The following is a 72,089-nucleotide window of genomic DNA, read 5'->3' as shown; positions in this document are numbered from 1 at the left end:
CAATATTTTTATTTCATCATCTCAAACTCCAATATCATCAATAAAACTCAATATCAATATCTCGGTAATTTGTCAATTTCAGGTCTCAACAACCTTTTCATTTTTCAAAACATCCCTTTCTCAGGGTTCTCATACATAAACAACCATTAAATACTCAAATTAATACCATACATAACCATAAATCTTTATTATTTACATGAACCTCAAAATACATTACATAAATCCTAAATACATATGAGAAAATAAAAAGTTAATTACAAGATGACAAAATGGCATCTAGTGTCCTACCAATGCACTGCAGGTGACGAGGTGACACGGACACTGAGCAGAACTGCGGATGGACTCACCCAGTCTGTGGTCTACTGGGCTCGCGATCGGGATCTCCAGTACCTACGCGTGGCAAAAGCAACGCGCTAAGCAATAATGCTTAGTGGTGCAATAATAAAATAAAAGAAAATAGCATATATAAATATGTATTGCATGTGCATGTTTTGTTTGTCATGTATTTGTATATTCATTCCTTTATTTCTTCTACATTGCTCATTTTTATTCATTTGGTTGCCCAAGTAACCTACACTAGACGACTGGACTGGATAACGGGTAAACTGGCACTGGGTACCTAGTACCTCGGGCCGTCACACCATCGGTCACATATGCATCTCCCGGTGTGCAACAGAACAGCTAACAAGTCAGAATGATATCAGGCACAAGGCCAAGTCTCAATGCAAAGTCAGAATGGCTAAAAGCCATGAAATCACAGAATGGCATTTTTGCCATGTGCAGTACTACTAACTGAACCCTATTGGCATGCCAAACTATCCAAACCAATCTTGTTAGGTATACTAGGGCATTTGAAACTCTTAAATTCGTCAATTTGTGAATTTCAACTTTTTTGGTGTTACTATTCATCATTGGTCAACAAAAATGTTGACTTTTGGAATAAAAATGTGTACATTGCCTTTGGCACTCCCAACATACCACATTTGGTGTTTAAAACTTGTTGGCATTAAGTGTTAATGCAATTTCAAAGTGTAACCCACACTAGCAGAAAATTTCAGTTTTGATGCCCTAACTTCACTGTTCCATTGGACACTGTTACTGTTGGAATTTGAAGAAACGTAAAACATGAAAGTTGTTCCTTATTTTGTCTAGTTGAATTTCCTTTTTTGAATCACTCCATTTGGAGTTTTGTAGCTCCAGATATGGCTCAAAAACCCAAGCTGCCCGGATATGCAGTCTGCAGAATTTTACCATATCTACAGTGCATGAACAGTGACTTGAGTCACTTGGTTGAATGGGTTCTGGCCATAATTTGGGGTAGGTTCCTTCATGAAAGTTGTTTGTCTATGTCTTAACTTGTTGCTGTAAAAATTTCAGACCAATTGACCAAATCTACAGTGACTTATGGCCAAATGAACAGTTACTGTTCATTTGGCAAATTCTGCAGAATTCAGTTTCAGGGTTCCGGATTGTGGCTGGGTTTTGACCCTTTTGCTTTGGTCTTTTGGGCATGCTTTCTTCAGCAAAAATGTGCCATTATAAGCCTAGTTTCATGTCCAAATGGCCAAACACCAATTGGACTACCACTTCCCAAGTTATGGCAGTGCAAAGGGACTGAAATTTCAGTCCCTATGCTGCTGTCCATAGGGCAGTTTTCACCTTGAGTTTGCCATCCAATTTTTCAGTTCTAATTAGGGTCAACCTACCTAAAATGGTCATTAATTGACCATTAAAAAGTCCTCTAACCATTTCCAAAGCTAAGTCACAATTTCACCTTTCCAAACCCTAATGTCCAAACCAATTACTCATACAAACTCAAAAATTCAACTCCATTAAACTCCAATTCATATATATGCATTAATTGACATTAATATACCAACTTAATTGCAATTAAACCATCAAAACCCTAACCCTAACTTGGCTGCCACCATTCATACATACTCCTACATAAGTGTTTTATTCAATTTCTTAACAATTTCTTATTCACTTGAACTTCCTAACATGGAATAAAAAGAAAAATGTAAGAGTTAGCACTAACCTTAATTTGAGCAGAATTTTCCCAAGCAATTCCTTCACTTTCTTGGCTTTTCTTGGTTGCCAAACACTTGTCCTTGATGTGGGTATAACTTTTTGTGAAGGAAGGATAAGGTTTTGAGGTGAGGAAGCTTAGGAAAATCAACCTTTAAAAGAAAAAAAATGGAGAGAAAGCTTCTTGATTTGGTATACGGGAATTGAAGAAGAAGAATTCAGTTTTTTCCTTTCAATTTTCTGCCCATTTGACTCATTTTAATTGGTTTATGGACATGTGTCACAATGTGATTGGGTGAGAGTGCTTAGTGACATAAGCATGAGGTCAAAATTGTAATTTTAATTCATTTTTTTTTTCTTTTCTTTGCTACTCATTTTCAATTCAATTTTTAGCAATATTTATTCACATTTTAGATCATAATAATTATTTACTTAACTGGACAAGTCGGCCAAAAATCACCTCTGAAGGCGAAATGACCAAAATGCCCTCCGTTTGGCTTAACGAGTCAAAATTGTCTGTACCGATTGAAAAAATTTTCTAAGTATTTTCTTGGCATTCTAATGCCATGGGAACCTCAATGACCCTTCTCTGGAGTCCCAAAAATTATTTTATAATTTTTCCCCCGGGTCTAGGGCTCCTCGTTGCGAGAACCGCAACTTCCTCCTGATTACCCATCGCTTGGGCACGCTCGTTTGACTTCGATTGTATTTTATTTTTAAAATTTTTACTAAATTTTTCTAATTAATATTTAAGTTAATTAGGGTTCTGACTTTAGTTTAAATATTTTTCCGGACGTCTAGCTGTCCGACCGACACCTGGCCACCGGAATGAGAATGTACGAGTGTACCGAGGGTGTTACAACTCTTCCTCTAATTTAAATTTCGTACTTGAAATTTACCTGATTCAAACAGTTTATGGATCTGTTGCCTCATCGTCTCTTCACTTTCACAAGTTGCCTCCTCGGTGTTGTGGTGCCTCCAAAGCACTTTCACGAATGGAATTTGCTTGTTCCTCAACTCTTTTACTTCTCGAGCCAGGATCCGTAGAGGTTCTTCTTCATATGTCAAATCCGGCTGTATTTCAATTTCTTCTCTGGAGATGACATGTGAAGGGTCTGAGCGGTATCTTCTGAGCATGGACACGTGGAACACATTGTGAATCTTGTCCACTGGAGGTAAAGCTAGCCTATAGGCCACGGACCCACACGCTCAATGACTTCATATGGGCCAATGAACCTAGGGCTCAACTTACCTTTTCTTCCAAACCTCAACACTTTCTTCCAGGGTGACACCTTGAGTAACACCTTGTCGCAAACCACATATTCTATTTCTTTCTCTTGGTCGGCATAAGATTTACTGCATCCGAGGCAACCTTCAGATTAGCTTTGATCAATTTTACTTTGTCCTCGACTGTTTCACCAGTGTCCGCCCTACCGCTTGTTCGCCAATTCAGTCCAAGACACCTGAGTTCTACATTTTCTCCCATACAGTGCTTCATATGGGGCCATTTGGATGCTAGCTTGATAGCTATTGTTGTATGCAAATTCTGCCAGTGGGAGATATCTATCCCAACTTCCCTCAAACTCTATGACACAACTCCTCAGCATATCCTCAAGGACCTGGATTACTCTTTCTGATTGCCCATCCGTCTGAGGATGGAAAGCTGTGCTGAAATGGAGTTGTGTACCCAAGGATTCATGCAACTTCTTCCAAAATCTCGATGTAAACCTTGGGTCTTGATCAGATATGATGGAAAGTGGGATTCCATGTAGTCTAACTATCTCACTGATATACAATTCTGCTAACCTCTCTAGTGAGTAGTCAGTCCTAACTGGCAGAAAGTGTGCTGACTTTGTCAATCTATCCACTATTACCCATGCTGCATCATGTTTCCTCTGGGTGAGAGGCAGACCACTTACAAAATCCATGGTGACCCGATCCCACTTCCATTCAGGTATGCGTATAGGCTGTAGCAAACCCGATGGAACTTGATGTTCTGCCTTGACTTGCTGACATGTCAAGCATCTAGTCACATAGTCAGCTATGTCTTTCTTCATACCAGGCCACCAATACTGAAGCTTCAGATCATGATACATCTTTGTACTTCCTGGGTGCATAGCATATACACTGGTGTGTGCCTCTTTTAGAACACTGGTCTTCAATTCCCCATCATCTGGTATACACAGTCTTCCTTTGTAATACAAACACCCATCTGCTTTCACCTCATAGTCAGTTGCTTTTCCCTCTGAGATCTTGCTCATAATAACCATTAACTTTTCATCTGCCTTTTGCCCATCTAAAATTTGTCATGTGAGTTTGGCCTCACTTGCAACTCAGCCAAAATAGCTCCATCTCGAACCAAAGTTAGGCGGGCATTCAATGATCTCAAAGCTGTCATGGATTTTCTGCTCAAAGCATCAGCAACTACATTTGCCTTCCCAAGATGGTAGTCAATTACACAGTCATAATCCTTCAGGAACTCAATCCATCGCCTTTGTCTAAGGTTGAGCTCCTTCTGGGTTGGCAAATATTTCAGGCTTTTGTGGTCTGTGTAAATGTAGCACTTTTCACCATACAAGTAGTGCCTCCATATCTTCAGTGCGAAGATAATTGCTGCAAGCTCTAGATCATGGGTAGGGTAGTTCTGCTCATGTGGCCTTAGCTGCCTGGAAGCATAGGCGATCACTTTTCCCTCTTGCATCAACACACACCCTAACCCATTATGAGAGGCATCACTGTAGACCACAAAGTCATTCCCTGACACTGGCTGTGTTAACACTGGTGCCTCTGTCAACATAGCCTTCAATTTCTCAAAACTGGTCTGACACTTGTCATTCCAGTCAAATCTGACATTCTTGTGTAACAACTTGGTCATTGGAGCAGCTATTAGGGAAAATCCCTTCACAAATCTCCTGTAATACCCAGCTAGCCCCAAGAAGCTTCTGACCTCAGTTGTATTCCTGGGAGGCTTCCATTCCATCACTGCTTCTATTTTCTTGGGATCCACCCTAATCCCATCAGCTGACACTATGTGTCCAAGGAATGCAATCTCATTCAGCCAAAAGTCACACTTGGACAACTTAGCATACAGCTCCTTTTCTCTCAGGGTTTGCAGAACAATCCTCAAATGTTCATCATGTTCTTCCCTGGTCTTGGAATACACCAAAATATCATCAATAAAGACCACTACGAACCGATCTAAGTGTGGATGGAAGATACGGTTCATAAGGTCCATGAATGCCGCTGGTGCATTTGTTAAGCCAAAGGGCATCACTAGAAACTCATAATGCCCATACCGGGTCCTGAATGCAGTCTTGGGCACATCTACATCTTTCACCCTCAGCTGATGATACCCTGATCTGAGATCAATCTTAGAAAATACTCCTGCTCCCTTCAGCTGATCAAACAGATCATCAATTCTAGGCAACGGATACTTGTTCTTCACAGTCACTTTATTCAACCGCCAGAATCAATACATAGCCTCAAAGTCCCATCCTTCTTCTTTACAAACAGACCGAGCTCCCCATGGTGACACATGGGCGTATGAACCCTTATCCAAAGAATCTTGCAACCGAAGTTTTCAACTCCTCAATTCTGGGTGCCATCCTATAAGGAGCAATGGAAATGGGTGTCAGTGCAGTTGTCTCAATAGCAAACTCGACTTCACTTTCTTGTGGCAAACTGTGCAACTCTTCAGAAATACTGGGAAGTCTCTCACCGTGGGTATGTCACTCAAGTTTGGCTTAGCCGCCTAGTATCCACCACATGTGCTAGGTAGGCTTCACGACCTTTTCTCATCATTCTTCTTGCAATCGTGGTGAGATGACATTGGACAAGAAATCATCCTTTCACCCACAACGGTGATCTCATTACCCTCCGGAGTTTTTAGAGAAATCCTCTTCAATTTGCAATCAACTATTGCACGATGACGTGACAACCACCCATTCCCAAAATCACGTCAAACTCATGGAAGGGCAACTCAATCAAGTCTGCCAAGAATTCATACCCCTGAATCCTCAATGGGCAACCTTTGTATACTTTGTTCACCACTACACTGTGGCCTAATGGATTAGTGACCAGAATGTCTTGGTCACTTTCCCCTACCAATATCCCCCTTTCTACGGGTAGGTTGATGCAGATGTATGAATGAGTGGATCCTGGATCCACCAATGCATGCACAGGAGTAGTGTAAAGGAAGAACGCACTCGATGACGTCCGGCATCTTGCTCCTCCTCGGCTCTCAAGGCATAATTTCGCGGTGTGGTGCATCCGGCCTCTCTGGCTCGCTCTGAGCCTCGAGATGGTCCCACAACCAGATTTACGGACCTTCTACCCCTTGGTGGTGCAGAGCGTGCATGCGCTTGTGTTGGAGCAAATGTAATGGTTCTGCGTGGGCAGTTCCTCAACTGATGCTCTGTTGACCCACACCTCAAGCAAGCACCAGTCATTCTCCAACACTCCCCCTTATGCCATTTCTGACAGTGTGGACATGCAGAAGATGCCGGGGCTGGTCTCCTGAACCCCATCCTCGGAGAGCGCCCACCGATGGTGTGGATGACCTCTCCTAGGGGTGAAGCGTGGCTGGGCCCCGAGTGACCACGGCCCCGTGGCCGAGCTGAACTCGTGCGGGAGGACCCTTGAACTTCTTCCCCGATGCAGAGCCGAACTAGACCGACCGGTCCCCTCTTCTGCTGTCTCTCTCTTCTAGTCCACTCACTAATTCTCACTTTTTCAACCTTTATGGCAGCTTCCACTAACTTGGTAAATTCTGTGATTCCCAAGGCAGTGAGCTGGATCTTGATATTGTCATTTAGTCCCTCTTCAAATCTCTTGCATCTTTCAGCTTCATTAGGGACTATCTCCCTTCCGTAGCGGCTTAATCGGACGAATTCTTTCTCATACTCAGCCACTGATAATTGTCTCTGCCTCAGGTTAATAAATTCTCTTCTTCTCTCTTCCAAATATACAGTACCCACATACTTCTTCTTGAACTCAGAGAGAAAGAAATCCCAAGTTACAGCTTCTGGCTGCACTTCACTGGACACTGTGTCCCACCACTCATAAGCATCATCTTGCAGTAAAGAGATGGCAGCTTCCAGGTTTTGCTCTGGAGTGCAGTGAAGTTGTTTCAAGACTCTGCCTGCTGCTCAACCAATTCTCTACCGCAACAGAGTCATCTTCTCTCTTGCCATAGAAATCCACTGCCCCAAATTTTCTTAACCTTTCCAGGTGTGATTTCTGCTGTGGAGCTGGTGGTGGTGGTGGTGGTGGTGCTGGCATTACCCCAGCCATCTGCCTAAAGAAGTCGGCCATTTGTTGGAACATGGCCTGTGGAGGCTGGGCAGCTCGCTCGAGCCGGGTGGAGCATTCTCTCATGCCCCAGCCTCACCGCCGCAGTGGAGCATGACTCTCCACTTCCTCCTCAACGGCTCTCTGAGAGGAAGGATCCATATCCTATTCAAAATAAGAAAGATAAACAGATCTGCGTTAGTGTCACCTCGACTCTTACAAATGCAATGCATGGTATGGACTCAATCTAGGCCCAGAAACGCCTAAACCGTGCTCTGATACCACTAAATGTGACACCCCTTACCCGTGTACAGTATACCCGAGTAAGTAATGCCACCTGGTGTACCGGCACACTCTAATATTCCTCAGTTAATTTAGACAATGCTTTTGCACATAATTTATGAAATACAAATTATTTAAACCATTTATCAAAAGTATCATTCATTTAAGGTTCCGAAAATTTTTAAGAAAATCCGGCGGAGTACCGGCTAAAAATGGAGAAAACCGTTCTTCGGAACCTGTTAAAAACACTTCCAATATTTTTATTTCATCATCTCAAACTCCAATATCATCAATAAAACTCAATATCAATATCTCGGTAATTTGTCAATTTCAGGTCTCAACAACCTTTTCATTTTTCAAAACATCCCTTTCTCAGGGTTCTCATACATAAACAACCATTAAATACTCAAATTAATACCATACATAACCATAAATCTTTATTATTTACATGAACCTCAAAATACATTACATAAATCCTAAATACATATGAGAAAATAAAAAGTTAATTACAAGATGACAAAATGGCATCTAGTGTCCTACCAATGCACTGCAGGTGACGAGGTGACACGGACACTGAGCAGAACTGCCGGATGGACTCACCCAGTCTGTGGTCTACTGGGCTCGCGATCGGGATCTCCAGTACCTACGCGTGGCAAAAGCAACGCGCTAAGCAATAATGCTTAGTGGTGCAATAATAAAATAAAAGAAAATAGCATATATAAATATGTATTGCATGTGCATGTTTTGTTTGTCATGTATTTGTATATTCATTCCTTTATTTCTTCTACATTGCTCATTTTTATTCATTTGGTTGCCCAAGTAACCTACACTAGACGACTGGACTGGATAACGGGTAAACTGGCACTGGGTACCTAGTACCTCGGGCCGTCACACCATCGGTCACATATGCATCTCTCGGTGTAATGTAACAACAAGTCAGAATGATATCAGGCACAAGGCCAAGTCTCAATGCAAAGTCAGAATGGCTAAAAGCCATGAAATCACAGAATGGCATTTTTGCCATGTGCAGTACTACTAACTGAACCCTATTGGCATGCCAAACTATCCAAACCAATCTTGTTAGGTATACTAGGGCATTTGAAACTCTTAAATTCGTCAATTTTTGAATTTCAACTTTTTTGGTGTTACTATTCATCATTGGTCAACAAAAATGTTGACTTTTGGAATAAAAATGTGTACATTGCCTTTGGCACTCCCAACATACCACATTTGGTGTTTAAAACTTGTTGGCATTAAGTGTTAATGCAATTTCAAAGTGTAACCCACACTAGCAGAAAATTTCAGTTTTGATGCCCTAACTTCACTGTTCCATTGGACACTGTTACTGTTGGAATTTGAAGAAACGTAAAACATGAAAGTTGTTCCTTATTTTGTCTAGTTGAATTTCCTTTTTTGAATCACTCCATTTGGAGTTTTGTAGCTCCAGATATGGCTCAAAAACCCAAGCTTCCTGGATATGCAGTCTGCAGAATTTTACCATATCTACAGTGCATGAACAGTGACTTGAGTCACTTGGTTGAATGGGTTCTGGCCATAATTTGGGGTAGGTTCCTTCATGAAAGTTGTTTGTCTATGTCTTAACTTGTTGCTGTAAAAATTTCAGACCAATTGACCAAATCTACAGTGACTTATGGCCAAATGAACAGTTACTGTTCATTTGGCAAATTCTGCAGAATTCAGTTTGTGGTTCGGATTGTGGCTGGGTTTTGACCCTTTTGCTTTGGTCTTTTGGGCATGCTTTCTTCAGCAAAAATGTGCCATTATAAGCCTAGTTTCATGTCCAAATGGCCAAACACCAATTGGACTACCACTGCCCAAGTTATGGCAGTGCAAAGGGACTGAAATTTCAGTCCCTATGCTGCTGTCCATAGGGCAATTTTCACCTTGAGTTTGCCATCCAATTTTTCAGTTCTAATTAGGGTCAACCTACCTAAAATGGTCATTAATTGACCATTAAAAAGTCCTCTAACCATTTCCAAAGCTAAGTCACAATTTCACCTTTCCAAACCCTAATGTCCAAACCAATTACTCATACAAACTCAAAAATTCAACTCCATTAAACTCCAATTCATATATATGCATTAATTGACATTAATATACCAACTTAATTGCAATTAAACCATCAAAACCCTAACCCTAACTTGGCTGCCACCATTCATACATACTCCTACATAAGTGTTTTATTCAATTTCTTAACAATTTCTTATTCACTTGAACTTCCTAACATGGAATAAAAAGAAAAATGTAAGAGTTAGCACTAACCTTAATTTGAGCAGAATTTTCCCAAGCAATTCCTTCACTTTCTTGGCTTTTCTTGGTTGCCAAACACTTGTCCTTGATGTGGGTATAACTTTTTGTGAAGGAAGGATAAGGTTTTGAGGTGAGGAAGCTTAGGAAAATAAACCTTTAAAAGAAAAAAAATGGAGAGAAAGCTTCTTGATTTGGTATACGGGAATTGAAGAAGAAGAATTCAGTTTTTTCCTTTCAATTTTCTGCCCATTTGACTCATTTTAATTGGTTTATGGACATGTGTCACAATGTGATTGGGTGAGAGTGCTTAGTGACATAAGCATGAGGTCAAAATTGTAATTTTAATTCTTTTTTTTTCTTTTCTTTGCTACTCATTTTCAATTCAATTTTTAGCAATATTTATTCACATTTTAGATCATAATAATTATTTACTTAACTGGACAAGTCGGCCAAAAATCACCTCTGAAGGCGAAATGACCAAAATGCCCTCCGTTTGGCTTAACGAGTCAAAATTGTCTGTACCGATTGAAAAATTTTTCTAAGTATTTTCTTGGCATTCTAATGCCATGGGAACCTCAATGAACCTTCTCTGGAGTCCCAAAAATTATTTTATAATTTTTCCCCCGGGTCTAGGGCTCCTCGTTGCGAGAACCGCAACTTCCCTCCGGTTACCCATCGCTTGGGCACCGCTGCTTGACTTCGATTGTATTTTATTTCTAAAATTTTTACTAAATTTTTCTAATTAATATTTAAGTTAATTAGGGTTCCTGACTTTAGTTTAAATATTTTTCCGGACGTTCTAGCTGTCCGGACCGACACCGGTCACCGGAACAGTAGAATGTACGGAGTGTACCGGGAGGGTGTTACATGAGGAGTATGGATAAAGGTGACGCCTCAAAAATTTTCGAGCCAAATAAATAAGGAAAACAATTAGGAAAATGGATGTATTCCAGATCGATGTAGAAGGTTTGGATAAGTTATGAGGTCATAGACCGAGATTAGCTCGGATAAGTAAATTATGAGATTAAAAAGAAACAAAGCAAGCCCGGACAATAAGGTATATGGGTGGGAATAAAGGAGTTCAGATAACATAGAGGTTGTGGAATTACGTGGAAGATCGATGAAGAGTTCAGATCGACATTCGCAACTTTTAGATTCACTTTTCAAAATGGGAGTTCGGGAGAGAGTCCTTACCCTAATTCTCTTAGCTAAAATTCTGATAAAATATGTTAAGAGATCAGGAGAGAGTCCTTACCCGAATTCTCTTAGCTAAAATTCTGATAAAATATCTTAAGAGATCGAGAGAGAGTCCTTACCCGAATTCTCTTAGTCAAAATTCTAATAAAATATCTTAAGAGATCGGGAGAGAGTCCTTACCCAAATTCTCTTAGCTAAAGTTCTAATCAAAATATTTTAAGAGATCAGGAGAGAGTCCTTACCCAAATTCTCTTAGCTAAAGTTCTAATAAAAATATTTTAAGAGATTGGGGGAGAGTCCTTACCCGAATTCTCTTAGCTAAAATTCTAATAAAAATATTTTACGATATCGGAGGTGGGGTGCCTAACACCTTTCCCACCCGTGAACGGACCCTAAATCTAGAACATCTATTTTAGAAGTGGTTTTATAAATTTTTAAATCTTTATTTTTTCTAATGGTTTCCTTTAATTTCCCTTAAAATTAAAGTGGTGACTCCTTACTTTTTCCACTTTGGTGAGAATCGTTCGGTGATCGCAAGACCCTTGCAACAGTATTATGAATCTAAAAGCTGTATCCTTTTTTATTTGTAAATGAAAGAAAAAAATTTTTTGAATGATGATTTATTTAATTATGTTATATATTTGCCACAGGTGAATTTAACAGGTTAAAAATCGCGATTTAGCAAAATTTCAGCCGTAACCACGCGAATTTTCCGCAAAATAAAATAAAATAATTTCTTAGAATTATAGAATGTCTAATTAATTTTTCAACTAATGTCTCCACCTTTTTGCAATAATTTAACTTAAAAATAAATTTGTTTTGCTAAAATCCCTTGTAGTATATTTAATTGATTATTAGTAGGCGAAGTGCGATAATTTATTAGGTATACTACGGCATCATATCATATCTTACAGAGGGTAAGGTGTGACACACTTTACATGGGTCGTGTAAACATACCACAAACCCATGTAACTTGCTGCCATGAGAAAACCAAAGAAGTCAAAGAAGAAACAAAGTACACTGGCCGTGTAACACGACCTGTGTAACCTGTGGAGAACCGTGTAATATTCTGCCTAGCAAAGCTTGAAGAATTCCTAGAAGAACAGCAAAACACGGGCCGTGTAATTGGACCCATGTAACTGGCTAAGACCTGTGTAATCTTCTGTCCAAATACGAGATGCAGCTTCAAGTTCCAGTAAGATACACAGCCATGGGCTTTGTAGTGGCACGCGGGCCGTGTATCAGCCAACAGCTAGTTTCCCGATTTGATTTCAGCTCCAGTTTTTACACTCAAAATAGACTTTTGATGCCTTGAGGACTCTAAAAACCTAACCCTAGGACACTGGATACAAATAGAAGTAGTAGAAAACAGAGAAAGGATTTCGAATTCAATCACTGCATACATCTTCATTATTCTTTTTAAGCTGTCTTGAAGAACAGTGCATTAGCATCAAAGAGGAGCCCTCGGCCAAAGTTTCACAAGTTCAAAGCTACAAATTCTCTTCGATTCTTTTATTCTATTTCTTTAGGCTGCTTTTATGTTTTTTTATTTCACTTTTGTTATATTTGCTAAACTTACCATTAGTGAGTAGTTTCTTTATTCTGAAATTAGGAGAGTAATACTTGTAATCATTATTATGGACAAATATTTAATTTTATCTATTGGATTTGAGTTTTGCTCTTTGATTTAATGTTCTGTATTCTTAACGCATGCTATGTGCCATTACCCAATTAGACATGTTATAAGATACCAATTGAAGAACTGAAAGGTGAAGGTTAGTATTAGAAAATTGGAGTATTAAACTTAGGAAATCTGAGCTAGAGATAGGCTGAAATCCTTCGTGGAATTCCATAATTAATCACAGATCTTAAAGGGTTTTTATTAAGACTAATCACCAACCAAAGTAAGGTTTAGCTCTAATTGAAATACAACTTAAGTGCCTTGAGAGAGGACCTAGGATACCCTAGGATTAATTTCCATCAAAGCAATGATCCTCAATCCAATGAATATACAAGATTAAATCCATAATAAGGTTAAAGTGTGAAATCTTAATTCTGGAATTGTTTCATTAGATTGTTTCATTTTAAGTTCATTGTTCTCCTAGTTTTTAGTGCTTAAGATAAATTAGATTCACACTTCCATTATATTCGGTAGCCTAAACAGTCATAATTACTGTGTAACTTGGTACTTGCTAATTAAATTTCTCATGGGACGATACTATACTCACTACTTTATTACTTATTAGCGATCCGTGCACTTGCAGGGTTGTAAAACCAGCAAACAAGTTTTTGAGGACAAGAAATGATATATCCATAACATAGCCTCAAAGATTAGATAGAATATCTCCTCCACCAGAGAGATATGGTTTTCTTCATGAGAATAAATAAGAGTTGTTTGTTCATGAGAAAATGGATCATGGTGATGATACAATGACCTATGAAGAAGCTATATCGGATATAGACTCGTCAACATGGATTGAAGCAATAAAATCTAAAATGGATTCCATGTATAAGAATCGAGTTTGGAATCTTGCTAACCCTCCTAAAGGTATTGTACTAATAGGGAATAAATGGGTTTTCAAGAAGAAAATTGATTTTGATGGAAAGTTAAAGACCTACAAAGCAAGGCTAGTTGCGAAAGAGTTTCGCTAAAGGCAGGGGGTCGATTATGAAGAGACCTTCTCGCCTGTAGCCATGCTTAAATCTATTAGGATTTTATTAGCTATAGCAGCATACTATGACTATGACTATGAGATTTGACAAATGGATATCAAAACTGCTTTCCTCAATGGATACATAAAGGAAAACATATTCACGGAACAACCTAGGGGTTTTGAATCCCAAGATCATTCCAAAGTATGCAAGCTTAAACGATCTATTTATGGTATTAAACAGGCTTCGAGGAGCTGGAACATTCATTTTGATGAAGCCATTAAATCTTTTAGTTTTATCAAAAATAAGGATGAGCCATAGGTTTACAAGAAGGTTAGTGGGAGTGCAATCATTTTCCTTATCTTGTGTGTGGATGATATCTTATTAATAGGTAATGATGTCGGTATGCTCACTACTATAAAACTCTGGTCGTCAAATACTTTCTCCATGAAAGACTTAGCAGAAGTAACCTATATTCTGGGCATTCGCATCTATAGAGATAGATAAAAAAGAATAATAGATTTATCCCAAAGTCTATACTTGGATAAAGTGTTAAAGAGATTTAAAATGCTTGATTCCAAGACAGGATTATTACCAGTAAGGTATGGTATCCACCTTTCCAAAGAATTGTCTCCAAAGACACCTGAGGAAAGAGAGAAAATAGCTAGGATTCCTTATGCTTAAGTATTTTAAAGCCTTATGTATGCAATATTGTGTACGAGGCCGGATATCTTATATGCAATTAGTTTGACTAGCAGATTTCAATCTAATTCAAGTTTGAAATACTGAATTGCTGTAAAAAATATCCTTAAGTACTTGAGAAGGACTAAGGATTTAGTCTTGATATATGGAGGAGGTGATCTCCAATTAGATGGTTTTACAGATTCTGATTTTCAATCAGACGTGGATGATAGAAAGTCTATCTTTGATTTTGTGTTCATATGTAATGGAGGCGCAGTTAGCTGGAAGAGTTCCAAGCAGAGTATATCTGCTGACTCCACTACAAAGGTCAAGTATATTATTGCATCAGATGCTGCAAAGGAAGCTGTTTGAATAAAGAAGTTCGTAATAAAATTTGGAGTGATTCCTTTAATTGAATCACCAATTCCATTATTTTCTGACAACAATGGTGCTGTGATCCAAGCAAAGGAACCTCGATCTCACCAAATATCCAAACACTTAGAAATGTGCTACCACATTATCAGAGAAATAGTTAGGAGAGGTGATGTAGCCATGTAAAAAATAGCATCAGTTTATAATCCAACTGATCCCTTCACCAAGGCCATGACACAAAACCAATTAGACTGACATCTTGAGAAGATGGGTTATAGATTTTGTAATAAATTGCTCTAGTGCAAGTGGGAGATTATTAGTAGTATGTCCTAGAGCATATCATTGTATTGTATCTTATAAACATTTACTTTTCATTTAATGGCAAATATTATTTTCTTTTAAAGTTGAATGGTTTGAATTTAATTAAAAATGTCCTTTAATATCTTATTAGATATTCTATTCTCAAGTTGTTAAGAATATGAGTAACAGAATATTCTAACGCAAGTATTATAAATTTGGTTCGCAATCTAGGATACTTCATTGAACATGACTTATCCGAAAAGATTGTCACTTATGTTTTTTTCCATGGATTAGTATGAGATACTAATATGATGGAATGGTGAGTCTCATGCCATATGGAAAACATTGTGGGCACTTATACGATAAGTGGGCTGAACCAGTGATATAAGATGACTTGTACATGGGGTTTGCTTTTATCAATACAAAGTTATCTAGATCATAATAGTGCATATAATCTCTTGACCTGAAATAACATAGTTTATCTTGTATATAGGTGGTTTGAGTTTGATACTGCTTTCATGCTTGTACTATGTATGAGTATATGGGCATGTGTTGGCTTCAACTAATTATAAATGGATAGGTGTTAGTGAAGATGGTATCCGTTACCCTAAGCAAATAAGGATAAAATCTTATATCCATTTAATTATTCTTGATGAATTCAAGTTCTTGGTCAGGACAGTCAAACCTAGTCAGAAAAGAGTTTCTGACAGGAAAGTCTTATTAATAAAAAATTAGAATTAAAAGAGGACATATGATTCTAAAAAAAAAGAGTTTGACATGAACCATGACTCTAGCTAGAATTGAGATTTTGTAACAGAGAGATTTTAGTGCATGGTACGTATAATCAAGGTTCATGAATTGGGAAATAATTCATAACTGATTGGAGAGTCATGGTACATTATGCTAGATGTCAATCATGATTTATGAGAACTTAAATGAAAAGGGAATTTCATTTTAAATTTGGAATAGTTTCAATAATATTAAGAAGATAATATTATTCTCATTGCTAATTAGTAATAAACCTAATAAGTTACATACATAAGAGCACCATGATCAAAGTAAGATTAGTTTAATTAATTAATTAAATGATTTAATTAATTAATTGAATTAATAAATTTAGCTTGTAATTAGATTACAAAGTCCCTAGCATGACTTGAAACTAAATTTACCAATGGAGGTGTTCAAGCTAATATTTAAAGTATTTAAATACAATCTTAAATAATCAAGCTTATGGAAGATTATGGACTTGGTCAAATTTTGATAATTTTGACCATGTTGACTTGGTCAAAAATGGGAGGAAAATGTCTAATTAATTAATGGTTAATTAATTAATTAATTAATTAATATTTAGAATACTAATTAATCTTACTTTCTTAATTAAGATTAAGGCATGGCTGGACCAATCATATGATGAAAACACATTCAAAGGTTGAATGGTTATTGGACACTTGTCAATTTAATTTTAATTAAGTAAATTAAAGTGAATAAAAGGAAAATGGAAGAAGACAAATTTAATATTCTTCTTCTTCCTTCTTGGCCAACTCATTCCTCTCACCATAAAAAAAAATTCTTCTTCCTTCTTTCTTGTTTGATTCAAGAATATTAAGTGTTAATACTCTTGAATTAATAGTTAAGAAAGTGTTTCTTACTACTTCCAAAGAAGAAAGCCTAGAAAAACCTTTCTCTTATTTTTTTTCCAAGTTTGGACGAACCATAAGGAAGCACAAGGAGAAGATTTTGGTTTATCAAAGTGCTTTGATCAAGGAGCTTGTGTGAACAAGCTAGAGAGTCAATATTTGGTGGCTTCACTATCCGGATTGGAGGTGGAATTTTTTATTTTGCACCTATTTGGGTGAGTTTTCCCTAAAACCCTAACTTGTTAGACTTTTCGAATTTTGTTTCCTAATGACAATTTGGTATGCTAGCAACTGAGAAATCATGTTTTATGACCAAAGCTAAGTGTTTTGTAATAGTATAAAATGTTTATCTCTTATATGAAATTTAGGGTTATATAATTTAAAAATTGCTAACCTTGCACCCTATTGGGCCCTGAGGTTCATTTTTTTTTTTCACCACAGTCTTATAAGTTGAATTAATCACATTTAATTTTTCTCATTCTATCTTAGAATATCCATTCGTTCAAATTTGATTTGCTTCTATTTCCATTTTTAGTAAGTGGCCTGGCTTTTTCCAACTGTTCAGAAGCTCCCTCGCGTAATTTTTCTGAATTTCAAATAATATCCAAAATCCTATGTTTTCAATTATCTAATAAATCACTTAATACTCCATTTCTAAAAAAAAATCAATACACCAAGGATTACACTTAGATTTATTAGATTTGTTGCTAAAATATCAGTATCAAACCCAAAACTTCTAGTGGATGACCAGTGACCCAAGGAAATGAAAGAATCGGTTACATTTTTCATATGATCTCCTCTTTGCTTATAGACAATAGACATGCTAATTATCTTTTTTTTTCCTTATTCTATATATTTTATTTCTATATTTTATTTATTTATATTTATTTTATTTTTATTTTATATAAGTATATGTTATTGTTTATCATTGCTCTTGTTTTTTCTTTTTTTTTATTCTATTTCTAAATAGAGTAAAAAAAATAATCAATTTATATTTGAATTATAAATACATTTTTTTTTCAATTTTCAATTTAAAATCTCTAATAACATACATTAGTTTTTTCCTACATATTATTCTTGTGACGCCCCTTACCCGTCTACAGTGTAACCGAGTAAAGTGTGCCATATTCGGTGCCGTAGCACCCTATCTTGTCTCGTCTTATACCGTATTAATTTAAATTCCATGTATTTGTATTATCCCATATGTTAAATTTTTTTTTATCACATCCTATTTTTGTGGAGACCCAGACAGAGTCTCCTCTGTTATATTAGCGTATGGTGGGTTTTATTATTTACCTGTTAAAGCAGTTCATATTCATCTCATTTTCCATATGCTATATCATATCATCATAATTCTCATAATCATTTCAAGTAAATAAAATATTTCATTTCATTCATATAAAATCAAGTACAATATTTACAAACTATTTACAATCTCAAAATTTAATTACATTATATACTTATGTACAATGAACAAAATACAAAAGCTAAATACACATGGGCCCTACAAAAAAAAATGGACTGCTGAGGTGACACGTCCTGCTACTGCAAATCTACAAAAAAAAAAAATGAACAAAATACAAAAGCTAAATACACCAGTACCTATGCGATGAAAAAACCAACGCGCTAAGCATAACCCTTAGTGGTGCATAAAATAAAGGGAAATAAACTAAATAATTAAAGATAATTATTATATGTATAATTGCATAAGGAAATGTAAATTCTATAAATTTTTAGTCATTTACATGTTTATTGACTTTGAGAGCAAAAAAATTTATCAGGATCTTTTCTATTCACTTATTCCATATTTAGTCTTATTACTCATATCTGTGATCTCTTCATGTACTGATTCAATTTTAAAGCTTATTTGATACGGTTTCTACCCTTAGTAATTGATTCCACTAAGAAGAAAGACCAAAGGACCGTCTTCAAAACAAGACAAGAAACTCCCTTGAACCTTCAACCCTTCACCTTGAAGATGGAGAACTGAAAATATAATTCCCAATAAAGACAGCCAAGAACAAGACCAATTCACCTATGCTGATGAACAGCCTTGAACATATAATAAAACTTAACAAATCAAGGCAAGAATTTGCTAAGAAAAATAGAGAGAGTTCTAAGAAGAACTTTGAAGCAAAGCTCCAGCAATTGTGCTCAAAAAATTACCATATGAATTCTGTTCCCAAAATGAAACAAAAGAAGGCAGAAATATGGGTTGGTGTTATCAAGACATTTCAATAACCATGGGACATGTGAAAGTCTTGGTTAATACACCAATCTCTCCTAAAAAAAGATACAAAGTTCAAACATTAATACGAAGGTCAGATTTGGCAGGCTACAATTGAGAGACAATCTGAAAAGAGATGTTTTGTCTTAAAGCTGAAAGTAGTAACTTTGCTTTTCCTATAAAAAGTTGAAGCATGGCTGGAGCTCTTGGACAAAGTTATGGCTTCCAATCTTTGCAAAATGGACAAAAGCATCTTCAAAAGGTAGGTGGAGATGGGCTACCAATTGTGCTGCCACCTAGGCACTCCACTTGGATGCCACATTGGATGCCAACTAGGATGGACTTGCTGACGTGGCTGCCACATGTATGCCAACTTGGACGGATGCCACTTGGTCTCTTGGCTCCTCAAATATGCAAAGGAATGTACAGCAAGGTTGGCTTCTCTCTTCCATGTGCAAACCGAATACTTGCAAGAGGTTGGACTTGGTGATGTGCTTATGCACCAAGCCTTGAAGCTTCTTAGCCATTGCTCTAGTTATTGGCCCTTGATGTGCAATTAGTGTAACCGGTTCCTCATCATCCTCTCCCTCTTCGAAAGAATTCGTCCTCAAATTGTCATCATCTGCATAGAAAGGAGCAAGATCAGTCACATTAAATGTAGCACTTACACCATACTCACCTGGAAGGTTTATCTTGTATGCATTGGCATTAATTCTCTCTAGCACTTCAAAAGGTCCATCACTCTTAGGCTGAAGTTTTGATTTCCTTTGTGTAGGAAACCTCTCCTTTCTCAAATGAACCCATACAAGATCACCAGGTTGGAACACCATCTTCTTTCTTCCCTTGTTAGCTTGGGCTGCCCTCCTCCCATTCACTTTCTCCATTTGTTGCTTTGCTTTTTGATGCATTTGTTTCACCATTTCAGCTTTCCTTTTGCCATCTAAACTAGCAAGCTCATTAGTAGGCAAAGGCAACAAATCTAAAGGAGTTAGTGGATTAAAACCATATACAAGTTCAAAGGGTGAATAACCAGTAGATGAATGCATAGACCTGTTGTATGCAAATTCTATGAATGGTATGCTCTCCTCCCAAGCTTTCAAGTTTTGTTTAATCATTGCACGTAGAAGAGTGCCCACGGTCCTATTGATAACTTCTGTTTGCCCATCCGTTTATGGATGGCAAGTGGTGGAGAAACAAAGTTTTGTTCCTAATTTTCCCCACAAGACTTTCCAAAAATGGCTTAGAAATTTCACATCCCTATCATTAACAATTGTTCTAGGAATGCCATGCAATCTAACTATCTCCTTAAAGAACAAAGAAGCAATGTAAGATGCATCGTCAGTCTTGTGACATGGTATGAAATGAGCCATCTTGGAAAAACGATCAACAACAACAAAAATATTATCATGGCCTTTCTTTGTCCTAGGTAAACCCAAAATGAAATCCATGGATAAATCTACCCAAGGTTCACTAGGAACACTCAATGGCATGTATAGACCATGTGGCCTTACTTTGGACTTTGCCTACATGCAAGTCACACATCTAGCACACACTCTCTCTACATCCCTCTTCATGTGTGGCCAATAAAAATGTTTCTTTAAAATTTCTAAGGTCTTTGCAACCCCAAAATGTCCCATTAAACTACCAGCATGTGATTCTTTAACAAGCAACTCTCTAATTGAGCATTTAGGCACACATAATTTATTTTCCCTAAACAAGAAACCATTATGCCTATAGAATTTATCATATGCAGCATGTTCACAAAAGGAAAACACTTTCCCAAAGTCATCATCATTAGCATACATTTCTTTCACATGTTCGAAGCCTAAAAGTCTAGCGTCAAGCATGGAAAGTAAAGTGTACCTCCTTGAAAGTGCATCAGCCACCACATTCTCTTTGCCTTGCTTGTATTGAATCACATATGGGAAACCTTCAATGAATTCACTCCACTTGGCATGGTGCTTGTTGAGCTTGTTCTACCCCTTTAAGTACTTGAGTGACTCATGGTCACTATGAATGACAAACTCCTTCGGCCACAAGTAGTGTTGCCAAGTCTCAAGTGCACGCACCAGAGCATACATCTCTTTGTCATAAGTGGAGTAGTTCAATGTAGCCCCACTTAGCTTCTCACTGAAGTAGGCAATCGGTCTCCTTTCCTGCTTCAAAAAAGCTCCAATACCCACTCCAAAGGCATCACATTCAATCTCAAAAGTTTTAGAAAAATCAGGTAAAGTAAGTAAAGGTGCAGAACACAATTTCTCCTTATGTGAATTAAATGCATGCTCTTGTTCTTCCCCCCACTTGAATCCCACATTCTTTTTTACAACTTCATTTAAGGGTGCGGCTATGGTACTAAAGTCCTTTACAAATCTCCTATAAAAACTAGCCAGCCCATGGAAGCTCCTCACATCACTCATGGACTTAGGTGTAGGCCACTCTCTAATGGCTTTTACCTTGTCCTCATCAACTTCAATTCCCTTGCCACTCACCACAAATCCTAAGAAAATAACTTTGTCCATACAGAAAGTGCATTTCTTAAGATTGGCATACAAGTGCTCTTTTCTCAACACCGCAAAATCTTGTCTCAAGTGCAGCAAATGATCATGCATATTTTGGCTATATACTAGGATATCATCAAAATACACTACAATAAATTTTCCTAGGAAAGCACGCAACACATGGTTCATAAGCCTCATAAATGTACTAGGTGCATTAGTTAATCCAAATGGCATGACTAACCATTCATATAGTCCATATTGAGTCTTAAAGGCAGTTTTCCATTCATCTCCTAATTTCATGCGAATTTGGTGATAACCACTCTTTAAGTCAATTGTAGAAAACATGCATGCACCATGCAACTCATCAAGCATATCATCAAGTCTAGGTATGGGATGTCTATACTTTACAGTGATTTTGTTGATTGCTCTGCAATCCACACACATGCGCATACTCCCATCTTTCTTAGGCACCAAAAGAACAAGTATGGCACATGGGCTCATGCTCTCCCCAACATGGCCTTTTGCTAGAAGCTCCTCCACTTGTCTTTGAAGTTCCTTAGCCTCTTTCGGATTGGTTCTATAGGCTGGCCTATTTGGGATTACAGCTCCAGGCACAAAATCTATTTGGTGCTCTATGCCTCTAATTAGTGGTAGCCCATTAGGTATTTCTTGAGGGAAGACATCTTCAAACTCCTGCAATAAGGGCAAAGCACAACTAGGAATGGATTGGTCAAGGTTAGAAACATTGGTCTAAGCTCCCTTACAAATTAGCAAAGCCATTGGCATACTAGAAAAATATGCAGTCCTCACATCCTTGGCTTTTGCTAGCAAACTGACTTTATTCTCTCCACTCTTCTCACAACTCTCCTTTTGCCCCGAGCCCTTTCCTTTTGGTTTCACTCTTTTGGAATTTTCTCTCTTCTCTTTCTCTTCCTCATTTTTCCCTCTTACTTTTTCCTCTCTTTCTTTTCTTTCTTTCTCTTTTTGCACTCTTAGCTCGGCCTCTATTTGTTATTGCTCATTCATGGTCTGTTTTATCCTTAATTGATCTTTAAAAGCTTGTGTGGGTGATAATGCTGCTAAAGTAACCCTTCGTCCATCATGATCAAAGGAGTACCTATTCCTAAATCCATCATACACTACCTTCCTATCATATTGCCATGGTCTCCCTAGCAAAATATGTCCAGCTTGCATTGGCACCACATCACACAACACCTCATCCTTATACCTTCCAATAGAAAAAGCCAACATCACTTGCTTGTTCACCTTAATTTCCCCACAGTCATTCAGCCATTGCAACTTGTATGGTCTAGGATGCTTGATGGTGCGCATGCCAAGCTTCGCAACCATGAGTGTGCTGGCAACATTCACACAACTACCACTATCTACAATCATGCTACAAGTTTTACCATTCAGCAAGCATCTAGTGTGGAAAATATTTTCCCTTTGTAGTGCATCTCCCTCTTCTTCCTTTGCTTGTGCACTTAGTGCACGCCTAACCACCAGAATATTTCCTCCCACGGCATGCTCTACATCACTAGCTTCCTCCAAAGGAGGCATACTCTCACTAGTATCATCATCATCAACATCATCATCTTTTGATTCGATCTCCCCATTCGGCCTCATCACCATCACCCTCTTGTTAGGACATTGAGATGCATAATATCCCTTCCCTAGGCACCTAAAACATTGGATATCCCTAGTTCTCCCACTGGAGGTATTCTGTCCCTTGCCTTTCTTAGTCACACTAGGCTTTTCTCCACCCCTAGTCTCCTCTTTCTTTTCCTTAGAAACAGCCTTGGAATCACTAGTTTCACCCTTCTTCCAATTCGGTTTCCATGGAGCATTGTTGCCCAAATTCATACCTACACCCATTTTGAATGCTTTTTTCTTCTTTAGTTGTTTTTCTATCTTGATTACCATATTTAACATGTCATCAAGCTCTACATAGTGCTGTAGCTCCACTATGTTGGCAATATCAAGATTCAGCCCCTTTAGGAACCTAGCCATAGTGGCTTCCCTATCCTCCTCTACATTGGCTCTTATTATAGCCATCTCCATCTCCTTGAAATATTCTTCCACACTTTTGTTTCCTTGCACCAGCCCTTGCAACCTTTGGTGCAACTCCCTATAGTAATGTTGAGGTACAAATCTGTCCCTCATGATTTGCTTCATCTCATCCCAAGTTTCAACACCCCTCATCCCATTTCTCCTTCTTTTAGTGAACAACTATGGCATAATCTGTAAACTCAACTACTGCAAGCTTCACCTTCTTTTCCTCACTATAATTGTGACAATAAAAAATGAGATCCACCTTCCTCTCCCACTCCATATATGCATCCGGATTGGCTTTGCCTTGGAATGGTGGAATTTTCATTTTGATCCCACTAATGTTACCATCCACTCTCCCTCTCCCTCTTGCTTCCTCCTTATTACCTCTTCTCTAGTTTCTGCCTCTACCTCTTCCACCCCTATTACCTCTCATCCCTCTCGGTCTATGGTGGTCATCATGTGTAGCAGAGTGCTGGTCATCCTCTTCATCAGAATCATCATCATTTTCATCCCCCCAATCATCTATAGGTGGTGCATTGTTCACTCTAGATCCCCTAGCCCTATTCTGCCCCTCATTTGTGTTTTGTCTACCATTCCCACTATTCTGCTCAATTCTTTCAATTCGGTCAGCTAGGTTGCTCAATTGTCTACCAATTCTTTCCAAATGTTGAACAAGTGCTTGTTGGTAAAAAGGATTATCCATATTAAGTCCACTAGTTTGTTCTTGTGACATTTGTAATACCTGCACAAAAAATTTAGTAAAACAGAAAACAACCTCACAAATTCACTCAATTTTTGGTCACTCAAGTGTTTGTACTCAGTTTATAGGCTTTTACCCTCTTGGAGTTCTTGCCACCCAATGCCTTTTTCCACTCAAGCTCGCTTACCAAGTTCTTGTCAGAACTAATGCAATTCCAGCAAGTTTAAATCAAGTTTTAATATATGTTCAAGCACAAACTCAAGCAAAACGTGTGGAATAAGGGTTTGTTATGACACTTGAAGCAAGAAATGAAGACACCAAGCTCTAGAGCAATGAAGTGAAATAGGAGTCGAAATTAGCTTGCTATTTTTGCCTCTCCCCGAAAAAAAAGGCAAAGTTGGAATTTTGTAAAACTGTTTTAAGGACAGCAACAAGACATGATTTTTGTAGGAAAATCAAGTCTAGAGGTTCCAGAAATCACCTTGAAGTTTTGGACTCCAAATTGGCCTAATAGGTGCTAAATTTGGTTCACCAAGTAAACGGTAGAATTTTTACACCAAATTTGATTTCTAGGCTTAATTTCGCCTACAAAGCACCCCTATGAATTTTTAGAATTTTCTGGGTTGGTTTGGCTATACCTCCCCCAAAACAGCCACCAAATAGAAATATTGAACTTATAATATTCCAGCACTCAAACATACACTTTAGCACCTTTTTTTTTTCTTCTTTCTTTTTGTTCTTTTTTTTTTATATCATGTAACCACACAACATATACATCTAACACTAAACACTTCAACAACACACTTCACAAGACACAAAGATGCAAATAACCAGGTTGTGAGGAAAAGGCTTAAGGTAGGAAACAACACAAATGTGACAAAACTAGGGAAACAAGGACAAATGCAAGAAAGCCTCTAATATACCCTAAGATTAGTAGTATTGAGTGTAAACTCACTACTAAGCCCTGAATATGTTCAGATTTTCTTACAAACACCAGAAAACACAAGGACTTGAATAACCTTCAAGGCTGAAACACAAGGAAGATAAAAGAAGGAGAAAGGAAAAACAAGAATACAACAAAATGGATGACCAACCTGTTTTGAAGAGAGCCTAAGCTCTGATACCAAATGATACGATTTCTACCCTTAGTAACTGATTCCACTAAGAAGAAAGACCAAAGAACCGTCTTCAAAACAAGCCAAGAAACTCCCTTGAACCTTCAACCCTTCACCTTGAAGATGAAGAACTGAAAATATAATTCCCAAGAAAGACAGCCAAGAACAAGACCAATTCACCTATGCTGATGAACAACCTTGAACATATAATAAAACTTAACAAATCAAGGCAAGAATTTGCTAAGAAAAATAGAGAGAGTTCTAAGAAGAACTTTGAAGCAAAGCTCCAGCAATTGTGCTCAAAAAATTACCATATGAATTCTGTTCCCAAAATGAAACAAAAGAAGGCAGAAATATGGGTTGGTGTTGTCAAGACATTTCAACAACCATGGGACATGTGCAAGTCTTGGTTAATACACCAATCTCTCCTAAAAATAAATACAAAGTTCAAACATTAATAGGAAGGTCAGATTTGACAGGCTACAATTAAGAGACAATCTGAAAAGAGATGTTTTGTCTTAAAGCTGAAAGTAGTAACTTTGCTTTTCCTATAAAAAGTTGAAGCATGGCTGGAGCTCTTAGACAAAGTTATGGCTTCCAATCTTTGCAAAATGGACAAAAGCATCTTCAAAAGGTAGGTGGAGATGGGCTGCCAATTGTGCTGCCACCTAGGCACTACACTTGGACGCCACATTGGATGCCAACTAGGATGGACTTGCTGACGTGGCTGCCACATGTATGCCAACTTGGACGGATGCCACTTGGTCTCTTGGCTCCTCAAATATGCAAAGAAATGTACAGCAAGGTTGGCTTTTCTCTTCCATGTCCAAACCGAATACTTGCAAGAGGTTGGACTTGGTGATGTGCTTATGCACCGAGCCTTGAAGCTTCTTAGCCATTGCTCTAGTTATTGGCCCTTGATGTGCAATTGGTGTAACTGGTTCCTCATCATTATTACTCATATCTGTGCCCAAGTAACCTATGACAGACTATAAAGACTGGATACATGAGACTATACTAGTTAAATATCCATATGTTTATCATGTATACATTAGTCATGTCAAGCACAAGACTAGTGGACAGGCATAAAGCCAAAAATCATAATAGGCACAATGGCTAACGGACAGGCATAAAGTTTAAAGAACAACCATATCAAACATATATTATCTATCAATAATTATTTATATAGGCAGTACTGCAATTTGTAGTCTCTAATTGGTATACCAATTGATCCATGCTATATACATAAGTCTAGGTATACTTCAGGCAAGGTAGTATTATTAAGTACTTATAGTTTTATTATTTCATGTCATGTACTATTTGTGTTTCATAGCATTTTCATGTTACTTATGATGAGAAACATAAGTCCCATATACATATTCATGTCACTTTTATGTTTAATAAATCATTTTGATTACTTCCATATCATATACCAAGTCATTTTATGAACCTTTTTCAAGGTCCAGATTTGGGTGTCTTAACTTCATTTAGCATTTTGGTCAAGCTATAGCCATTGTTTGGCCATACTTCCTTCACAGAAGTTGTTCCTCTATGTCTTATCTTTGTTTTTCTTTTTTGAATCATGTCATTTGGAGTTTTAGAACTCAAGTTATGGTTAATTAACCAACACTGGTTCACTATCTCACTCGGGTTCTAGAATCAAGCAGATTCTGGAGTCACATTTTATCTAGTCATTTGCGCATGCTACAATCAATTTTAGGCCTAATGTTCTTCATATGAGTTGTTACCCTATGTCTTAGGGTCACTTAGGTTCAAGAATCACAATTTTTCAGGTCATTTTGGATGAATTATAGTCAATTAACTGGCCTGGACTCCTGAATCCTGTGCCTTCAGGATTTTAGGTTCAGGTCCGTGTATTTGATTCCTATTTTAGGGTTTTTACTCTCAAAATTTGGTAAAAGTTCCTAAATCAAAGTTGAAGCCCTGTTTCTTAGGTTTCCATAATAGTTTGGCTCATCCCATTTGGAGTTTCCTAGTGGGAGATATGGTATAAATACTGTTCTAGGGTCAAGTGACTATTTGGTTCAATTTCAGGATTTGGATGGCTGAATTGTCCTAGAAATTTGTCTAAGTTCCATTGGATTCTGGATTTTGGTCAAAACATCTAAATTGTAGTTCTAGGTCTTATAAAAATTTTAGCTTTGGTTTCACTACATTTGCAGTTTTGTGGACCAAGTTATGAGATTTTTGCAAAAATTGGTCGGGTAGGTCCAAATCCAGAATTTCAGGTCACTTTTGGTTCTGGTTAGAATTGTTGACCTAAATTTTTCTAGCAAATTGGTTAGGTTATAGACAGAATTAGGCTCTGTGTTCTTCATGAAAAATGTGCTCCCATGTCTAACATTTTCAACGGTTCAAAATTCAGGTCATTCTAACATTCCTAGAGTGAGTTATGGCTATTTAAACATTTACTGTTTATATGGTCATTTTTTCAGGTCCAGCATATGGTTACCCGGATTCAAGCTAACTTTAGGTCATCTTACGTTCAATTCTGGGCAGGGTCTCTATATGAAAAATGTGGTAAATTGTCCTAGGTTTCATCTCCAATTGGCCTCATACCAATTGGAACAACATAACTCTACTTATGGCCATGAAAGTACACTGGACTCAAGGTCTAGAATTTTTGCATGAAAATAACACGCCCAATTTCTCAATTCCACCCAACTTCCAAACTTTAATCATATTCATGGCACTTCAAATAATCAACAATCAACCTCAACAACATCAATTTCAAGTCACAACACAAAATTCTCAAATTTAGATTAAAACCCTAATTCCCATAGTCATCTTTCACGCAAATGCATACCAAACTCATACCAATCAACTTATCTATCACATATACTCATCAACAATACTAATAAACAAATTAATTTCATCAAAAATCATCAAACCCCAAATCTTCTCATGGCTGCCGAAAATTTAATCTTTCAAATACTTATCATTTTCTTTCAATTTTATAAGATTTCAACTTAGTTCATTATGTTAACAATGATTAAAGAAGGAAAGATGCTTGTATATGGCACTAACCTTGAATTGATCAATCTTTGACTTGTTAAAACTTCAAATTCTCTTCAAATCTTGGCAGCCAATTACTTCTCCAAGGTGCAAAATTAATTTTTTAGTAAAGAGATTTAAGGGTTTTATGGTAAGATGCAAGGGAAATTCAAGCTTAGAATTTTGGAAGAACATGGAAGAATACTTCCATGGAGTTTTGGCCAAGAGGGAATTCAAAGGAAGAAGAAGACTTATTTAATGCTATTTGTCTCTTATGAAGCAAATTTATCCGTAAAATTAATTTAATTATTAATTATAAAAATTATAATTTTTAACATTTCAAATAATTCCCTCTATGTCCCTTCATTTATTTTCGTAAGTACTTCATGTTTTCAATAGATTTTCAAAATTTTAATGTTACTCATTTTAATGAATATTTAGGTCAAAAGTTTACTTTAAATGCCAAATAACTAAAATGCCCCTCGTTATGTTTATCGAGTTATAATTGTCTGTATCGATTAACTTAAATTTCCTTGTATTTTTCTTAGCATTTTTATTGTTGTTTAGACCTCATAAATTCCCCAGTTAAGTCCCAATATTTATCTTACAGGATTTTCCCACGAGTCTGGAGCTAACAACTGTCTTCACAGTAGCTTTCCGTTAGGGTTACCCATCGCCGTAACCTCCGGCTCTTTTAATCTATCTACACTTCATTTTTTTTATTTTTTTTTAATTTTTCTTAGTCTTTATTTAATCATATTATGACTTTTTACTCTAGTTTAAGTGTAGTTCTAGCCATCCTGACTGTCCGAACAAATGTCAATCATCAGAACAGTAGAATGTTCGAAAAAAGTGAGAGCGTTACAATTCCATATAATTTTAATATATTTAATTTTTTTTGATGCGAACAAATTTATTCTTAGGAAATTTTTGTTTTAAATACTTTTTTATGATAAATATTATCATTTAAAAATAAAATTAAAAAATTTAAATTATTTTTTAAAATTATTTACATATTAAAATTTAAGGAAATTTATTTTATTTATTATTTATAAAATATGTCAAACTACTAATTATAATAATTTATTATTTTAAAAGAAGATTAATTCTAATTAAAAGTTAATCCGTCAACCCGTTATGTTGACCAATTCATTAACCAGGCCAAGTTTAAAAATCTTGGTTATGATACATGGTGTGAATCAATTTCTAATTTTTATTAAAAAAAGAAAAAAATTATCTGAAAAATGATGCTATTTCTATTAGGAATGAACACTATTTAATTCAAATAAAAAAAATCCATTGAATTAATTAGTTTTGGTTTTTTTATTATTATCGGTTAAATTAGGGGTGTTCGGTTCTAGTTAAGTGTGGAATTTGCTTAGGTACCATAACCGAACTGGAATTTTGAAATTTCAGTACAGTCTCAATTCTGTTCTTTATTGTTTCGGTTTTAGTTCGGTATAGTTCTCGGTTCTTCGGTTCCAGTTCGGTTCGGTACGATTCTAGCTCTATTATCGGTTTTTAAAATAATTTTATATAATTATTTTCTTAAAAAGTCATACTTGAATTAGCATTTAAGTTTTGAATTGAGTTATTAATACAAAATATATCATATAATATATCTTTTAGCTATACATAAATTATATAATCTTTAATTATAAGGTGCATATATAACTTAGGATTAAATATATTATATGATATAATAATATATCATATAATATACATTTTAATTATTTATTAATCATATAATATTTAACTATAAGATACAAATATAATTAAGAATTAATATATATATATATATATATATATTAATATAAGATAATAGTATATTTATAATTAAGAATGATAAGGTAATTTAATGTATTTATAATTAAAATTATTAAGAAAATATAGAAAAATGAAATATAATATTAAATTCTATTTAGTTTATAATTATATTTACATATATAAGTATATATAATTATATTGAAAGCATATAATATATCTACAAAAATATAAAAAAGCATATATATATATAAATTCGGTTCTCAGTTCAGTATGGGTTCTATTTCGATATCATTCCGGTTCGATTCTTAATAAAAAATAAAAATAGAACTGAAATATCAAAATAAATTTAATTCTATATGATTCGTATAGATTCAATACAATTCTTCGGTTTGATTCGGTTCGACTCCCCTAACACACGTGCACAGATTAGGTTAAACTGACTTGAAGTAATCAAATAAAAGCAGCACTTTACTTTAGTATATGCAGTGCGGCGATTAGCAATAGAAAATGTTTTCTCTACGTCGTGTGTTCGATTCTTGCTCCTCGTCATATTGCCATATCATTTTTCTTTCACAGGTTTAATCTGAGCCGTTCTACCCATACGTTCATCTTTTATTCTAACCCTAGGCCGTCCCAAATTCTAACCCTCGAATTTGTTTGCATCTCTGTATAGATTACAATCGACTGCCTCTAACCTTGTCGCATCTCTGATTGAGACTTCCTTGCTCTCTCTGTAAGCAGTTGATTGGATTTTATTTATTTATTTTTTGTCATAATGTATGAACATGTAAATTTTGAAAGCTTGGGACTGGTTTTTTGAAATAAAATTTGAAGGTTTGGGACTGGCTTTGTTGAATTTTATCTTCATCAAACAAACATCAAACCTCAGATGCCAATTTATTTGTTCCTGTATTTATTCAGTTTTTTAAATAAATAAAAGAATTAGTTAATACAAAACAAACAATAAAAGACTAGAACCGATTTTGGTTTTTAAAGAAGGAAACACTTAAGTATTTCCTGGTTGTTTCATAGGGTAAATTCATGTGAAATTTTACGGTCAGCAATGGATTTGAAGCTTTTGGTTCTCATGGTTTGTTTGCATTCATTTGCCTTTCTTTCTAAATGAGCTCAATTTATTAAGTTTCTGCGCATTTGAGGGTCTAAATTAATGAGCAGTCTCTTTTTATTTTTTTTTTTCATTTGATTAAAGATTGCAAATTGTGTTTTATTTAAGAGAAATATAATTTAATTGTGTTGAATTTAATTTTGTTTGAGCTCCATTGGTTTATGGAAACTTAATGCTTTCTTATTTGTGCATTTGAGCTATGCAGAATTATTGGATGAAGGGGTGCATAAGATTAATAGAACATATATACTTGTCTGTTTTATGTTTTTAATTTCTCAATTGTAATGTGTAGTTTGAAACCTATCTTGTCACTTATGTAGGGTGTGGTTGAAGCTCGACTACCTGGTTGACTGATATATACAAGTACAAAATGGTATGCTTTACTTTAATTATGATCTTTTATCAATATTTGGTGATAATGAATAATGATTGATATTAGAATGATGGGTACCTTGTACTTTTTCTTGGGTGGGTTTCAATATGTATTTGATTAGTCTTCTCATAACAGTTAACTAATTTACTCTTGATCTTTGGGTTTGTAATGATTCAGTTACTGTATTGTGATATTATTCATTGTGGGTTGGATATGGAGACATGCATTTGCAAGTATATATCAAAGTAGTATTAAGTTTATTTTAAAGTCTGCTGCCATGTCGCTTCTGATAGTGGTGCATGCGTTACTGATGTTTCTGCTGTTATGATTTAATGTCTTGTACGGTAATGAGTTTCTGGGGTAAATGTGTTGTCTGCTATTTCATCTTTATTAATAGTGTGTTACTTGTACATGCAGTTTTTTGATGGATATGGATATCATGGAACGTCATTTGAGCAAACGTATCGATGTTACCCTGCATCATTTATTGAAAAGGTTGGTTTTTTCTATTTTTTTAATTATTTTTTTATTATTTTTATACATCTGTTGTTTTTTTAATTAATGAGATGTTTAATTCTTAAAAGAAAAAGAAATATATGCTTCATTGGTTGTTAATAAAATGGATAAGATCCATTGAGGAATGGGACTCCTCATTGTTCTTATATCCTAGCAATGGGACCTTTTCTTTTATTCCCCCGCGTCCCCCCACCCCTCCTCTCCAACACACACACACACACACACACAAGACGAATGCAGAAACAGAAATGAAAAAGGGCAAGTTCTATTTAGGCCTGAGCATTCGGTTAGTTCGGATCCGAACCATACTCAACTCAACTCAACTAAGCCTTTATCCCAAAAATTTGGGGTCGGCTATATGGATTCACTTTTTCCACTCTGAACGATTTTGGGTTAAATCCTCAGAAATGTGTAATGCTTCTAAGTCATGCTGTACTACTCTCCTCCAAGTCAATTTAGGTCTACCCCTTTTTTTCTTTCTATCCTCTAGCCTAATGTGTTCTACTTGTCTAACTGGAGCCTCCGTATGTCTACGCTTCACATGACCAAACCACCTCAATCTCCCTTCTCTCAACTTATCTTCAATTGGCACCACTCCTACCTTTTCTCTAATACTTTCATTACGGACTTTATCTAGTCTAGTATGACCACTCATCCACCTTAACATTCTCATCTCTGCAACTCTTATCTTAGATGCATACGACTCTTTCAGTGCCCAACACTCACTACCATATAGCATAGCCTGTCGTATGGTCATGCAGTAAAATTTTCCTTTTAATTTATTGGGAATCTTATGATCACATAAAACTCCGTGGCACGTCTCCACTTCAACCATCCGCTTTAATCCTATGACTAACATCCTCCTCACATCCCCATCTACTTGAAGGATGAGCCTAGATATTTAAAGTGATTACTTTGGGACGTGCCACTCCATTCAAACTAACTCCTTCCTATCACCGGTTTGGCCTTTCTTGAACTTGCAATGCATGTATTCTGCCTTCGTTCTACTTAACTTAAAACCCTTTGACTCTAGAGTACTTCTCCAAAGTTCTAGCTTCCTATTGACTCCTTCTCGTGTCTCATCTATCGTAACAATATCATCCGCCGCAAAACATCATGCACCAAGGAATACTCTCTTGTATATGTTTCACGGTTCATCTAAAACTAATGTAAAAGGTAAGGGCTTATGGTGATCCTTGGTGTAATCCAATTGAGATCGGAAAATCTCTTGTGTCCCCTCCCACTTTGTGCGCACAATATTAGTTGCTCCTTCATACATATCTTTCAATACTTGTATGTACCTAATAGATACCCTCTTTTGTTCTAACGCATTCCATAAGACCTCTCTTGGAACGCTATCATAAGCCTTCTCCAAATCAATAAAAACCATGTGTAGATCTTTCTTCCCATCTCTATATTTCTCCATCAAGCTTCTAATGAGAAAGATCGCTTCCATAGTTGAACGACCGTGAATGAAACCAAATTGATTGAGAGAGATAGAAGTATCATGACGTAGTCGATGCTCCACAACTCTCTCCCACAACTTCATAGTATGGCTCATGAGTTTAATTCCCCTATAGTTTGAGCAACTCTGTATGTCTCCCTTATTTTTAAAAATAGGTACTAAAATACTCTTCCTCCATTCATCAGGCATTTTCTTTGAGTTTAGAATCTTATTAAATAATTTAGTTAACCATGCCACTCCCATATCTCCCAAATACTTCCACACTTCAATTGGTATTTCATCGGGTCCACAGGCTTTACCTATTTTCATTTTCTTAAGTGCTTCCTTTACTTCTAAAGATCTAATCCTTCTAGTATAATTTACATTCTTTTCTATTGTTCTATAATCTATATTCACGCTATTTCCATTTTGACTATTATTAAAGAGATCATTAAAATAATTTCTCCATCTTTCTTTAATGTCCTCATCTTTCACCAACACTTTTCCTTCTTTATCCTTAATGCACCTAACTTGATTGAGATCTTGACATTTCCTTTCTCTACTCCTTGCTAATCTATAAATATCTTTCTCCCCTTCTTTAGTTCCAAGTTTCTCATGTAACTTTTCAAAGGCCTGTGCTCTTGCTTGGCTAATTGCCTTTTTTGCCTCTTTCTTTGCTATCTTGTACTGTTCATATGCCTCATTATTATCACATTTAGGTAATTTCTTATACCATTCCCTTTTTCTCTTCACTGCCTTTTGTACTTCCTCATTCCACCACCATCTCTCTTTTGAGGGTGGTCCATGTCCTTTAGATTCCCCAAGTACTTTTCTAGCTACTTCTCTAATCTTTGATGCCATCTGTATCCACATATCATTGGCCTCCATATCTAGCTTCCATACTTCAGACTCAAGAAGCTCATTTTTGAACTTCACTTGCTTTACTCCTTTGAACTCCCACCACTTTGTTCGAGCTACACTATTTCTTCTGACCTTACTTGAATTGTTCTTAAACTTGACATCCAAGACCACCAACCTATGTTGACTTGTTAAAGCCTCTCCTGGAATGACCTTGCAATCCTTGCATAGAGCTCTATTTGTCTTCCTGGTTAAGAGGAAGTCGATTTGGCTTCTATGTTGCCCACTTTTGAAAGTCACTAAATGTGACTCTCTTTTTATAAAGTAGGTATTTGCTAGTATTAGGTCGTATGCCATAGCAAAATCCAGGATGCTTTTTCCCTCCTCATTTCGACTGCCAAAACCAAAACCTCCATGAACATTCTCATAACCTTGCCTATCACTTCCTACATGTCCATTCAAATCTCCACCAATGAAAACATTCTCTTCATTCGGTATGCTTTGCATTAAATCATCCATATCTTCCCAAAACCTTTGTTTACTCTCACTGTCTAGTCCTATTTGTGGGGCATAAGCACTAACTATATTTATTGTTTCTCCGTCTAGTACTAGCTTTACTAGTATAATTCTATCTCCTACTCTTTTCACAGCTACTACTGCGTCTTTCAATGTCCTGTCCATGATTATACCCACTCCGTTCTTGTTTCTCTCCTTTCCGGTAAACCACAATTTATACCCTGAATTACCCACTTCCTTACTTTTCTCTCCTACCCATTTAGTCTCCTGAATGCAAGCAATATTCACCCTTCTCCTTTCCAAGGTATCCACAAGCTCCATTAATTTTCCTGTAAGTGATCCAACATTCCAAGTACCAACCTTGATCCTCCTCCTATCCTGCTCCTTCCTAATTGGTCTCCTTCTATGATATCTTCTATTATTTTCTATGTCTATCTTGTGTTCTGTTCCACTATTTGTTCTATTATCTGTCTTATGGACTAACTTCTTTACCCACACCCGTCCATGATGTGGGAACCCTTGCTCACTTAACACCACACCCGGGCGCCGGCATGGCGCTCGCTTTCGGTGAACGCCCTACACCCTTGCATATTTATCACTACACCCGGGCTCCGATGTAGCGCGTCGTTAGTAGAGGACGCCCCAACGTTTATATCATTTGAATCCATATCATAGGGTGTGACGAAATTTTTACGCTGGTTGTCACCTACCGCAACCCTCCTCCTTTATCCGGGCTTCGGATCCGAACCATAATAACTTAAAACCGAAACTTCAAAATTATCCGGATCGAATCAAACCGAACTAATCAACTAATATCGGTTATCATAAAACCGAATTCAATTTGTTTTTAAATTGCCAAACCTGAAAACAAAATGTAATTGATGCCAAAACCCAGTTGTGCAACACATACAAGCTGATAGTTTGGACTACTAAATAGTGTCAGATCATGCATTTGAACCTACTCAAATTTGGCCATAATAATAATAATAATAATCCAACATTGCAAATAGAGCAACAACTTGACTATCATAATAATAATAATCCGACATTCCCATTAACAACGCCAAATGTCCAAGTTACTATTTAATTTAGAAAATCAGTTTCAAAGGTTAATTTTATGATTATTTATTTTTCTTAAATTTTATCTTGCCAAAGTCATAGTTGACCCCAAATTTTTGGGATAAAAGCTTAGTTGAGTTGAGTTGAGTTGAGTTATCTTGCTAAAGTCTGAATTTATACTTAGCAAATATTATTAAAATTTAAAACTTTCTTTGATATTAATTTCTAATTATTTATGTATTTATCTAAATTATTCAAAAATAGCTCAAAATTAGAAAAAAAAAAACAACCCTTATATCTCTTTTACTTCAAAACTACCTTGTCTATTTGATGATCCATGCTCTTGAGCTCAAAAATTTGTAGAGAAATGAATGATTTCACTTAAGTTGGTTGTGGAGAAAGTTGAGAGAAAATGGCTTAGTTGCTTAGAGAGAATGAAAAGGTGCTAAAATGAATGAGTCAATATAGTTTTTTTGCCCAAAAAAAAAGGCTCCCTTATTTTATTTCACTTGAAAGAGGTCAAAAAAAGAAAAGAATTTTTAACTGGAAAAGTAACGATTGTTACGACCGTTACATAATGGTCCGTAATAGCCGTTACCTTTCAATATTGGCTGTAACGGCCTTTACTATTACAAATTTAAAATCTGTTAAAAAACCTTTAAATAGCGGTCATTACATAACGTAATGACTGTTATTTAAAACCATATTTGTTACATACCCTCTTAAAGCTTTTTAAGTTCCTTTAAATCTTCCTCAACATTTATTAGGCTATTCGAGGAACTTAACCAATCTTGAGCATATATCAAAGCCTCTACAATTCAAGGGTTCAAAGAACTCCTAAAAGGATCAAGTACTTTCTCACTAGTACGGAATACACTCTCTAATGCAACTGTTGAAACTGGAACAATCAATATGTCTCTTGCCATTTTTCCAAGGATAGGAAATCTCTCACAATTGATTTTTCACCATTTAAGGATATCAAAATCTTCCTTGTCCCCTTGAATTGCCTCACTCAAATACAATTCCAATTTAGTTTTTGAATCTAAACCTCTAGTACTTTTTTTTCAACTTTTGCTTCTTGTAGTGATGCTTTAAGAAGAATTTTGGCTTAAGATTTATTGAATTACCACGACCTCTTAAGAGCTGTGAACTGGTGCTATCACTTGATTGCTCAAAATCAGGTTGGTACATTTTTTTGTATTCATTAAACAAGTCATGAATGTTTTCACTTTCTGGAATAACTACTTATTGTTTTCTTTACCATGTATTTGGCAAAATGAAAATTCCATATACTCAAACTTATCACGAAATAAGTTTGTTCATTTTATCTATATCCTTCCAATACTTGTAAAAAATTTTCCTCATTCTTTGCCCCATTTTCACCTCATTATCATTACTGAAAGATTAATGCACCTAAGGGTGCAAAGTGTAAGGGGGACAGCTTGTTACCCTGTGAGGATTGGCCAAACCCAGCCAAGCCGTAGGCCTATGAAATGGTGTAAGGGCAAAATTGATGAGAATGAGAAGTTTGGAGGACACTTTTATAAATATGAGAAAGTGCAGGGGGGTGTGACCACTGAGACATACTGATGTCTCCTCCTGCCAGAGGTCACTATGTTCCTAATGCTCTTTAGGGGGGTGTGACTAGTTGGCCACTGGTGAGCACGGTCGGGCCTAGCTGGTTGCCGAATTTGGTGTCAAGCTCTCCACCATCCCCGGGGTCACTGGCGCAAGGGCGTGACTCTAAGTGAGCTCCCTACGTACTCATTGTACTAGGCGGCGGGCATCGTGCTGTTGAGAGATTGGAGCTCGGTGTCTCTATGAAGAAGGAGCTTCATGGACACTATAAGGCCGAGGGGCTTGTGGTGCGCGTCTCTCCTAGGCCCGAGGTTTCCATATAAGGCCGACGATGCTGCTCGGTATAAGGGCCAATGATGCTACTCGGTATAGGGGAATAATATTTTAGATTGGCTTTGGGTTCAGCCATACGGTCGGATGTTGCTTATTGCCTTGCTTTCGAATGATGCTTGTGGATGTACACGATGAAGAGCGACATCGTGCTACAAGGAATATGGATGCTCAGTTACTAGGCTAGCTACGTGAAAGACCCTTGATAAGGATATTGGAAATCCTCTTTAAGGGGAAAGACCCTTGAATACGAGTAGGCTGGCCTAGATTGGGTGGAAGTCTAGGCGCCGCACGGGACTACTGTCTGAGCTAGGAAGTGGCCCCGTGACACAAAGTTAGCAATTTTTAAAATTTTCTTAACCCTAAGGTTTCATGCAACACATAAATCATTTATGCTATTGTAAAACACATAATTTGGTTATAACAAATTATGTTTCAATTGCCAACATGTCTAATTGCCATTAGAAAACAAAAACCCCAAAATTAACAAGTTAAAGTTTAGTGAATTTTAACCCTTAGACGCAGAATCAAATTCAAACACCAATTCGGGTAGTGAAGACTACCAATTGTTGATCTTCTAGCTTGTCCACACAAACAAGAAGACCAAAGCTTCCTTTGATGAACCAAAAACCTTTGGATCCTTTCCCTTTGATTCGGCCAATGGTAGGAGGAGGAGATTTTTAGGGCTTTTAGGTTTTAGCTTGATGGAAATGAAGAGAAACACTTTCTCAACTTTTAATTCAAGAGTTATAACACTTAAACTCTCTTGAATTAAGCAAGGAAGGAAGAAAAGAATTTGGCTATAGAGGGAGAAGGTGGTTTAGCCAACTTGAGAGAGAGGAAGATGATAATCACTTTTCCTTTCTTCCTTATCCTTTTATTTATTTTAATTTGTCTTAATTATTTTTAACCTTACAAGTGTCCGCGCATAATTCAAAGATTAAATGTGCTTTCTAATCTTAATTAGTCCACTTGTCAAGTTAAGATAATTAAAGAAATTAAAATTTTAATTAATTAGTATAAAAAAATACTAATTAATTAAGCACTTTCTCTCCCCTTTGACCAAGTCAAACTAAGCCAAATTAACCAAAATTAATTTCCTACCTTATACTTAATTAATCAAGTTTATATTTAAATATTTTAAATATTAACTTGAATACTTCTATTGATAAATTTAGTTTAAAGTCATGCTAGAGACTTTACAATCTAATTACAAACTAATTATATTAATTTGATTAATTAATTAAATCATTTAATCAATTTAATTTTGCTTTGATCAAATTGTTCTTATGTCTGTGACTTACTGGGTTCATTACTAATTAGCAATGATAATAATATTAACTCTTTAATATTATTGGAATTATTTCATACTTAAAATGAAATTCCCTTTTTATTTAAGTTCTCATAAATCGTAATTGACATCTAGCATAATGAACGATGACTGCCCAATTAGTTATGAATTATTCCCTAATTCATAAACTTTGATCATACATACCATGCACTAAAATCTCTCCGTTACAAAATCTCGATTCTAGCTAGAGTCATGGTTTATGTCAAACTCTTAATGCTTAGAACCATATGTCTTCATTTTAATTCTAATTCTTGATTAATGAGGCTTTTCAGTCGGCAATTCTTTTCTGACGAAATCTATCTATCCTGACCAGGAACTTGACTTGTCAAGAACAATTTAAATGGACATAGGATTTTATCCTTATTTACTTAGGGTAACGGATCTCATCTTGACTAACCTATCTCCATATATAACTAGTCGGAGCCAATACATGCTCATATACTTATACCTTGTACAAGCATGAAAGCGGTATCAAATTCAAACCATCTATATATAAGATAACTATGTTATCTCAGATCAAGGGATTATATGCACTATTATGATCTATATGACAATGTATTGACAAGAGTGAACTCCCTGTATATGTCATATTTGTGTCACTGGTTCAGCCTACTTATCTCATAAGTGCCCACTTTGTTTGTTATATGGCATGAGACTCACAATTCCATATCATTAGTATCTCATACTAATTGATGAAAATAAACAAGGATGACAATCTATCCAGATAAATTATGCCTAATAATGTATCCTAGATTGTGAACTGAAATTTATAACACTTGTAGTAGAATGTTCCGTCACTCATATTCTTAACGTCTGTAGAATGGAACATCTAACAAGCTGTTAAAGGACATTTTCAATTAAATATAAACAATTTACATTAAAAGAAAATATACATGCCATTAAAAGAGAATAAATGTTTACAATATACAATTCCATGATATGCTCTAGGGCATACTACTAATAATTACTACCCATCCATTGATTCTAAATAAAAGCTAAGTCACTTATCTCACTAAAGAATGTATTAGATGTGACATAACGGAAACCTAAAATACGCAACTCAACTCATAAAAATGAGCCAATATTTCAACAATTTTCCGACACTAAGACCAATTATAAAAATTAGGTGCCCCATTCTCCCCCTAACTCAATCTTGAACATAGGTTCTTGTGACTCGTACCTCTCGAATGTCCTTACATATTTTTGAGCTATATTCAACATCAAGTCAAATTCCACCTAGTTGGAACATCTAAACACAAAGAAAACTTGGCTTCAATTTTTTCATATTTAGCACACTCCTTAAATTTTTTCAATCTACCAAGAGAACTCTTAATGTATCCCATTGCATCGCTTAACTTAAACATCAACACACTAACATCTTTTAAGACATCCATAACAACCAAATTAAGAATATGTCCCATACACCTCATTTAAAGGTAATTAGAATTAGAAACAATAACACCCCAATTTGCATTTTTTTTAAAATAAGAAATGGCTACATCGTTCGAACTAGCATTGTTGACTGTAATAGTGAATATCTTATCTAGCTCACACTCTATCAAACAAGTTTCAATAGCCCTACCAATTGTATCACCTTTATGACTTGTAATAGTACAATAATTAAGAATTTTCTTATGTAACTTTCAATCATTATCAATGAAGTGAGCAATAACATACATGTAATTAATTCTTTGTAAAGATGTCCATGTATCTATAGTAAGACTCACCTTTTTACAATTTTTCTTCCAATAGGACTTCAATTTTGACCTCTCCTTAACAAACACTGTATAACAATCCCGTGAAATAATCCAACGGGAGGGAATCCTAAACTTAGGACATATAGCTCTCATAAATTTTCGAAAACCCTCACCTTCGACAAATTTAAATGTCAACTCATCAATGTTAATCATGTGTATTAGAGCCTCCCTATTGCATTTTCATCATACTTCCAATTAGATAGTGTGTCTAATTCACCATCTACATTAGTTTCATTTGATTGCAAATTCAATAATGTTTGCCTAGTCTCAATGGCATATGGGTGCTTTTTCCAAACATTTATATGATTCCTAAGTGCAGTGGTTCCATTTCTCCTTGTATCACAACAAAATTCTTTATCATAGTAATTACGCATGCCTTTTATTTCTCCATCATCATTTTTGAACTTTGTGAAGTGATCCCAAACTTGAGATCTTGGCTTAACGAGCTTTCTCTTCGTTTTTGATGTTGTTGCAGTTGCATTTTGACTTTGATTTGAGTAAGTCATGCTTGTTGGTTCATGATTCCCACTTGAAGAATCCATATTTACCTATTACAAGAGTAAACAATGAATTAAAATTAAATTAGAAGCAACTGTTAATTTATAACAACCATTGCATTTATAGTGTAAATCAATTAAGAAGGAAGCAATACTAGAGTTGTCTGATATGGGCAGCAACCAACCAGACATAATAGATATCTTCATATCCTAACATACTGGATGCTACATTCTCTAAAATTTAAATAAAAAAACATGAGAATCCATTCTCTTCCTCATCAAAATCAAAGAGCATTCAACACACATACCTTTAAATCTTTCACGAAAGTAATTAAATCATCTCATAAAGTCATTTTTCAAGCAATTGAACTTCAAAATCACAATAATATGTTCTTTTTTCCCAAGAAAATCAACCCACAATAATTGATGCTCATTGAAAAAGGGATGAGTCTCACTTGTAGAAAAATATGATAATTCATCATTCATCAATCTATTTCTTTCTTCCACTCCAAATACATTAACATCAAACTCTCAAAATTGAAATAGGAAAACCACTGTCATAAAATTTTAGCTCATGTAATATCAAATCAAATTTACATAGAAAACAACCATGACAATATTGAAATAGATTTTATTTATGTGAAACCCAAAAAAAAAATTGAGAAGAAAATAACATGAGAAAGGGATTAATAGGAAATTTTTCTCATAAAAGTTTTATATACACTAAACTAAACATTAAACAAAATAACAAAGGTAGGAAAAGTTTTGAAGTAAAACACATGTAATTTAACTAACATTAAACATATCAATCACCGGCATTTCAAATTCTACCAACATTAGGCCATTTCAGATGCCAACATTCATTACCCAACAAACAATAAAAAATCAACTTAAAAACAACAGTAAAAAAAAAATACCGATTACCGAAGATCCAAGGAAGAAGGCAAGTAGGCAACAGACGACAGTAGATTAAAAACAAAGTTTAAAGTTGGATGCTTTAGTCTTTCAGGTGTTAAATCTTTCAAGAAAATAAACTCTAAATTCTAGAACTGTTCAAAGTTCAAACATAACAAATAAACAACTTTGTTTTTTAGTAACTTAAAGAGTCAAATAGGGAAAGAATTAAAGAAAAGTACACTCAAAAGAGAGAGAGGGAGCTTACATAGAAGAGAGACGGCAGCGAGAGACCGAGGATGCATGACTCGCGATTCATGAAGAACTGAAGGAGAAAGAGTAAACCACACATTGCATGCAAGGCCGACTGGCAACAATCAAGTGTAAGACTATAAAGCTTTAGGGGGATTTTCGTTTTGGGGGAGGAAGTGAGCAGTGAGGTACAGCAGCAATTGTATACAGAATAGAGAGAAAGGTGTGTAACCATATTAGGTTAGGGTTCCCTAATTTTGTCCTAGGCTGAAGCCTTCCTTAAAGCCATAGAAAAAATAAAGCCCTTTATGTCATTCGGTTCTTTTGGTTATAACTGCAAAAAACCGAACTGATCACCCTAATTTGGTTCGGTTTTTCGGTTTAAACCGAGAACTGCTCACCCCTAGTTCTATTCGTACACACTGATCATGCATGGGCTTATGATCAGTATTGCACAAGCTTTATTATCTTTGATCATGCAAGACTTTATTATAATTCTGCCTTGGCCTAAATTAATAACTAAAAAATCCAAACCTTTTTGCCAAATTGCAATTTAATCTAGTGCTTTTAATTTTGACAATTAGGCCAATTTGAATAATATGTTGCAATGTCATCCAATTAACTAATTTGGTCAAAATTGAATAATAACATTTATTAATAAAAAAATAATTTTAAATATATATTTTTTCTTCTCTCTGCTCTTTTCACATCTCTCATTCCCGTTCTCCTTGCTTCCCATCCATCCTCTATCTCTCTCTCCCCCAACATGCATCCCCTATTCTCTCTTACTATTTGAACTCTACGAGCATACACTCTACGAAAAAGATCAAACTATAGATGAGAATGGAAGAAGGTGGAGCCATAGCAGATGAAAGAAAAGAAGCTAGGGCAGGTACTGTGATTCACTCAAGCCTATGATGGCCACTTTCCCAGTGCAGGGTCCAATCTTTAGGACAGCATCAGGGGCGCTGTATAGCAGATTTCTAGTGGTTGGAGTTGTAGAGATGGTGGATTGAGAGAAATTGAGAGGGAACGTGTGAGAGAGGGAGAAAAATTCGGTGGAGAGAGACAGGGAGGGAATTTTATGGGAGAGAGAAATATTAAAATTAGAATTATATTTTATTTTTTAATTAAAAAATATTATTATTTTATTCAGTTTTGACCAAATTTTGTTGACTGGATAAAATTGCAACAAATTGTTTCAATTTGGCCTAAATTGCCAAAATTGAAATAGTTGGATTATTTTGCAATTTTGTGATAAAGTTTGGAATTTTTTTTTTTTTTTTTTTTTTTTTTTTTGTAATTTGGTCCTCCCTTTCTCGTGATGCTGATTTTTTTTTCTTTAATTTTTGCTGCCTTGCAGCCTCAGATTGAAAGTGGTGATAAAAGTAAGTCTTTCAAGCTCATATACTTGCAATTGTACCTTTTTTTGTTCTTCTGTATCTTTATTTTTTTATATTGTTTTTGTTTTGTTTCTGTTGTTACAGTTATAATGCCTCCCTCGGCCCTTGATCGCCTCGGTTAGTTGTTTTAGTTAGTGGCTTTACAATTGGGTTTTTCTGAGGGTATTTAAATTATTTTTTATTTGTAAGGAATCATGATTACAGGTATAGAATGCTAATCTTAGATGCAATCATGCAGCATCTTTGCATATTGATTATCCAATGTTGTTTGAGCTTCGTAATGATGCTGCTGAGCGGGTCTCTCATTGTGGGGTTCTGGAGTTTATTGCAGAAGAAGGCATGATTTATATGCCATACTGGGTAAGCATTAAAAAATAGGGCGGTGTTTTTTTCACTCCATTTTATATTTGCAATCCATCTTGATTGTTTTTAGTGTAAATGACAAAATTAACCTTTCTTTAAATTATATGCTCATTTATTCTTTCTCAAATTTTTAATTGATCCCTTTAACTATATATTAATAGCAGAATCATCTAATCTTTTAATGAAGTTATTAAAATTAAAATAAATTTTGAACTGAAAATAGATTTTTAAATGAGAAATAATATTATATAAAGTTAATTTAAAAAAAAAAAAAAATAGAGGATGATATGTTTTTGCAACAGAAAAAAAAGCTCAAATTTTTTATGAAATATTAGTAAAATTATTTATATAAAGCACAGATCAGACAATGGACAAGAATAAATGGTTTTCTCCACAAAATTCATTTTGCTAGTAATTCAACTACTAATTTTTTATGTCGAAATTTTCCTATATGAACGCAAGTAATAATAAAATATCTATTTTTTATGCCATGCAAGCATTAAATAAGAAAAATATACTATCATCATATTACTTTTTCACTTTAATTAGCAAGCAACAAATTATTTAGACTAAAAATTCAATCAAAGGTTAAGGGTGCACACCCCCCCCCCCCCCCCTCTTCCTTGCCCGGTCTCTCTTTCTCTCCTTTTTCTTGCTTTCTTTCTTTTGCTGCACATTGATTAAGCTTTTAGAATAAAGACGATAATTTTTTATATTAACAAAGAAAAGGGAATACATGTGGTGCTTTCCTACAACTCAACTCAACTCAACTCAACTAAGCCTTTATCCCAAAAATTTGGGGTCGGCTATATGGATTCTCTTTTTCCACTCTGAACGATTTTGAGTTAAATCCTCAGAAATGTGTAATGCTTCTAAGTCATGTTGTACTACTCTCCTCCAAGTCAATTTAGGTCTATCCCTTTTTTTCTTTCTATCCTCTAATCTAATGTGCTCTAGTTATCTAACTGGAGCCTCCGTATGTCTACGCTTCACATGACCAAACCACCTCAATCTCCCTTCTCTCAACTTATCTTCAATTGGCACCACTCCTACCTTTTCTCTAATACTCTCATTACGGATTTTATCTAGTCTAGTATGGCCACTCATCCACCTTAACATTCTCATCTCTGCAACTCTTATCTTAACATTCTCATCCACCTTAACATGTGGTGCTTTCCTAAAATGATTTAATATTTATTATGTTACTTGTGCTTATTTATAAAGGTGGAAAAAATTGTAATGGGAAATGGCCATTATGTAGAGGTAATAGCCTTTACAGGCATTACTTAATGGGTAACAGCTTTTGCTGGCTGTTACTTAGTGGGTAACAACTGTTACTGGTCGTTACTTAACTGGTAACAACTGTTAAGATTATCCCCTACTGCTATAGTTTCCTAGGTCTAATAGGGGAGTAGTATCTGAGTTGGTTTAGGATTAGTTTTCCTAAACTTTCTCTTCTTGTAATGTGTATATATAGCTGTGTATGGCTTGAATAAAGGTGACAGAATTTTTCCTCCGAAATCTCTTTCTCTTTTCTCCTTCCTTTCTATTTTATATGGTATCAGAGCCAGAGAATGGCCTGACCCAGTTTTTTGTTGAAAACGGCACTATCTTTCTATACACCCTTTTCTAGAGGGAGGTGGACTGCACCACCCATCTAGGACGCAACTACACCTGCCGGCGAGTCTGCTTCTGAAATCTGGTTGCCGTTAACCTCCATGCACCGCCATAGCATCACTGTACTTATCACATGCGCTGGCATGTGATGTACACTCCGGCCACCTTGCTTGCCATAGTCAACTCCGATAAACTTGTCCTTGACTTGCAAGTCTTCTTGTTAGGATTGAAATCTTAATAGAGAAGAATTAGAAGAATTTAGGAAGGAGGAAGGAGTAGGGAGAGAGAAATAGAATCAGAAGAGAGAGAGAATTGTTATTTCTCGAGAAAGCATCAGAATGCCTTTATAATGAACTACAACAGAGTTTATAACTACTTGATAGCTATTTGACAACCATTCTCCCTACAATTACAACTCATATAACTAGCTACTTGACAACTATTCTCCCTCCACTTACAATTCATACAACTAACCCTTATTCTGCCTCAGTCGTCTTCTCTGATATGTAACAATACCTCCCCCATTAGGACTTTCTTGTCCCCAAGAAAGTTTAGCTTCTGGAAACTGGATCACAATAAAAGAATAGTCTTCCCAAGTTGCATCTTCTACAGGAAGGTTCAACCACTTGATTAACCCCTGAAAAACATGGTGTTGATCTCTAGTAATGGTTCTAGTTTGAAGAATCTTTTCTGGAGCTACTATCACAGCATCTTCATGCACTGTAGGTAACTCAGAAAGGGGAACAATATTGCTGCCCAACTTTTTCTTTAACATAGACATATGAAATACATGATGGATTGAAGAAGTAGGTGGTAGCTGAAGCTTGTAGGCCACTGTCCCAATCTTAGCTAGGATTTGGAAAGGCCCATAATACTTAGAAGAAAGCTTCAAATTGTGTCTTAATGCCACAAAAGTTTGCCTATAAGGTTGTAACTTCAAATAAACCCAATCTCCCACCATAAATTCCCTTTCAGACCTATGCTTGTTAGCTTGTTGTACCATTCTATTCTGAGCCATCAGCAAATTCTCCTTAAGCAATTGATCCAGCTGCCACCTCTGTTGTAAAAAGTCCCCCACTGCTCCCACAGAGGGCAAGTTAGTAGGAATGATTGGAAGGAAGGATGGTTTATAGCCATACAAAGCCTCAAAAGGTTTCATCTTAATGGCACTATGGGAGGATGAATTATACCACCACTCTGCAAGTGAAAGTCATTTGCACCAAGTTGATGGTTTGAGATGAACCATGCATCACACATAAGCCTCTAGACACTAGTTAAGTCCCTCGGTCTGCCCATCTGATTGAGGATGATAGGCAGAGCTATAAGACAAAGTAGTGCCCATGCATTTGAACAACTTCTTCCAAAATAGGCTTGTAAAAACTGTCCCTATCACTGATAATAGTAAGTGGTGCTCCATGAAGTTTAAACACATTATCCAAGAACAATTTAGCTACTGCAGCAGTAGTATATGGATGAGCCGAAGGTGTGAAGTGACCATACTTTGTGAATCTACACAGTACCACCAGTATGGTGTCTTTCCCTTTCGACTTTGGTAAGTGGTCCATGAAGTCCATTGTAATGTGTTGCCATGCTTGAGTAGGAATAGGCAATGGCTGCAATAGTCCTGGTGCAGCACAATGTTCACTTTTGCACCTTGCACATGTGTCACATTGTTGAATCCATACCATGATATCCCTTAACATCCCAGGCCAGAAAAAATGCTTTTGGAGCCTCAAATAGGTCACATTTACTCCTGAGTGTCCCCCCAAAGCACTATTATAGTATAATTCAATCAATTGCTTCCTCAAAGTTGTGGTAGAACCGACATACAACCTATCCTGGAAATAAAGAATACCATTCCACAATTTAAACCCTGGATGAGCATTACTGTCTAAAGATAGCTGTTGCACTAATTGAGTTGCTTTGCAATCTTTATCATAACTTTGAATGAGATTATCCATCCATGTAGGGGTAATAGAAGAGTGTATAGCACCACAAAATGACTCCTGCCTTACTGGTTTCCTTGATAGGGCATCAGGTGCCTTATTTTCAACCCCTCTTCCATATAAAATTTTATAATCAAGGCCCAACAACTTAGAAATCCCCCTCTGTTGTAGATAGGGGTGGCTTATTCGTGTTCGTGTCGAATTCGTGTTGACCCATTTATGACACGGTTATAATCGTGTCGTGTCACGGGTTAACCCGCTAACCCGACTTGACACGTTTATGACACGATTTAATATTCGTGTCACATGTTGACCCGTGACTCACTATGAATCATGAACTCACTTATGTAGCGTGTTAAATGGGTTAAGTCGTGTCAAACCGTGTTAAATGAGTTAGTGTCAAACCGTGTTAAATGAGTTATTTCGTGTTTAATGGGTCGTGTCATATTGAATACACCTAATACAATTTAATATTAATCGTATCGTGTCGTGTAACTTGTATAATAGAATGGTCGTGTTAGTGTTTAAATTTTTGATACGATTTGTTAATCGTGTCGTGTTCGTATCGACCTTAATCGTATTCGTGTCGCGTGTTGACATGACATGAACACGACCCATCAACTCGAATTGCCACCCCTAGCTGTAGATTAGTATGTAGGGCTGAGCAGAATTCGGTGCAAACTGAAAAACCGAACCGAACCGAGTCAATTCGGTTCGGTTTTAAAATTCAATCGGTTCGGTTCGGTTTTACATTATAAAAATTTTGGTTATTTCGAATAGTATTTTATATAGTCAAATCAAACTAAATCGAACTGAATCGATTTTTGAATTGATTTATTTTTATGAAAAATTTATGAATTATATTTAATTTTATATATATTAATTGTTTAATTTCATTGATTAATGGTTATTAGGTTCAAACCAAAGTTAAAATTAGACCAAATAACTTGAAATCAAGTCTAAATTAAAAAATCAATAAAAAATTAAACCGATCGGTTTAAACCGAACCGAACTGAAATAGAGCGGTTCGGTTCGGTTCGATTCGGGTTTTCACCCATTTCGGTTTGGTTCAGTTTCTAAAATTTACGGTTCGGTTTTTATAATTTAATTCGGTTCGGTTCGGTTTGAACCGAATGCTCAACCCTATTAGTATGTAACCTCTGCTCGAGCAAGTAGTTGATGCTCTCATGGTCAATTTTAATAAAGAACTGACCCTGCTCAAGATAATGCTTCTGCTTAGAAATGACAAAAGTAATTGCCAATAATTCCTTTTCATACATAGAAATGGACTGATTTCTAGGACCAAAAGCTTTGGAAATATAAGCTAGTGGATGGCCATTTTGTTGGAGAACAACCCCTATACCCCAATTACTTGCATCATTTTCAACAATGAAAGGAAGATTAAAATCTGGCAATGCAAAGTACTGGTGCTTCTGTCATGGCTCTTCTAAGAGTATCAAATGCCTCTTGAGCTTTCTCAGACCATTGCAACGAGTCTTTCTTGAGAAGATCAGTAAGAGGTTTGCTAATTATGCCATAGTTTTTCACAAACTTCCTGTAGTACCCTGTCAATCCCAAAAAACTCCTCAATTCTTTAACAGAAATTGGAGTTGGCCGTTGCAGCATAGCCTGAATTTTTTTAGGATCAGTAGCGACACCCTCAGCAGTTATAATGTGCCCCAAATACTCTACTTCTGTTTGCCCAAAGGAGCACTTGGATTGTTTAGCATAAAACTGTTGCTCTTTCAAGATCTTAAAAACTGTAGAAAGAGATGATTCTCCTTGATTTCAATTAATCTGTGCATGGGTATATATATACAATTGATTCCTATAATTGTGTTCTACTAATTAGGAAGAAATCCTAAATAAATCCTAAATAAGAAATCCTAAATACGAATACAGAATACAGAATATACAGAGAAATAATATAGTGATCGACTTTCCATAACACTCTCCCTCAACTTGGAGCATAGATGTTAATCATGCCCAACTTGTTACAAATGTAGTTAATCCTAGCTCCATTCAGAGCTTTTGTGAAAATATCTCCCAACTGCTCTCCAGTTTTGATGTGTTCTGTTATTGAATCTTTTCATGAACAAAATGACAATCAATCTCAATATGTTTGGTCCGCTCATGAAATACTGGATTAGAAGCAATATGGAGAGCAGCTTGATTATCATACCACAATTTCGCAGACAGGGAGGTCTTAAAACCTGTCTCATCTAGTAATTGAAGTATCCACATTACCTCACATACTGATTGTGTCATGGCTCTGTATTCCGATTCAGCACTAGATCAAGAAACTATACTCTGCTTCTTGCTTCTCTAAGACACTAAATTTTCTCCAACAAAAACACAATATCCAGTAGTTGACCTCCTGTCAACCTTAGATCTAGCCTAGTCAGCATCTGAAAAACATTCAAAATTCAAATGCCTATGATTACCATATAACAAACCTCTTCCTGGAGCACCCTTCAGATAACACAAGATTTGTCCTAAGGCTTCCCAATGAGCAACAGTTGGGGAAGACATAAACTGACTTACCACACTAACGGCATAAGCAATGTCAGGACGAGTGACTATAAGGTAGTTCAATTTTCCTACCAATCTCCTGTATCTCTGTGGATCTTCAAACAACTCACCATCCCTTGCTAACAGTTGTAAATTTGAAGTCATTGGTGCACTGCAAAGCTTAGCACTTAATTTTCCTGTCTTTATCAATAGATCGAGGACATATTTTCTTTGAGACAAGAAAATACCCTTCTTATTTCTCATAACTTCAATGCCCAAGAAATACTTTAACAATCCCAAGTCTTTAGTCTGAAACTGGGTTTGGAGGAAGGTTTTAAGAGATGAAATGCCTGCAGAGTCACTCCTAGTAATGACAATGTCATCCACATAGACTACCAGGAGAATTAGACCAGCCTTAGATTGCCTATAAAATACTGAGTGATCACACTTACTTTTTTGCATACCAAATTCCTGTACTGCTTCACTGAATCTCCAAAACCAGGCCCTAGGACTTTGTTTCAAGCCATAAAGAGACTTCCGAAGCCTACAAACTTTACCCAACTTCCCCTGAGCAACAAGCCCAGGTGGTTGCTCCATATACACCTCTTCCTAAAGATCATCGTGAAGGAAAGCATTCTTGATATCCAATTGGTGCAGGCGCCAATCATATGTAGCTACTAAAGAGATAAACAAACGAATAGAAGTAAGTTTAGCTACAGGAGAAAAAGTGTCAGAGTAATCAACTCCCATATGTCTTAGCATATCCTTTTGTTATAAGGCGTGCTTTTAACCTAGCCACAAAACCATCAGAATTTACCTTTATTGTAAATACCTATTTGCAACCAATAGCTTTCTTACCAGTGGGCAAAGGCAACAGTTCCCATGTACCATTAGCATCTAAAGCCTCCATTTTCTCTTTCATAGCAGCACACCAGCCAAGATGGGACAGTGTCTCACCAACAATATTAGGGATAGGAACAGTCTAAAGAAGTAACAAAACACCGTGAACAATAAGACAATTGATTATAAGAAACAAAAGAAGAGATAGGATAAGTATATGAACGCTTACCTTTACGAAGAGCAATGAGTAAGTCTATGGAATCATGATCAGTATGAGGTACATGATCTCCCAACGAAGTAGCTGGTGGAGGATCTGAGTCAGGAATCTCCAATCCCTTGGAATAAACATGAACAATGGGAGGTCGAGTAGGTTTAGAGACAGAAGGAACAAACTGTGGGAGAGGACTAGACATTGGTTGGACAGTATATATTAAGAGATCATCCTCCTCCCCCTGACTCTCATACATAGATGATTGAGGAAATAATGGAGTGGACTCAAAAAATGTGACATCTGCAGAAACAAGATAATGATTAAGAATAGGAGAGAAACAACGATACTCTTTTTGGAGCCGGGAGTACCCAAGGAAGACACATTTGAGAGACTTTGGATCCAATTTAGTAACCTGTGGACGTACATCACGCACAAAACAGGTACAATAAAAAATACAGGGTTCAACAGGGAACAAAGATTTTGTAGAAAACAAAGTAGTATAAGGAATATCCCCATTAATGACAGAAGACGGCATACGATTGATAAAAAAACATGCCGTAGAAACTGCATCCGCCCAAAAGTGTTTCGGAACTTTCATATGAAAAAGAAGAGCACGAGTTACCTCAAGAAGATGCTGATTTTTTCTTTCGGCCACGCCATTTTGGGATGGGGTATCAACACAAGAAGACTGATGAAAAATGCCATTTTGTGTCATATAAGACTGAAATTGTGCTGAAAAGTATTTTTTGGCATTGTCACTTTTTAATATGCGCACAGAAATATTAAATTGAGTTTTGATTTCATTACAAAAGGCACAAGATTTTCCTCAGAATGATTCTTCATTAAATATAACCAGGTAACACGAGAGTAATCATCAACAAAAGTAACAAAATAATGAAATCCAGTTTTAGAAGTAATAGAACAAGGACCCCAAACATCAGAATAAACTAACTCAAAAGGGATGAAGCCCGTTTGACTCTAGACACAGAAGGCAAACGATGATGTTTTGCAAACGGACACGACTCACATTCTAGTACTGATAAAGATCGAAACCGAGGACACAGCTTCTTCATGGTAGACAAAGAAGGATGGCCCAATCTACAGTGAGCTTCAAGAAGTGTTAAGGTATTGGAGCAAACAAGCGATCGCGGTACATGATTTTTCAGAATGTAGAGACCACCTGACTCACGTCCTCTACCAATAATCTGCTTCGTCGTAAGATCTTGAAACAAACACTGGTAAGGAAAAAAGGAAACAGAACAATTTAAGATACGAGTAAGTTTACTAACAGAAAGTAGATTAAAAGACAATTTTGGTAGACACAAAACAGATGACAGAGAAATTGACGAAGTTGGGTTCGCAGTTCCAGAACCCATGACACAAGAAGTAGAACCATCAGTTAAAGTAACAGTAGAGGAAGTGAGATAATATTGAAAAGCAGATAGAAGACTAGAATTACCTGTCATGTGATCTGTCGCACTAGAATCAATAACCCATTTGGATGAGGGGCATGTAGTGGATTTACCTGACTCAGCGATCGCAGTGATAGGGGAACTGGTAGGCTTTAGAGATGCTTGATACTGGGAAAACTGGGCAAAATTCTCTGCAGATACCAAAACAGTTTTCTCAGAGGAAGATACTGTAGCATCCTCTGCTGTCATATTTGCCATCTGTGATCGCTGATTTTTTCTCTGAAGTTGCAGACAATTATATTTTGTATGGCCAGACTTATGGCAATAATAACAAATGACTCATCTTGAGTCCTGATTAGAACTAGCCTCCCCATTACGCTGATTACCTCTGTTGCCTGTAATTCCTTCTCTACTTCCTCTTCTATTACCCTGTTGTCCATTTGGATTACGGCTAATAAGAGCACTACTGGCAGGCTGTGAAGATTGAGTACTCTCTGTACAAAGGACCCGTGTGAACGTTTCATTCAAAGAGAAAATCTTAGAATCGGAGAGAATTTGAGATTTAGCAGTCTCATACTCTGAAGGAAAACCTGCAAGAAAACTCATAACAGCCAGTTGCTTCTGTTGGGCCTGCTGAACTTTCAAATTAGGACTAAAAGGCAACAATACATTAAGTTCCTCATATACCCGTTTAAAATCCATAAAATAAGCCATGAGAGACTTATCCTCTTTCTCAGCACGGTAGAATGCCTTACAAACATCATAAATACGGGAGATATTCCCTTTACCAGAATATAGAAAATCTAAGTAATCCATCAATTCCTTAACAAATTTACAGTGATTAATTAAACTAATTACCTCACTATGAATCGAGTTCTGACGCTGCAAAAACAATCGAGCGTCCTTCCTTAGCCAAGTTTGCCGTGTATCATCAGTAGGTGGGTCTTTAGTAAGGTGATCATCCTTATTAATGCTACGCAAATAAACCTTAACAGTCTTACTCCACTCCAAGTAATTTGAACCATTAAGTTTGTGTTCCGTGATCTTAGTCATTACCGGAATCACATCAGAAATAACATTCTTATTGTCTGCCATTTGTTGAGACAAAGAAAACTAACCAAAACGCTAATCCAAAGTGCTAACAGCCGCAAAATAATCCAAAATCACAAATCAAGCAAATACCGAAATAGGATATGAGAGTCAAACCTCAGAAGTCCTTTAATGGTGTACTAGATCAGGCAACAGCACACAGTGGTGGAATGAGGAGGTTGAGGCGACGCCGGCTATGTTGATCGGAGTCGAAATGCAGGCGGACGCGCCTCCATGCGCCGGTGAGTGAAGAAATGGCGAGAACCTGAGTTGGGCGCGTGAGCCTCACGCGCTTGGATTCCGACGACCGGATCGGAGGGGACGGCCGATCGGCGGCCAAGGTCTCTCCTGAGCTGGGTGGTGAGAACAAATAGTCACCCTAGATAGATGATCTGCTCTGATACCATCTAGAAAGAGAGATGATTCTCCTTAATTTCAATTAATCTGTACATGGGTATATATATACAATTGATTCCTATAATTGTGTTCTACTAATTAGGAAGAAATCCTAAATAGAAATACAGAATATAGAATATACAGAGAGATAATATAGTGATTGACTTTCCATAAGAAAAACCTCCTCCAAATGCTGCAAATGAGATTCCCAATCCTTGCTGAAAATGAGAATGTCATCAAAAAACACCAACTCAAATTTCCTTAAATGAAGTTGGAAGATCTGGTTTATTAAGACTTGGAATGTGGCTGGTGCATTTGTCAGCCCAAATGGCATGACATTGAATTCAAAGTGACTATGGTAAGTTCTAAATGCTGTCTTAGGGACATCTTGAGGCTACATTCTGATTTGATGATAACCAGCCCTCAAATCAATCTTTGGAAAATACTTGGGCCCATTTAATTCATCCAACAAGTCATCTATAATGGGGATAGGAAATTTGTCCTTAGCAGTCTTCTCATTTAACCTTCTGTAGTCTATGCAAAACCTCCATGTGCCATCTTTTTTTTTAACTAAGAGTACTGGTGATGAAAAAGGGCTTGTACTTGGTTGGATTATTGATGAAGCTAACATCTCTCAAACCAGCGTCTAAATTTCAGCCTTTTGATAATAAGGATACCTATATGGCCTAATATTAATTGGTTGTGTATTAGGTTGCAAAGGGATAGCATGGTTGTGACTTTTCAATGGTGGCAGTTGCTGAGGTTCTTTAAAAAAACCTCCTAATATTTCTTTAACATAGATTGCAGTCCCATATCTGCTACTGCAGCTTCACCAAATGGCCCCTTTTGAGGTGCTGAAGATGATCCAACTTGAGACTCCACTATACACAGTAAGGGAGATTGAAAATCCACTCCGTTTCTTCCAAATAAGTCATTAGAATGACATAACACAGCAGCCTTCCCTTCCCCCCTTTGCAATTTCAGTCCTTGTAAAACCACTTCCTTTCTTTCTTTCATAAAGGAAATCCTATAGGCTCTAAAATCAAAAAGCACTGGATTAAAGCTCCTAAGCCAATCCACTCCCAAAATCATATCAAAACTCCCCAATGCTAATATTCTAAAGTCAAATTGAAACTTATAAGACTAAATTTTCCACATAAACTGCTGACACTGATGATTGCACTTCAATTTTCTCCCATCAGCTACTGCTATTGTTGTAGCAGGTATGTCTAACAATAACTTAAGTTCTTCAGCCACTTTCTTGTCAATAAAACTACTATTGCTGCGACTATCAATTAAAATCACCATTTCTCTATTTTTATGGATCCCCAAAATTCTAATAGTTTTTGCCTCTTCACTCCCTTCTACTGCATGGACAGAAAGCATAGGTTCTCCTTGATCACCCACATCTTTCATTTCCTCTGCCACCTCATGCCAAACCTCCTCTCCATTCCCATCTTCCTGCTCTCCAACTTGCAAAGCTGCTAATGTCTTAGTTTTACATTGATGGCCTGGAAAGTATTTGTCTCCACATTTATAACTTGGTTTGGATTGGAATATGGAATTTGAGTTGTTATGAATAGTATATTTGGTAAGATTAGTATTGGAATTTTGGTTAACGAAAGAAGTACTTCCAATAGAAGTTGGTTTACTGGTACTAGTAGCGGAATTTAGGGCGTTACTGGTCAAATCTGGATTTGGTGGTTTAGGGGGGTAAGGGAACAATTGAGTAGGTTTGGAGTAGGAATTATATGGAGTGAAATTGGAAGTTACATATCTAGGGTTGGAATTGAAGGTTCTATTCTTTTTTGTATCCCATAACTGTTCTTGCAGCCGAGCAATTAATCTAATTATCAGCTAAAATAGCTGGCTTCATCATTCTCACCATTAATCTAATTTCATCCTTAAGCCCTCCAATAAAGGCAGAAAGAAAATAAGCCTCTCCTAAATCTGGCATAACCCTTTCCATCTTTATCCTTAAATCCTTAAAGATATCTTGATATTCTTCTAAGGAATTTTCTTGCCTAAGCTTCATAAATTCTTCAACAATATCTTCCAGCCCTTATTCCCCAAATTTATGACAAATTTCCTTCTCAAACTCCTCCCAAGAATGGTTTTCCCCTCTATTCCAGTTTTGAAACCAAGCATCTGCCCTATTGACAAAAAACAAACTAGCAATTCCAATTCTCTGATCCATAGGCACTTTGTAAACCTCAAAATATTTCACACATTTTCGTAGCCAAACCCTAGGTTCCTTTCCCCCAAAGGTAACTAATTCAATTTTAGGCAAGAAAGGATTCATACCTTCATTGTTATAGCTATTTTCATAACTTCCTTGATCTTTCAACTGCTGATTAATACGAGGAGTGGGTAACAGTCCCCTATTATCGGCTTCACTAATACCAGATCTAGCACCAACTTCCCCAACAACATCTCCTATTCCATTATCCTTGCTCAATTTGCTCATAAAGGCTCTCATATCCCCTCGCAATGAATCATTATCCCTAGTTGACTGATTAATTTGCTCCTGCATTTTCTTCATCTGATCTGAGAAACTTCTCATCTTCTCCTCCAATTCTGCCAACTTAACCATGTCAGATCTAGTCATTGTTGCGATCTACGACAGTGAATTACCCACTCAATTTCCCCTTGGCAAAGCTTTGATGCCAAATGTTAGGATTGAAACCCTAACAGAGAAGAATTTAGGAAGGAGGAAGAAGGAGTAGGGAGAGAGAAATAGAATCAGAAGAGAGAGAGAATTGTTATTTCTTGAAAAAGCATCAGAATGCATTTACAATGAACTACAATAAAGTTTATAACTACTTGACAGCTATTTGACAACCATTCTCCCGCCAATTACAGCTCATACAACTAGCTACTTGACAACTATTCTCCCTCCACTTACAACTCATACAACTAACCCTTATTCTGCCTTAGTCTTCGTATCTGATATGTAACACTTCTCAACTACAAAACAGCTCCGGGTCTCCTTGGTCCCTCAACTCCAAAGCCAAAAGCTTTACTTCACTTTATTTCGGACCTGTTTAGAAGGTTTCATTCAAACAATTCTTTTCAAGTGTAATTTTAAGTAGTAGCAGTCTCAGCATGATTGAAAAGAGCAGCTCCTTCAATGCAGGTGACTCTAAGCCAATTTTCTCTTCTTTTTCTAATTCTCCAACAATTACTACTGTTAAATTGCAAGGTAGTAATAATTATACGTCATGGTCAGTCTCAATAGAGTTGTGGTTTATGGGACAAGGTTATGATGATCATCTGATTAAAAATGCTAGTGAAATTGATACAAATGATAGAACTAGTTGGAACAAAATTGATGCACAGTTATGTAGCCTTTTGTGGCATTTTTTGGACCCTAAATTACTCACCTTATTTCAGTCCTGTAAAACATGTTGTAAGGGTTGGACCAAGGATAAGACTTTATACACTAATGACATACAACGTGTATATAAAGTAGTCTCAGATATTGTCCATCTCCAATAGAATTAACAAGATATGGCGAGTTATTTAGGGCAAATAGAAACACTGAAGGATGAGTTCAATTCTCTTATGCCATTTTTTGATAGTGTTACTGCACCGAAACAACAACGAGACAAGTTTTTTATGGTCTGGGCTTTGATAGGACTTCGATTTGACCTTGGTTTTCTACGAGATAATCTCAACTACAACTATTACCTACGTGGGCATATAGGGATTCTTTTTATTTTTGGTGTAAAGCGGTAGAAAGTTTGTTTTGTTTCTAGATTTGTTTCTCTCAAATTTCCCATCTCAAGTTTTCCATATTCACAAATCTTCATTTCTTGAGCTAAGATTATCAAATAGTGAAGGTTTATTTGAAGTGAAGGAGAGCAGTTTATCTACATTTCTACATCCATATTCTCCCAACCTATTCAGGATCCTACTAGAATGAGCTACACTACATATGCCCATTCAAGATCATAGTTATTTTAGTTTTAAATTGATTAATGCTAATGACGTCTAAGAATGATGGATTTAATGTCTTTGTTTGATTTATTTATACTTTTTATTTAGTTGTGTATTTAATTTTTATTATGTCTTTAAACATCAATACATTTCATCAACTCTGCAAATTTTTTCAAAAAAAAATTTGTCATATTGATATGCTGTTATCGTTACATTACGGTCATTATAGGTCTGTTTCAGTTACCCGCGACTGCAACCATGATTTTAAACAATGTATTATGTTAATAAGCTGTTAGTTATGTCATTTTAAATTATTAAAAATTAAATTGGAATCTAAATCAGAAGTAATTTAATAAAGCTTATAATCGAAAGAAAGGTTTATTTTGTTATTTACATTAAAAAAGTCAGTATGTTTACATTAAACAAGGTCAATATGGAGTGCTAGTATAAACTGAGGAGCGTGAATGTCACCAGCTGGAAAAATATTTTTGTATGTGGCTGCATAGTTGGATTTTACTGTTTGGTGAATAACAACATCAAGTCCCTAATTCCTGCTCTGGTGTTTTAATCTTTTTCAGATGATGGAGAACCTCCTCTTGCAAGAGGGAGATATAGTGCGAGTGAAAAATGCAACTCTTCCAAAGGGAACATATGTTAAATTACAACCTCACACAAAGGATTTTCTGGACATATCCAATCCAAAAGCTATGTGAGTTAATATTCTTATCAAAAGTTATTACTATTGAGAGAAACATGCATACTTTTTGGGCTTGTAGTGGTACTGCTGAGTCGTGTTGACTGTTAGAAATTTTGATTTAAATCTTCCTGACGAGTGAACTAACCAACCTACCCACTAGATTTCTCTTTGGAAGTTCTATGAATTTATCCGAGGCAGTTGATATGGGAGTGATGTTATATTCAATTGGAAAATATCCTATTATTAGTGTCAATATTGTAAAATCTCTCATCACTCTTTTTTTTTTTTAGTACTTGTTTGCTTGTCAGTTCATATTGAAATGTGTGCTTCACTTTTTGATGTGTGATACTCAACAGAGTTCTCGTAGGTACCTGATTATTTTTTTGACACTCCGTATTTCATGTCTTGGAAAGTGGTGGTGCTGTCATTGTTTTTTCAGGCAGTTGGCTTAATGTATTTTGTCAATTATCTTTTCTTCAATTGTTTTTGGAAGTATGGATGGACTCAGGAATTCTTTTCCTGTTTTCCTTAGAAATTACATTGGTTATCATGCCAAACTTGTGTAGGAAGATGCATTAAAATTTTGCCGCCTTCATTCAATTTTTTTTTATTTTATTTTTTTGAGAACTCAACATCTAAACCCCATGCAACTAATTTTTCTGTTATTTTCTAATATTTTATTTGATAAAACAACTATCTTTTATTGTATTTTGTTTATTCTGTCTCCAAGGCAAATCTCTGCTTTAGGGTTTGACTAAATTTTCCATGCAGCCTAGAAACAACATTAAGGAATTATTCTTGCTTAACAACTGGAGACAGTATTATGGTGGCATATAACAACAAAAAGTATTACATTGATATTATTGAAACGAGGCCTTCAAATGCAATAAGTATCATTGAGACAGACTGCGAGGTGGACTTTGCACCTCCACTGGATTACAAGGAACCTGAAAAACCTGCTCTGCCTATTACTCAAAGCAAGGCAACTTCTCAAGGTGCTGTTTCTCTGAACATTGCCTTCTGTTTTTTTATCCTGGTTTCTTGCCTGTTTCTATATTTTTCCATATTGTGCAATGTAAATTTCCTGTAATGCCATGCAACCTTTAAATTTTTTATTATTTTATTTTTTAGTGTGAAAACTCACACTTCCAAAATGCAATGAATGTGAACTCTTCATGCTTCTGCTTAGGTGCAGTATGCTTTGTATCACTGTCCATCAGTGTAATTCTCCTCACCTGCTGAGTTGGTGGCTGGAATGGATAACTGTTGATGTGATAGGATAGGATAGAATGATCATTGGATAAATTTCAACAACTGTCCTTGAACTTATATAGTTGTAACACTACAGTCCTTTAACTTTAAAATATAACATAAAACCCCCTAAACTTTCAAATTTTGCACAGTAAAATCCCTCTGACTTTCAATTATTGATTTTTCAGTTAGAAACTGATGTGAATAAACTTATTGAATCATTCCTCCGACTTTCAAATTATTCTGTTTATAGAGAGAAGAATGATTCAATTTACACATGGTTGGAGAGAGAAAAGAGAAATACTGACTAAGCTCCATGCTGGAGCTGTCCAGGTCAGTGTCTAACTGAAAAATTGATAATTGGGGGTTAGAGGGATTTTGCTGTGCAAAATTTGAAAGTCGATGGGGTTCTGTGTTACATTTTTAAGTTGAGGGACTGTAATGTTACAACTAGATAAGTTCAGGGACAATTGTCAAAATTTATCCAATGATCATTGACATTTTCTTGCTTTGAAACAAATAACGTCTATGTTATGGAAAGTCAATCATTATATTATTTCTGTGTATATTCTGTATTCTGTATTCCTATTTAGGATTTCTTATTTAGGATTTCTTCCTAATTAGTATAACACAATTATAGGAATCAATTGTATATAAATACCCATGTACAGATTAATTGAAATATATGAGAATCATCTCTTTCTACATGGTATCAGAGCAGGTCATCTATCTAGGGTAATTATTTGTTCTCACTACCCAGCTCAGGAGAGACCTTGGCGCCGGCCACGTTTAGCCTCCGATCAACATTGCCGTCGCCTCAATCCCCTCATTCCACCACTGTGTCTTTGTTGCTTGATCGATTACACTATTAAAGGACTTCAAGTTTGGCTCGGATCCTATTTGGTATTTGCTTGATTTGTGATTTTGGATTATTTTGTTCTTTGTCGGCACTTTGGATTAGCGTTTCGGTTAGTTTTCTTTGTCTCAACAAATGGCAGACAATAAGAATGTTATTTCTGATGTGATTCCGATGATGACTAAGATCACGGAACGCAAACTTAATGGTTCGAATTATCTGGAGTGGAGTAAGGCTGTTAGGGTCTATTTGCGTAGCATTGATAAGGATGATCACCTTACTAAAGATCCACCTCGATGATACACAACAAACTTGGCTAAGGGAGGATGCTCGGTTGTTTTTGCGGCTTGAACTCGATTCACGATGAGGTAATTAGTTTAATTAATCACCGTGAATTTGTTAAGGAATTGATGGATTACTTAGATTTTACGTATTCAGTAAAGGAATATCTCCCGTATTTATGATGTTTGTAAGGCATTCTACCGTCTTTGAGAAAGAATAAGTCTATCACGGCTTATTTTATGGATTTTAAGCGGGTATATGAGGAACTTAATGTATTGTTGCCTTTTAGTTACGATGTGAAAGTTCAAGAGCCCAACGGAGCAACAGGTGTTATGAGTTTTCTTGCAGGCCTTCCTTGAGTATGAGGCGCTAAATCTCGATTCTTTCTAGTTCGAGATTTCCTCTTTGCATGAAACATTCACACGGGTCCTTCGTGCAGAGTACCCAATCTTCACAACTGCCCGGTAGTGCTCTTATTAGCCGTAATCCAAATGGACAACGGGGTAATAGAAGAGGAAGTAGAGGAGGAATTACAGCAAATGTAATCAGCGTAATGGAGAGGCTAGTTCTAATCGGGACTCAAGAGGAGTCATTTGTTATTATTGTCATGAGCACAGCCATACAAAATATAATTGTCGCAACTTCAGAGGAAAAATCAGCGATCACGGATGGCAAATATGGCGTGAGATGATTCTCTGATATCTTCCTCCGAGAAAAGCTGTTTTGGTATCCGCAGAGGATTTTGCACGATTTTCGATGTCGTGCATCTCTAAAGCCTACGGTTCCCCTATCATCGCGATCATTGAGTCGAGTAAATCCACTACATGCCTTGTGTCTTCCTCATCCAAATGGGTTATTGATTTTGGTGCAACAGATCACATGAGTAATTCTAGTCTTCTATCTACTTTTCGTCTAATCCCACTTCCTCTCTTGTTACTTTAGTGATGGTTCTACTTCTTGTGTCATGGGTTGCAGGCTGTGAATCAGACTTCGTCAATTTCTTTGTCATCTGCTTTGTGTCTACCAAATTTATCTTTTAATCTACTTTCATTAGTAAACTTACTCGTACCTTAAATTGTTCTATTTCTTTTTCTGATCGGTGTTTGTTTGAGGATCTTACGTGACAGATTATTGGTAAAGGACGCGAGTCAAGTGGTCTCTACATTCTGGAAAATCATGTACCGCAATCGCTTCTTTGCTCCAGTACCTTAACACCTCTTGAAGCTCATTGTAGATTGGGTCATCCCTCTTTGTCTACCATGAAGAAGTTGTGTCCTCAATTTCAGTCTTTATCAGTACTAGAATGTGAGTCGTCGGTTGCAAAACATCATCGTTTGCCTTCGTGTCTAGAGTCAATAAACGGGCTTCATCCCCTTTTGAGTTAGTTCATTCTGATGTTTGGGGTCCTTGTTCTGTTACTTCTAAAACTGGATTTCGTTATTTTGTTACTTTTGTTGATGATTACTCTCGTGTTACCTGGTTATATTTAATGAAGAATCGTTCTGAGTTTTCTATCTTTTGTGCCTTTTGTAATGAAATCAAAACTCAATTTAATATTTCTGTGCGCATATTAAGAAGTGACAATGCTAAAGAATATTTTTCAGCACAATTTCAGTCTTATATGACACAAAATGGCATTCTTCATCGTCTTCTGTGTGGATACCCCATCCCAAAATGGCGTGGCCGAAAGAAAAAATCGGCATCTTCTTGAGGTAACTCGTGCTCTTCTTTTTCAGATGAAAGTTCCTAAACACTTTTGGGCGGATGCAGTTTCTACGGCATGTTTTTTGATCAATCGTATGCCTTCTTCTATTCTTAATGGGGATATTCCTTATAGTGCTTTGTTCCCTACAAAATCTTTGTTTCCCGTTGAACCCCGTATTTTTTGTTGTACTTGTTTTGTACGTGATGTTCGTCCGCAGGTTACTAAATTGGATCCAAAATCTCTCAAATGTGTCTTCCTTGGGTACTCCCGGATCCAAAAAGGGTACCGTTGTTTCTCTCCTACTCTTAATCATTATCTTGTTTCTGCAGATGTCACATTTTTTGAGTCCACTCCATTTTTTTCTCAATCATCTGTGTATGAGAGTCAGGGGGAGGAAGATGATATCTTAATATATACTGTCGTACCAATGTCTAGTCCTCTCTCACACCTATTTCTTCCGTCTCTAGACCTACTCGGCCTCCGTTGTTTATGTTTATTCCAGAGATTGGAGATCACGACTCGGATCCTCCACCGGCTACTTCGTTGGGAGATCCTGCACCTCATCGATCATGATTCTGATCTAGACTTACCCATTGCTCTTCGTAAAGGTAAACGTTCATGTACTTACCCTATCTCTTCTTTTGTTTCTTATAATCAATTGTCTTCTTGTTCTCGGTGTTTTGTTACTTCTTTAGACTCTATTCCCATCCCTAATACTGTTGGTGAGGCACTGTCTCATCCTGGCTGGTGTGCTGCTATGAAAGAGGAAATGGAGGCTTTAGATGCTAATGGTACATGGGAACTGTTGCCTTTGCCCACTGGTAAGAAAGCTATTGGTTGCAAATGGGTATTTACTGATGAGTTAAATCCTGATGGTTCTGTGGCTAGATTAAAAGCACGCCTTGTAGCAAAAGGATATGCTCAGACATATGGGGTTGATTACTCTGACACTTTTTCTCCTGTAGCTAAACTTACTTCTGTTCGCTTGTTTATCTCTTTAGCAGCTACATATGATTGGCCCCTGCACCAATTGGATATCAAGAATGCCTTCCTTCATGGTGATCTTCAGGAGGAGGTGTATATGGAGCAACCACCTGGGTTTGTTGCTCAGGGGGAGTTGGGTAAAGTTTGTAGGCTTCGGAAGTCTCTTTATGGCTTGAAACAAAGTCCTAGGGCCTGGTTTGGGAGATTCAGTGAAGCAGTACAGGAATTTGGTATGCAAAAGAGTAAGTGATCTCACTCAGTATTTTATAAGCAATCTGAGGCTGGTCTAATTCTCCTGGTAGTCTATGTGGATGACATTATCATCACTGGGAGTGACTCTGCAGGTATTTCATCTCTTAAAACCTTCCTCCAAACCAGTTTGGACCAAAGACTTGGGATTATTAAAGTATTTTTGGGTATTGAAGTTATGAGAAGTAAGAAGGGTATTTTCTTGTCTCAAAGAAAATATGTCCTTGATCTATTAATGAGAGACAGAAAATTAGGTGCTAAGCCTTGTAGTGCACCAATGACTCCAAATTTACAAGCATTAGCGAGGGGATAGTGAGTTGTTTGAAGATCCGAGAGATACAGAGATTGGTAGGAAAATTGAACTACCTTCTTGTCACTCGTCACGACATTGCTTATGCCGTTAGTGTGGTAAGTCGGTTTATGTCTTCCCCAACTGTTGCTCATTGGGAAGCCTTGGGACAAATCTTGTGCTATTTGAAAGGAGCTCGGGAAGAGGTTTGTTATATGGTAATCATGGGCATTTAAATGTTGAATGTTTTTCGATGCCGATGGCTGGATCTAAGGATGATAGGAGGTCAACTCTGGATATTGCGTTTTGTTGGAGGAAATTTGGTGTCTTGGAAAAGCAAGAAGCAGAGTGTAGTTTCTCGATCTAGTGCTGAATCCGAATACAGAGCCATGGCACAATCAGTATGTGAGGTAATGTGGATATTTCAATTACTAGATGAGACAGGTTTTAAGACCCCCCTGCCTGCGAAATTGTGGTGTGATAATCAAGCTGCTCTCCATATTGCTTCTAATCCGGTATTTCATGAGCGGACCAAACATATTGAGATTGATTGTCACTTTGTTCGTGAAAAGATTCAACAACAGATCATCTCAACAGGACATATCAAAACTGGAGAGCAGTTAGTAGATATTTTCACAAAAGCTCTGAATGGAGCTAGGATTGACTACATTTGTAACAAGTTGGGCATGATTAACATCTATGCTCCAACTTGAGGGGGAGTGTTATGGAAAGTCAATCATTATATTATTTCTGTGTATATTCTGTATTCTGTATTCCTATTTAGGATTTCTTATTTAGGATTTCTTCCTAATTAGTATAACACAATTATAGGAATCAATTGTATATAAATACCCATGTACAGATTAATTGAAATATATGAGAATCATCTCTTTCTACAGTCTAGTTGAATTAAGTATTCTTCTGTCCACAAATCATACATAATTATAAATGCACAAGAGGTGCCTGGGTGCAGGATGCAGCTCCTATCAGGAGCCATCTTTCACTGTAGTCCCCTTCTCTCTCTCTCTTCTTTTAGCAATGATTCTTGATTCTACACTTGGACAAAATGTGAAATTGGCCCTCTTTGAGTCCTTTTTTTCCCCTTTTTGTTTTTATTTGGTGTGGATGAGAGGATAATAAGCTAATATATGTGGCAGAATCAACAGCAAATTTTACAACATAAAAAGAATTGAAAAAAAAAAGAAAATAAAAAGATGAAAGGATAAAATTGTTTAAAGCGTGCTGTTTACATGCCTTGGGTCTGTCCTAAGCATTGTTTTAAAGATTGCCTGTTACATTACGTATTGCCCCATGTTTAACAGAAATTTAAGGGACCTATACGATATTGGGCAATTCATACAAGGTGAGTCACATATCAAATGGATATATCATCTGTTCCAGGGTGAGTTGCACCTTAACAAATTGCTAAAAACATGGAGAATCAGGAAAACAGGCCTTGCATGGCTATTGTTTGGTGTTGTTTTGCCATGGGAAGGACTGACATCTTGAAAAGATAGCGATCTTCTTTTGATAGGTAGCAACAGGTTAGGGCAAAAAAAGATGAAGCTTTCACAACTTGCGTGCTCATTTTTATCACTTTGAGTTAGAGCAGCTGCGAGTTTTGAACAAGCTGAACCGCCACCAACATTTCCCTTTATTTAATCTTCTTCCTTTTTTTTCTTTATAAACAATTTTTTTCCCCATCCTCCTCTCTTAGTTTTTTATGCAGCAGCAGAAAGGTATTTTTTATACTTTTATGCATTTATGTAACTATAAATATTTATAACTACATAATATATATGCGTTTTGATTAATTTATTTACCTAATAGTTGATGTCCCAATTTTCAGTTTTTATTTGTAATTTCTGAAGTTAATGATGGATGTTAATGGGTATTTATTTCAAAATATTGTAAAAATTATGGTTCTTGTTCAGTTTGAATAAATTTAAGTTTTTATAGATTTTTCATAATTATTAGGTATTTTCTAACTTATTTATAGAAATAAAATGTTCCTTTAGCTGTTTGACTTGATACTTTTTTTCTTTCAGTTTCAAATCTTGTTTTACCATTGATTTTAGTGAGTTTGCTAATGATTTAAAAAAATTCACAGTATTGGCAACTGATTCGGTCTGTTCTGGGCTGATTAAGTCCATTTCCAATACAATCTTTCTGATTCTGAAACCGTTTCAAATTCCATTATTTAAAACCATGGTCCTAAGGCGCACACCTGGGCAATAAGGCATGCGCCTTGAAGATGTCGCCCGCCTTGGGGCTGAGCATGCCTTTATAACTTTGCTGATAGGGAATATAGAGATATTACATTGCAGCATTGAGTTATTGAATGTTGGAATGGTTCGAGATTTTGATTGCAAGTTGGAAGTTCTCATCCATTTATTCCTTTTTATTTTATGATCCAAACTCTCTTTGATTCTTGCAGTTGAAGAGGATCCTGCTGAGACTGAACCAAAATTTAGTCCTTTTACTGGAGTAGGGAGACGCTTGGATGGGAAGCCTTTGAAGCACCAACCTGGGCCAGAGTCTTTACAGGGATCCAAAGACAAGCAACCAACTGTTGCCAATGGTAGGGGACAACATTCTGTGGGATCTAGTTCAGAAAATACACGACGACAGTCTCAAGGAAAACTTGTGTTTGGTTCAAATGTCAGCCGTGCTTCTAAGGAAACACGGAAGGTAAGATTTTTATTTTTATTTTTTTATTTTTTTATTTTTTCCTACAGACCTTCATTTTGAATAAAATTCATCCAGCCAATATGAAATAGGTTTTGACCGTAGAACTTCTAACCAAATTGGTTCTTTGATCATGCAGGAAGCTGGAAAAGAGGTGAAAGAACAAAGTGAAAAGAAAGAAGAACAAAGTGAAAAGAAAGAAGAACCAAAGTTCCAGCCATTCACTGGAAAAAAGTACTCTTTGAAGGGTTGATTGTATAATCCGACTATTTATACCTTTGACTTGTTAATGCTTTGCGTAAAAACAGTAGGAATTATATGTTGGTATGGGATGTTATATTATTGAAAGATGGAACTTTAAGTTGCAATGGGAAGCAACTAGTAACACGCCCTTGTTTGACATGATTGTGAAGCTTCAAGTGGATTTGCAATTGTGCTGTTCGTGCTGTTTTCTGTATATCCATGCCAAGCAACATCATTATTTAAGCCAGATATAAGATTCCACAATTTCTATTGCTATGTATAGAGAAATAAAAACGATTGCAGGTTCTGGGATTGTCTTTGGAAAGCTATATCATGGCATACCAATTTTAACATAAAAAGGGGCTTCTATTTACTGCCTCTTTACTAATATGAACCTGTTTAACTATAGGTTAAAGTCAGCTTTTGAGGGGAGGGTTACAAACCCATATATATATCAATGTGAGACGCATCATTACAAACTCTTTTGAATTGTATATCTTTGTACAGAGAATTAAGATTATGGCCTACCGACTAGAAAAGGTCTATGAATTTGCTCAACTTCACTTTAAAAGTTGGCTTTTAAGGGAAGAGTTGCCAACTTATACGTACAAGGTCTAAGACCTCCCTTGCTAAACCGATGCGAGATGCATTATCTTCCTAATCATTCATTTCAAATCAATGAAAGTAATAATTTTTATTTTTGGGGAAGAAAGTGCTGTTGACTTGGAGCTTTGAATTTTTTTTTTTCTAGCATTTTGTAGTGAATTAAATTGGTGACAATCTGGACTAGGTTGTTTGACTAGTAGTTGGTCTAGTTATGTGAAACCTATTTTAACAGGACAATATGTTCAGTTTTATACAAAAGTAAAAAAAAAGAAAAAAAAAAAAGACGTCGTTTTCTAAGGCAACACAATTTTAGCTACAAAATGTTTATATCAAAAAAAAAAAAAAAAGACGTTGCTTTTTAAGGTAACACAATTTGAGCCACAAAATGGCTAAAGAGTAAGTATGTATTTGTTAGAAAAAGTATTTTCTACTATATACTTAGGCGAGAGGTTTGTAGGAATGAATTGAATCCCACTTACATGATGGACTAACATTTATAAATACGTCTTATTGAGAACCAATTCAACAAATGAATGAGCTACTAGAAATTTTAGCATTCATTTTCAACCACATAAAATCATTGCCCACCATGTTTAATAAGAGTCACATGAGAGAAATAAAATATTAGCATAAGTAAAATTTTCCAATAGGATCAAACATTTCAGATTGAAATAAGGCACCTAGCAATTATTATCATTCACATATGTACAAGCATATTTTATAAAGCTACAAACTATACACATCCATAGATGCCCTTTTTCTCAATCGAATGCTTCACTACTAAGAGCAATAACCAAAGTAATGTGGCTATAATAGTTCATGGGCTCTGTAACAAATTGCATCTATGTCTCTATTTTCAGTTTATCCTCCTCTAATGTCTACTAACGCTGTAATAGCCCAAATTTCCTAAAATGTGTTTTATAAACATTACAACTATTTTAATATTGTTATAATTGATTTAAAAATTCTAATTTGTGAAATTTGATAAAAGTTTATTACACTATTTTCCATTAGTGTCAATAAGAATATAGTTTGTCTATTTTTGGTAAGAAAGAATTTTCAAAGAAAAGAATATATATGTGTGTATAGTATAAGAGGTACAAGATATTTTAGAGTTTAAAATGTTAAAAATAATAATAATTATATAAAAACAAAAGAAAAAGAATGGACCAATCAAAACTAAGTTTCTCTCCCTTTCCATGCCAGTTCACAACACTTACTTACCTAACCCATCCTTCCTTCCCATTGACTCTTCCTTCTCCATTGATGCGCTAGTATCGATGAGCTTTCATAAGTGACAATGATGGTCGGTGACCAGTTTGGACCTAACCATGATAGCAGGTGGTTTCAAGAATGACGAGGGAATGGAGGAACGATTCCAATATGTTGTTAGCTTTCCAATGCCCTCACCGATGTTTCTAATCTCCTACCATGTAAGGATCGACATTAATGAGTTTATAACAGCTTGGGTCTTTTTCTTTGACCAAGACCTGTCGAATTTATTGGGGTTTCTGGTGAAAGTAGGAGGAGAGAGGAAATGATTGGGCACTAGGCTTTCCAGCCACTTTTTCGATGATCTGGTTGTCGGATCGGTGATCCGAGACCAATGATGAACCCAGCGTGTCGAAACCTTTGAGATGAGACTAACCCCAATTTGATCGAACTTCGTTTGAAAAAGGCAATCATCAAAAGGCCCAAATTACTTGGTGAGATTTTCAAGCTTTTTCGAGTCCCTGTTTATTGAATCTAATTATATGATAATTCATAACACATTATTGTTTTTGTATAGGTGTGATCGGATTGACAATAGCCTTTCGGCACTTAGGATCAACTTTTTAGCCAATTTAAGCATGCTGTCTGTCACACCTTATCCTTTCATAAGATATGACATGATCCCATCAAATGATTTGAGAATCATCTAATTTGTTAGAGGGGAAGAATTGTAACGCCCTCACTTTAGATAGTCCGTATGTTCTACTGTTTCGGTGACAGATGTCTGTCCGGATAGTTAGAATGTCTAAAACTATATTTAGACTACAGTGATGATTCATAAATAACTCAAATAATGGTAAGAAAAATCTAGGAAAAATTTTAGAAATAAAATACAATAAGGTTAAATGAGTCGGTGCTCTGGCAATGGGTGACCTAATGGGAAGCCACTGTAAAGACAGTTGTCGACCCTATACCAGTGGGGAAACCCTGTGAAATAATTTTTGAGACTCCAGTGAAGAGTTATTGAGCTTTAGATGGCATTAAAATGCCAAGAAAATGCTCAGAGAATTTTATAAATTGGTATAGACAATTTTAGCTTGATAAGTGAAACGAAGGGCATTTTGATCATTTCCCCTGCAGAGATGATTTTTGACCAACTTATCCATTTAAGTGAGTGAGGTTTATGTCCAAAAATATGAATAAATATTGCTAAAAATTTAATTAAAAATGAGAAATGAAAATAAGAAAACAAAGTAAAAAGAAATGGAAATTTATGACAATTATGACATCATAATGATGTCATTTAAAAATACCACTAATCCCATTTAGACACACACTTAATAAAGACATAAAAGGAGATAAAAACAAAACAAAATCAGTTCATTCTCCTTCATCTTCTTCAGCTGGCCGAACCAGCTCTCTCCCACATTCTCCATTTTTATTTTTCTTCAAGCTTGAATTTCCTTGTTTCTTGCCCAAAACCTCAAAGCCTCAACACTAAAAATAATCCTTAGATCCTCCATAAGAGTGTGGTAGCCAAGAATTGAGGGAATTCTTGAAGTTTTACAAGACCAAGTTTGGCCCCAAAGAGGTTAGTGCTACTTTCTTCCATACTCTTTTAGTAAACTTGAATTTGAGCATGAATATGGAAAGAATTACAAGAAAAAAATTGAGGAATTATCATGTTTGATGAAAGAAGAATTTCAGCCAGCATGTGTACCTATGGGAATTGATGATTTTAAATGAAATAAAATGTGTTTATTGGAGTTGCTTAGTAGGTATTTGTGATTGGATGTGTTAGATTGCATAGATTGCATGAAATGGACACTTTTGGAATAAGAGTTTTAAGCAAAATTAGGGTTTTGCTCATGTAATGATGGATGAACACTTTAATGGTCAATTAGTGACCATTTGGTGAGGTTTGAACACAAAATGAAGTGAACTATGGCATTAGATTAGGGAATTGGTTGGCTGCCTTGTGGTTGAGATTCTGGACCCTTAGAGTCCAGTGTGTTTGGATAGTTCTAATTGGATTTGTGTAGCTCCAATTGGTGCAAGGCTAATTGGAGGTGAAGTTAGACACAAAATGCAACATTTTTTTTATGAAGAAACCCTGCCCAGAAAATCAACTTAGGATGACCTAAAAATTGGCCAAATCCGGGTAACCAATTCTGGACCTGGAAAAATTGGCCAAATGAATAGTATTTTGTTCATTTGGCCATAACTTTGTATAGAAAAGTCCAAATGACCTGATTTTTATGTCAATGGAAAGCTTAGACAATTTAGAACAACTTTCATGAAGAACAGAAACTCAAATTCTGACCCTAACCAATTCAAATTGCTAGTCCAAGTTAGGACACTAAATCTGGCAGAACCAAATTTGCCCAGAAAATCTGGGTAAGGACCAATCCGGCCAGTTATGGTAATTTGACTATAACTTGAGATACAAAACTCCAAATAGAGTGATTCAAAAAGGAAATTAAACTAAACACAACTAAGAAACAACTTTGATGAAGAAAAGTTAGCCCAGTTTCCACTGTAGAATTGTACAATGGAACAATAAACTTAGGTAATCAAAACTGAAAATTTAGAAATGCATCTAGGGGACTTTAAATTGCAATTGGCAATTAATACTAACAAATATAAAACTCAAAATATGGGATCTT

General features: G+C 36.2%; 2 protein-coding genes across 4 annotated transcripts; one reads left to right on the top strand and one right to left on the bottom strand.

The window, feature by feature from the left end:
• Window positions 1-20,105: 20,105 nt before the first annotated feature.
• Window positions 20,106-23,636, bottom strand: LOC131172962 (uncharacterized). The gene is made up of 4 exons (XM_058134598.1): window positions 22,524-23,636; window positions 21,887-22,127; window positions 21,006-21,433; window positions 20,106-20,459 (listed from the first exon to the last, which is right to left on the bottom strand). Exons 1-4 carry the CDS (start codon window positions 23,634-23,636, stop codon window positions 20,106-20,108), a joined length of 2,136 nt encoding a protein of 711 aa, XP_057990581.1.
• A 6,895-nt stretch (window positions 23,637-30,531) lies between these two features.
• LOC110658357 (uncharacterized) lies at window positions 30,532-67,803 on the top strand. 3 transcript variants are annotated; one of them, XM_058135467.1, is made up of 11 exons: window positions 30,532-30,659; window positions 30,757-30,816; window positions 31,530-31,582; window positions 32,000-32,077; window positions 43,998-44,022; window positions 44,122-44,154; window positions 44,276-44,397; window positions 58,940-59,070; window positions 59,830-60,053; window positions 67,112-67,365; window positions 67,502-67,803. In XM_058135467.1, the coding sequence occupies exons 3-11, from the start codon at window positions 31,580-31,582 to the stop codon at window positions 67,613-67,615; spliced, it is 984 nt and encodes a 327-aa protein (XP_057991450.1). In that variant the 5' UTR covers window positions 30,532-30,659; window positions 30,757-30,816; window positions 31,530-31,579; the 3' UTR covers window positions 67,616-67,803. The 3 variants fall into 3 exon arrangements, with proteins under 3 accessions (XP_057991450.1, XP_057991449.1, XP_057991451.1); XM_058135466.1 differs by lacking the exons at window positions 30,532-30,659; window positions 30,757-30,816; window positions 31,530-31,582 and having other exon boundaries at window positions 31,994-32,077; XM_058135468.1 differs by lacking the exons at window positions 30,532-30,659; window positions 30,757-30,816; window positions 31,530-31,582; window positions 32,000-32,077 and adding an exon at window positions 37,138-37,156.
• Window positions 67,804-72,089: the final 4,286 nt, after the last annotated feature.

Source organism: Hevea brasiliensis, chromosome 14 (assembly GCF_030052815.1).
Source record: "Hevea brasiliensis isolate MT/VB/25A 57/8 chromosome 14, ASM3005281v1, whole genome shotgun sequence".
In the NCBI taxonomy this organism is placed as follows: domain Eukaryota; kingdom Viridiplantae; phylum Streptophyta; class Magnoliopsida; order Malpighiales; family Euphorbiaceae; genus Hevea; species Hevea brasiliensis.
The sequence above is the reverse complement of the archived record's forward strand: the minus strand, read 5'-3'. Positions and strand labels throughout refer to the sequence as shown.

What these genes read in the sequence shown, in the direction of transcription:
- LOC110658357 (XM_058135466.1), top strand. Translation starts at nt 31,994, where the DNA reads ATGCAGTTTTTTGATGGATATGGATATCATGGAACGTCATTTGAGCAA. An exon ending in CTGCATCATTTATTGAAAAG is followed by an intron (nt 32,078 to 43,997) that starts GTTGGTTTTTTC and finishes GCTGCCTTGCAG; the next exon opens with CCTCAGATTGAAAGTGGTGA. An exon ending in AAGCAAGGCAACTTCTCAAG is followed by an intron (nt 60,054 to 67,111) that starts GTGCTGTTTCTC and finishes TGATTCTTGCAG; the next exon opens with TTGAAGAGGATCCTGCTGAG.
- LOC131172962 (XM_058134598.1), bottom strand. Translation starts at nt 23,636, where the DNA reads ATGAGGGGTGTTGAAACTTGGGATGAGATGAAGCAAATCATGAGGGAC. An exon ending in TTGATCATGATGGACGAAGG is followed by an intron (nt 22,128 to 22,523) that starts GTTACTTTAGCA and finishes CCCTTATTGCAG; the next exon opens with GAGTTTGAAGATGTCTTCCC. An exon ending in ACAAAGAGATGTATGCTCTG is followed by an intron (nt 20,460 to 21,005) that starts GTGCGTGCACTT and finishes ACTTGCATGTAG; the next exon opens with GCAAAGTCCAAAGTAAGGCC.